The 70,662-nt window shown below is 46.3% G+C and overlaps 4 protein-coding genes across 8 annotated transcripts; 2 read left to right on the forward strand and 2 right to left on the reverse strand.

The window, feature by feature from the left end:
- Positions 1-4,009: 4,009 nt before the first annotated feature.
- Hsbp1l1 (heat shock factor binding protein 1 like 1) lies at positions 4,010-10,788 on the forward strand. Its single transcript, XM_034518455.2, has 4 exons — positions 4,010-5,067; positions 6,271-6,337; positions 8,141-8,235; positions 10,702-10,788. The coding sequence occupies exons 1-4, from the start codon at positions 5,017-5,019 to the stop codon at positions 10,705-10,707; spliced, it is 219 nt and encodes a 72-aa protein (XP_034374346.1). The 5' UTR covers positions 4,010-5,016; the 3' UTR covers positions 10,708-10,788.
- An 8,516-nt stretch (positions 10,789-19,304) lies between these two features.
- On the reverse strand, positions 19,305-39,571 carry Txnl4a (thioredoxin like 4A). 5 transcript variants are annotated; one of them, XM_034518315.2, is made up of 4 exons: positions 39,450-39,571; positions 39,002-39,191; positions 27,021-27,124; positions 19,305-19,655 (listed from the first exon to the last, which is right to left on the reverse strand). In XM_034518315.2, the coding sequence occupies exons 2-4, from the start codon at positions 39,152-39,154 to the stop codon at positions 19,484-19,486; spliced, it is 429 nt and encodes a 142-aa protein (XP_034374206.1). In that variant the 5' UTR covers positions 39,155-39,191; positions 39,450-39,571; the 3' UTR covers positions 19,305-19,483. The 5 variants fall into 5 exon arrangements, with proteins under 5 accessions (XP_034374206.1, XP_076768499.1, XP_034374207.1 ...); XM_076912384.1 differs by having other exon boundaries at positions 39,405-39,530; XM_076912385.1 differs by lacking the exon at positions 19,305-19,655 and adding an exon at positions 36,174-36,242.
- On the reverse strand, positions 33,222-34,555 carry LOC143433693 (N-alpha-acetyltransferase 11-like). The gene has a single exon (XM_076912383.1). The coding sequence runs from the start codon at positions 34,553-34,555 to the stop codon at positions 33,893-33,895; it is 663 nt and encodes a 220-aa protein (XP_076768498.1). The 3' UTR covers positions 33,222-33,892.
- Positions 39,572-46,817: 7,246 nt separating the features above from the next.
- Rbfa (ribosome binding factor A) lies at positions 46,818-56,259 on the forward strand. Its single transcript, XM_034518660.2, has 6 exons — positions 46,818-47,105; positions 49,346-49,565; positions 50,078-50,190; positions 52,916-53,000; positions 55,103-55,170; positions 55,507-56,259. Exons 1-6 carry the CDS (start codon positions 46,942-46,944, stop codon positions 55,904-55,906), a joined length of 1,050 nt encoding a protein of 349 aa, XP_034374551.1. The 5' UTR covers positions 46,818-46,941; the 3' UTR covers positions 55,907-56,259.
- The last annotated feature ends 14,403 nt before the right edge of the window (positions 56,260-70,662 follow it).

Here is a 70,662-nt window from a genome sequence, read left to right on the forward strand (position 1 = left end):
TCCTCGCTTTTCCAGTGGTGCAGCTTTCTAGTTGTGTTTGCCCTGAAACAAGCAAGCAGGAAAGCAAGATTTTATTTTCGCTTAGTTATTTTGTTTTTAAAGATAATTCTATACACTGTTGCTCTCTTCAGACACATCAGAAGAGAGCATCGGATCCCATTATGGATGGTGGTGAGCCACCATGTAGTTGTTGGGAATTAAACTCAGGACCTCTGGAAGAGCAGTCAGTGCTCTTAACTGCTGAGTCATCTCTCCAGTTCCTAGTTGGTTTGTTTGTTTGTTTTTTGAGACAGGTTTTCTCTGAGTAACCCTGCCTGTCCTGGAACTGGTCTGTAGACCAGGCTGGCCTTGAATTAACAGAGATCTGCCTGCCTCTGCCTCCAGAGTGCTGGGATTAAAGGGAAGAACCACCACTGTCTGGCTAAGAAGCAAGATTTTTAAGAAATGATAGGAAATATCGCCAAGTATTTATTAAACTCACAATCTATGCAGTCAAGATGAAGACTGCTGTTCAACAAACAAATCCACATGACAAATCCATATTGTTTTCCTGAACCTAGAGCCTTTCAGTTTCGTATCCAAGAAACCACTGCTAAATCCAATGGCATGAGGCCCCCCTTCTGCATATATTTAAAGCATTTACAGTTTCAGCTTTCATGCCCAGCTCTTCGGTCTATTTTGAGTTATATATTTTCTCCCATGCATCTAGATACCCAGCTAAAGAAAAAGGCACCTTTATGATAAAGGAGATTAATCTGTGCTCTTTAAGTTACGTCACCTGGCTTCATGCCTCTGTCCCATCACCCCGTCCAAGGCTCCAAATGCTGAGTTCCCACAGACGTGTGTGTAGTGTCCGCATGGTGTCACATGTATGTGTGGGGCCTTCCATGGTCTCAGAGTGTGGATCTTTTCCACATAGAACAGAGAACCCTGCCTGTGCAGTAGTCTCTGGCATGACTGTCTTTTTTGCTGGGGCAAGGAGGGCATGATGCTCTGGGAACTCTTTCTGCCTCCTGCTCCTGACCAGATGCTCAGATCTCTGAGCTCCCTAGATAACCTGAGTGCACATTCATCTTTCAGTGCCTCCCAGTAAGCCTGAAGACTCTCTCTCTCTCTCTCTCTCTCTCTCTCTCTCTCACACACACACACACACACACACACACACACACACACAGAGAGAGAGAGAGAGAGAGAGAGAGAGAGAGAGAGAGAGAGAGAGAGAGAGAGAGAGGAGAGAGAGCTAGAACAACCTCTCCCATAAGCACTGCCAGCAGTGTTCTAACCTCTGTCCTGCCCCAGTTAAGGGGGTACCTTGACAGCAGGGCTCTGCATGTGCCTCAGCAGGTGATCAGCCAGGAGGTCGGGAGCTGCACCCCAGGCCCAAGCGCACAGCTTTAACCCCCTGGGTCTTGATCCCTTGGCCCTAAGAACTGTCTCTATCCCACTCCAACCACATCAAGAACATTGCCCTTCTCTGCAATGGTTTTACTTCCAGAAACTTCCTCTGAAACATTTCACGATCCCACAGTTGGTTCTCTTAGCTGGTGACTCCTTTCTTTCCCACTTTTAGGTTAGAAAGGGATCACGGACCCTTCCCCCTGCCCCTGGGCTCTTACTCCTATCTTGGGAAACCTGGCAGGCTTCCTAAGGGGTGGTCCTAAGTTTCTTCCAAAAGAACCAGCAGAGTACAGATGTCCTGTCTACCTGACCTCCTGAGTCTCTGGTGGAGCCCAGGGGTCTTTGCCTTCATAACCTACTGGACTTTGCTTTACCTAGATGTCACTTGGCTCTGCTCTGGCTGGTCTGGACACAGAGTCACACATGGGAGTCTCCTGAGAGACTTCGATGGTGGGGATGGACTCTGCTAGTCTTAATTTCTAGTCCTAAGCTTCCGTGGCCCAGGCTCTGCTCACTGCTCACTCTGCTTATGCTGTCTGCAATGTGAAAATCAAAACGTGTGAAGGATGTTCTCAGCCAGCAGCCTGAGACACTCCAAGGACCTGTCACTGCTTGGATTGAACCGAACCTGTCTCTTGGTGTCTACCAGTTCTCTGATGCCCTCCTTGAGGCTGACTATGCCGCCAATGGATGTCAGAAACACCATTCTGTAACTTGATAAGGCCTGTGAAACAGCCTCATGTATTTTAGGTGACTGGAAGACCATGTGTTCTGGGCTGTACTAGACCAAAGCCAGGCCAGCCAAAGCCTTGGCCTTCTCTCTCCAGAAATATTTCCCTTTCCTCCTCAAACTGACTCTAGTGAGTCCTGGGCTTTGAAGCTGCGGTCTACTACTGATAGGTACCCTGGATTAGACTCTAGATCCACAGTCGCCTGTGGGAGGCCGCAGTCTTTTCTCTCCTAATCCCCTCACAACTGTCTGCAAGAAGTCAGACGCTGCTGCACAGCCTGACCCTAGAGGCTGACTGGGCCCAGGCAGGGCCGGTTGTCATACCCCTGCCTACTCTTAGAGTTCAGTCAGCACTAGTCACAACAGTTTCTGCCTCAGTCCTTCGCAGAGAAAGAAAGGCAGAGAAAGACATATAAAGAACCGTGATTTAGTCAGTGTCCCATTGCTGTGAAGAGGCACCATGACCGGCATTTAAATGGGGGCATGCTTACAATTTCAGAGGGTTAGTCCATTATCATGGTGGAGAGCATGGTGGCACACTTGGCTCTGGTGAGGCAGCTGAGAGGAACATCCTGATCTGATGGGGGAGGACACATACATACAGAGAGTGGGGGAGGGAGGAGGCTAACATGGTCTTTTAAAACCTCAGAGTCCACCCCCCACTCCCAGTGACACACTTCCTCCAAGACCACACCTCCTAATCCTTTTAAAGAGTTTTAATCCCTGGTGACTAAGCATCCAATCAAATATATGAGCCTGTCCCATGGAGGTCATTTTTATTCAAACCACCACAGACCTGAAAGGCAGAATGTCCATACTATAGAAATTTATCATTTAAATCCATTGATAATCCATCCACATACTATAAAATTCACTCAGAGTACGTAATTCGATGGGTTTTTAGCACATATACAGGTTATGCAGCCGTGGCAGCAGTCTAATGTCAGGGAACGTGTTCCTCAGGAAGGAGCCCTTACCCAGGAAGCAGCTTTCCCCTGCTCCCCTTTATACTGTAGCTACCGCTTAGGTATTGTCTCTGTGGCAATCTCAGTCAGTTACTGATGTTTCTTATAATGACATCATTCAATAGGTGGCCTTCTGTGGTGGTTTGAATATGCTTGGCCCTTGGGAAGTGGCACTATTAGGAGGTGTGGCCTTGTTGGAGAAAGTGTGTCATTGTGGGGGTGGGCTTTGAATCCTATGCTCAAGCTCCACTCGGGGAACAGGAGAGCCTCCTCCTGGCTGCCTTTGGACCAAGACATAGAACCGTTGGTTCCTCTAGCACCACATCGGCCGACATGCTGCCGTACTTCCTGCCATGATGATAATGGACCGAACCTCTGACCTGTAAGCCAGCCTCAATTAAATGTTGTCGTTATAAAACTTGCCTGGGTCATGGTGTCCCTTCACAGCAAAGAAACCCTAACTAAGGCACCTTCCTTCCTTTGATGTCTTTGAAGTTCACTCTTGTATGTATATCAGTATTACACTCCTTCTGTTGTTACATAGCAGTCATATGTGCACATACCTCCTCTGTCTGTCTGTCTGTCTGTCTGTCTGTCTGTCTATCCATCCAGTTGTTTCCTCCTTGACTGTTGTGATGACTGAGCACTGCTATAAAGGGTGTGCACATTTCTGTGTAGGTGTACGCTGACATTTCTTGCACACACCTAGGAGTGGAATGTAGTTGTGTGGTGAACACTGTTTCTTGTGTTTTCCAAAGGGACTGAACGACTGCTATTCCTTCTGGCATACCCACTGGTGTGAATCAGGGGCTTACCATGGGTACCCATGAGTAGTGGTGCTGGGTGCCTTTGCCTGTTCTGTTCAAGACCTTGTTCTGTTTAAGTTTTTTAACTTATTTTTTTTTTTTAATTTTAGGTGTAGGAATGTTTTCCATGCTTGCAAGCACACTATATACATGCAATGCCTGTGGAGGCCAGAAGGCATTAGATCTCCTGGAACTAGAGTGATTGAGGAGCCATGTGGGGTTCTCCAAAAGCAGCAAGAACCAAAGAACCATCTCTTCAGCTGCCCTGCCCCCATCTGTTTAAATACACCTGCAGCCCAGATGGCTCAATGAGCTATCTCTGGGCTGGGCTCGAGAGGTACTGCAGTGACCTAAACAGACACAGTCTTCAGCCTTCGGCCCAAGGAGTGCAGCTGTGTAAACAAAAAAGCTAACTGAGAAAACCGTGGTCCTGGGAAATCCACCACAAGGTGACCTATGAGCCACAACTCAGATCTAACATGGAAAGGGGTCCTGAGATCTTGTTTCCCACAGTGAAACCTGCTCAGCCTTGGAGGTCTGAGCATGGAGCAGCTCAAGACACTCAACTCTGAAGCTGGCATCCTTAGATCTTCAGAAAGGACAAATTTACTGTAACAGATTCAGTTGCCCAGTGCGGTGTGCCGTGTGCCATTGGCTGCTGGCAACTGTGGGGTCCCAGTAAGAGGAGACACATCATATGAAAATTTGTACCTAGACAAAAGCTAGAAGGATTTTGGGTCCGAAGAGCAAGACAGGAGAGTCACTTGCTGTTTGATGGACAGTTGACTTTTAGTGTGAGACTGAAGCTCTAGCAATGGATGGACAGGGTGGGTGTGCTTAATGCATTTGCTCTGAGCATTCAGAAGTGGCCGAGGTGCACACTAGCCAGTCCTGTTTATTGCGCCACGCACAAGAATGAATAACTACCGACAGGGTTCCTCCCAGGTCACCTACTCTGAAGGATGAAAACACCCAGCAAAGCCGGATTGGCCAGCTGCTGATCTGGTCCGCACCTGTCCCCGCGCTCGCTCTCCGGGTTTACCCGTGGCCAGCTCTGAGCGCGACACTTGCTGGGTTCACTTAAGACCCAGGACCCCAGACTGTTAGGCTGGTGTGGATGGACGCCCGGACGCCGGAAGTTCCCTGTGGGGACTTGCTGCAGAACGCGGTGAGTGACGCGTGCCCTAGGGCTCCAAAGACCAAGGTCGCCGGCTTTAGGGTACTGGAAGGGATCGTGGCCGCAGCCGTGGGGATGCTAAGAGAACTAAAATTCTGACCCAAAGGCGTGATGGCGGACGCTGGGCGGCTGGGGATGCAACTTGTTCCTTCAGAGCCTGGACCCCTGTCCCATACCTGGCTCATCCGCTTTCCCCTCCTCCCCACCCTTCAATCCTATCCCAAGTCCCTAGTCAGGTGTCCATCTGAGAGATCTTTTCCTTCCTCCAAGTCCCACCCCATGTCCCAGATCCCGCCCACCCTTCCTTTTCCTCCTATAGGCTCCGTCTTAAGCCCAAGCACCGCCCATTCCTTCCCTGCTTGGAGTCTTCTCCAGCCCCCGCCAAAGCCAGTTTGTCACCCTGGTTGGTCGTTTCGTTTAAACGAATCTGTTAGAGTCTACATCATCTACATTCTTCTGAAAGGCCGCCTGCCACAGAGAACCTGTACAGAGGAGCGCAGGGTCGGGGTTCGAGGACTTGCGTTTCCGTCTGTATGGGCACCGCAGGCGTTGGGACAAAGATTACATAGGGCAGACTCATGCAGGATGTGTAGATTATAAAGTATCAAACAGAAGCCTCGCTGGCACCGCAGTGGCATTTCTGTATGGTTTGTGCCCTGCGCTATTAAACGGCCAAAGCTAATACAAAGGGCCCACAGGCCTTTGATACGCCGTGGACTGTAGCGACAGGGTGATGTTTCCTGCTTTGACGGTGGCGTTTACAGCTCTGCTCATCCTTTAGATATGTCCATCATAGGGGATCGACTTGTTCCTGGGGATGTAACTGCCTCTAATCCCAAGACTCAAGAGCAGAGGCAGGCAGATCTGAGTTCCAGGTCAGCCATAGGTACACAAGCAGACACTGCCTCAAAAAAAAAAAAAAAAAAATTTAAACTCAGGTGCCTGTGGCGCTGTGAGAAATACTTATTTATATTTCCAACACTGCGAGGCAAAAGGAAGTCACTGCAAGTTGGAGGCCAGCTGGGTTTATCCAGTGAGTTCCAGTCCGGTCAGGGCTACATAGGGAGACCCTGTCTCAATAAACAGCAACAAACTTAATGGGTGTGTTTGTTTAAGTTATTCCGCGGTATTTACAATGTCCGACACTAATAGTAAATACCTTATTTATTTAGTTACCTAAGATTCATTTTTCAGGCCGAAAATCTACTTCAAGAGGTTGAAGAACATTTCCAAGCTCTGACTGCAACATTAAACCTCAGAGATATCCTTTCCTGTTGTTCTTACTGAGCACCCTGAAGCCGCTGGTTGTCGATTGCTGTGGGGTAGCCTCTTGTTCTCTCTTGGCGTGTGACTGTTTACATGTGGTCTCCCAGTATTTACAGCTGTGCTTCTAAGTGGCATCTGGAAGCATTAAGTATCATTCGCTGTGGCAGGTTTTGCTTCCTGTCTGACTGGCGGTGCGGGGCATCTGAACGGCTTGTACTCAGCTCAGGGAGCAGATGCACCACACAGGCAGAGGGGCAGCCCTGCAAGCCTAACTGAACTAGTCTTTTTTGAACACAGACTCCACAGCCATCTCCTGACGGCTTAGAGAAAATCTTAGAGAGCAGAGCTGATGGCGTCCAGCCAGGAAGGACATGCTTCTCCCTACCTTCAACAGAACAAGCAATTCAGTGTTTTGTCTCAAAAAATGAAATCAAACAACTAGAATATAATATTCAGTCCCAAACCCTACATGTCAGTGAACTTCTATATATTTAGAACAGCCAGTTGGGACTGGGCAGTGAATAACTGTGTGACATCTTTGCCTGTGAGTTCATTAGAATTCAGTTATTTTATAAAATTTTAAAATAAAATAATTTTACAGTTCGTGTAAGCCTAGGTTAAATTGCCCCAACACTTGCCCCATCTAAGGTTTTTTTTTTTTTTTTTTTTTTTACATGATTAAATTCACTTTTTAGAAAAACCATAGGAAGGGACTGGAGAGATGTCCAGCAGTTAAGAGCATCTGCTGCCCTTGCAGAGGCCCATGTTTGTTTCCCAGAACTCACACAGTGGTTCACAACCATCTGTAACTCCAGTTTCAAAGGATCTGATGCCCTCTCTGGTCTCCTCAGGCACCAGGAATGTTTGTGGTAAATATAAATACATCCAGGCAAAAACACTTATACACATAAAATAAATCTCAAATCATAAATCAAGTGAAGTGGGCATGGAGATGACTCGGCCTGTAAGGATGCTTTCGGCCAAGCCTAAGTTCAGTCCATGGGGCCCATCCTGAAGGGAAAGAACAGCCTCCAGAATGTTGTCACCTGACCTTAAACCTGTGTCATTGTATACACTCACACAAACACACAAATGCATACAAATTCATACAAATGCATACACACAAATGCATACACACAGAAATGCATACACAAACACAAATGCATACACACAAATGCATACACAAACACAAATGCATACACACAAACACATATACAACACACACATACACCACACACACAAATGCTTACACACCACACACAAATGCTTACAGACACATACACACCACACACAAATGCATACAAATACATGCACACACACACAAACACACACCACACACACACAAATGTATACACACCATACACACAAATGCATACACACACACAAACACACCACACACACACACACACACACACACACACACACACAATATTTTTTTTTTTAAATTAAGCCATGGGAAAGTTGGTCTTAAACAGAGCTTATTCCATTATATTTAAACTCAGGGTTTAGCCAAAAAAAAAAAAAAAAAAAAAAAAAAAATTACCAAACTCAGGTCCTGGAGCCTATGTACAGCAAGGAGAAATGTTTTCAAAACTTGATCCACAGCTGAAGGTTAAGGACAACGGGCTAAGAAAAGCTGAGGGAAGGTCATACACTGACTCGGGACAGCCCAACTCCCTCAGTGTGAGAGCGGCTCAGCCACGATCCAGGGGCCTGTGCAGAGCAGGCGCAGGCTGAAGCAGGATTCCTCCGGAGCTGAGCTCGTTGGCCCACAGAGGCATTCTCCTTGACATTGTACTGGAAGAGATGGGAAGTCGCATCGAGGACTTACAGAAAAACGTGGATGACCTGATGGCTCAGGCTGGGATCGAGAATTCTATCAAAGAACCAACGGTAAGGCCGTCGCTAAGGCAGTGCCTGCCGGGTGTTTCCGCTTCTGTTACCACTAGTGCATCACTGTCCCTGGTTACTAAGTGAAAAGCCTTTAGTACCAATGAGAGATGCTTCCACGTGCTCTCTTATAGCTAAAGCACGGTCATGATTCCTGAAAAGGTACATATTTCAAATGAAAACTCTCATCTAAAAGATAGATTTTAGTAAACTATTTTTTACCTTTACTCCTTAAGTCTGTTTTTAGCCACAATATAAATTATAATGAATAAAGGGCTGGGATGATGGCCAGTCATTCCTGTCTTAGATAATATATTTGTTTGATCATTTTAATAATGACATATGTTGGGGCTGGAGAGATGGCTCAGTGGTTAAGAGCACTGACTGCTCTTCCAGAGATCCTGAGTTCAATTCCCAGCAACCACATGGTGACTTACAACCATCTGCAATGTATTCATATAAATGAAATAAATAAATCTTAAAAAAAAAAAAAGGAAAGCTTCTTCTGTTAAAAAAAAAATAATAATGAGGACAGCCAGGACTATACAGAGAAACCCTGTCTCGAAAAAAAAAAAATGATATATGTTGTTTGATCACAACATACTAAACCCTATTCTGTCCCATGAGCCACCCAGAGGAAGACTCTTAGCATCTGCCTGTGGAGCGTTCTCTTTCTAAGGAATTTCAGCCTGGGCATTGGATCCCATTACAGATGGTTGTGAGCTACCATGTGGTTGCTGGGAATTGAACTCAGGATCTCTGGAAGAGCAGTCAGTGCTCTTAACCACTGAGCTATCTCTCCAGCCCGGGAATTTCAGTTTTAAGGAGCAAATAAATGGCCGTTTCAGGTTTAGACTGTGTATATTATATGCCCATGTGTCATGGAGACACAGTTTATAAAATACTTAGGCATGTTATGACATGGTCTTCTAACTACATATGAGGTCTCAATGAACACTTTTATATCAGCATACATTAGCATTATGGCATTTTATTTCTTGTGTGTGTGTGTGTGTGTGTGTGTGTGTGTGTGTGTGTACATGCATGTATGCGAGCACATGTGCCATGGCAAGTATAGAAATCAGGGGACAGACAAATTGTGGAAGCTGCTTCTCCTCTACCAAGTGGCACTAGGAAGATGACCCATTTCATCAGGCTGGGTAGCAGGCACCTTCACCCCCTGAGCCATCCCCCTGCCCCATTATGGTGCTGCTATACACACGTGACATTCTAGTTTCTTCTACTCATCCCACCCCTGTCCCGAACTTCCAACTGCTGCCCCCTCACACCCTGCAATGAGCACTGACAGTTTAAATACCTTTGTTTACTTCTTTCTCACCATCAATTTATGTCAAATTACCCCTACTTATCTAGCTAGATCAGAGTGGGGTCACCTATTAATGACGTATGAATATCCAAATCACAAGCTTCAAACCACTGGAGAAACAAGCACAGACAACATAGGGAGATCCTGGTCCCAAATCTCAAAGTGACAAAATAAAAATAAAACTTCTGACTGTAGGCAAAACATGCAGCTTTACCTACAAAAGTTCTATCAGACATGTCCCACTTACCCAGGTCCCACCAGGCACTGTGGACTCCAAACCTTCCACCCCCGATCTCCTGCCCTCTCAAATTCTCATCTTTTGAGACCAGGGCAATAGGGTGACAGCAGGAACAGTCAGCCTGGCCTCCGTGGTACACTGGCTTGAGTGTTACTCGGGCAGTCACCTGGCAGGGTCAACTCCCCAAGCTCTAGCTTCTGTGTCCAGTTGATTTAAAAATGGACTAGAGTAGGCTTAGGTATCACACTGAGTGGTTAAGTAACTGTCAGGCATTTGCTTCCTCCATATTCACCGAAGGTAACCTGGCTTAGACCTTATTTACAGTTTAGTTAAGCACTGTTAAAAATCGATCAGATTAAAGACCTACATAATTAGAATACTTACTTACCCCAACTTGGGCTCTCTCTTGGCTGGGGGCTTCACATGAAAGATTTGGCAACTACTGGGGAAGACATCCCATACTCTTACTACAAACCCTTGTATTTGGTGGAGTCGTGTTTTATCTGTCCTTCTAAATGGTACAGTCTTTTCTGCATGCAGTAAATGCAGAAGTTGTCTGGAAAGTGCCTGTCAGTGTAGGGACACAGTGTAGGGACAGTGAGTTGAGGGTGGTTAATCATAGTGACAGACCCCGGGTCCATGCTGCTGCTCCAGTGCCTGCAAAGTGCATGCTGCTCATGCTATCAGAGCTCTGGATTACACATTGACTCTTACCTGAGGAAAAGGGAAATCTATTATTTAAAAATCTCTTTATAATGGATTTTGCCTGTATATAAATGTTTAACAATTACTGGTAATTGTGGAATTTTATTGAAAACTACAATTGAATTTATTTAACTGAACATTAATTAATTGGTATATAGGCCATGTAAATAAACTAATCTCTTTCAATATTCTCTTTCAGACCTGAAGATGTTAAACAAGTCATGTGAAATTGCTAAAATGAAAACTATACTATATGTCTGAGTAATAATAATCTATGTAGTATGAATTCTGATGTTCATTTTTTTATTTTAATTTGTTTTATTTATTTTTGGAGACTTGAAATCAAACCCAGGGCCTAAAATATAGGCAAGTGCTTACTACTGAGCTACACCCTAATCCACTGAAAGCTAAAATTCATTTTAACAAACAAAGAACAAAACAAAGCTGGGCCATAATGGTGCACACCTTTAACCCCAGCACTTGGTGCAGCCAGCCTGGTCCACAGAGTGAGCTCCAGACAGTCAGGGCTACACAGAGAAACCCAGTCTTGGAAAAAAAAAAAGCAAACAAACACACAAACAAAACAAAAACAAAAGCAATAAAATAATAACATAATCCACAAGGTAACTATTTACCAAAGATGAGACTTGTGAACAATGACAAATTATTGCTCCATGCACATTTGTAAATCACAGAAGAAAAGCATACACTCTATTAGTTCCCACCTAGTCCAAATTAAATTTCTACTTGTCTTTAAGAAAAAAAAAAAAGTCTTCTGATGTAGGTGCTTTTAGTTATCCTTATTTTTTGTATTTTGTATTTTTTCACACAAGATATTTTATTATATTCTCTCCCTTCCCCGACTCCTCTCATATCCTTCCCCTCCCCACTCTCCCTGTCCCACAGTTTTCTTTCTTTCTACCCTACCCCCCTTCCTCCAGAAGGCATTCTCTGAGTAGTCCTGGCTGTCCTGGGACTAGCTCTGTAGACCAGGCTAGCCTCAAACCCAGAGATCTACCTGTCTCTGCTTCCCGAGTGCTGGGATTACAGGTGTGTGCCACCACCACCTGTCCAGTATGCTCTTCTAAGCATATGAGCCTGCTAATATGTTTTTTAATTTTTTTTTAAAAACTTATGTGTATGGAAGTTTCGCTTGCATGTACGCCTGTGCTGTGTCTTCAAGAGGCCAGAGGAGGGGGTTGGGTCTCATGAAACTGGAGTAAAGGCTGGTTGTTAGCCACCACATGGCAGCTGGGAATCATCAGTGCTCTTAAGCCACGGAGCCATCTCTATGGTCCCATTTGTATCTGTTTTCCAATAACTACTTAGCTCCCTCCTGCCAGTCACCCCTGCCTCCAAGACTCAACCTAACATAACCAGGCTGAGAGAACCCATGGGCAACTGTTCCATCAACTGACGACCTCAGAGCTGAGCCAACTCAGCACATAGGAACTAGAAAAGCAAGCTGTTTCATACCAACCAGGCTGTTTCATCTCTCACCTTGGGGGCTGATGCTTCCCCCACCCCCAGAGAGCATTCCTGTGCTGTGGGGTGAACCTCACCCCACCAAGGAATCACTGCGGGATAGAACCAGGTCAAGATGGCTACTCAGCCTTTCGAATACCAAACGTAATAGACTCAAACCAATGTAAAATAGCTATTGTCATCTAAAGGGTATCTTGTTTATAAGAAGGTATTCCCACATAATATGAAATGAAAATCACCCCCGTTCTACCTCTAATTGGCTCCAGTGACACTTGTCCTATGGAGTTTAATATATTCAGTCTTGTTCCCTATGATTTAACAGCCTATTCTCTTTACCAACCATAACATTGTCCCTTGTGAAAAGTTCACACATTACCCACAAGTGGCTGCCTAATATTCCAGTATATGGCACTAACCATCTAGGCAGGTAAAGGTTTGCTAGTTCTTGGACACTGTGATCATTACTTGATTTCAAGACATCATTAATAACGTCATTGTGCAAAATTACCCAACAACCTGCAGCAAGCCAGTGTTGTGGATTCAGTGAATCCACAACATTTCCAGCAAACACACCTAAGAAAGGAAGTGCCTCCAATGTTCCCAGTGATGGCGGGCATCTTTTGATCTTAAAATGTGTACCTTAAATTGGATCACTCAAGTTTGATGGTATTGGCGGTTTGAGATAATGACAGTGATATTTGACTGTGTGCTAAATTTCAAAGCGTCTTAGTCATAACTGTTATTTTAGCAGAGTCACAGTGGATGTTTGAAGTGAGTCAGCCAGACCTGATACTCAGCAGAATCACAAAAGCCAGGCAGTGAGTGGCACATGCCTGCCACTCTGTGACAGGGAAGCAGAGGTGGGGAGATCATGAGTTTGACACCAGCCTTGGCACTATAACAGATAGCTGTCTCAAAACCAAGAACAAACAAAAATGAACAAACGAATCCCTTACAGACTTGAGTTTATATACCCGATGTCTTGGAAGTGAGTTCTCAGTGGCCCTTCCAAGAGCCTCTGCACGTTCATCCAGTTTACCTTCTGAACCCTGCCTTTGGGTTTAACTTAAAATTAAGGGCCTGTGGGGGTTGCCTTTAATCCTAGCACTTGAGAGACAGAGGCAGGCAGGTCTCTCTGAGTTTGAGTGACCTGGTCTACTTAGTGAGTTCTAAGCCAGCCAGTCCAGGACTACAGGGTTAGTCTTTGTCTACAAAGCAATAAAATAAAATAAAATAAAATAAAATATTTTATGTTTTTAATCAGTTGAAAATTTAATTTAGAAATGGGATTACCCACCCCACCACTAAGGGATTCTCCCATTCTTTAACCTTAGGCTGTACCTTGTGCTGTGTTGTATCTGTCATGCCTTCTCTGTGGGTCCAGAGCAATCAAGGGTGCCCACCCCCAGGGCTCCAAAATGGACAGTGTGAACACAATGTGTCCATGTGTCAGGTCTGTCTTGGATGCTCTAAGGCTGCACAGGCAGCCTACAGCCTTCTGTATCTTGCTGCTTGCTGTACTGAACTCACCAGTTGGTACGTGGGCCTCTGGACCAACAACTCAGTGCTATGCAACAGTCACTGGGCTGTCTATTTTCTGTCTGTGCCTGGTGCACCTTCTGAATAGTGCTGCAATAGGCTGCCTCTCTCCTTGTATACACTGGCTACGTTGTTTATCTCTGCAAGTTTGATCGCATTCTCCTTTTGACCCCTCTGGGTTTACTCAACAGTTTTTTCTTCTTTATCTTAATTCTTCTTAATTCCTGGACTTTGCCTAAAGGGCATTCTAGAAAGTTTGGAGATGAATCTCCAGGTGCAGAGAGAACCACAGCTGTGATCAAGTCAACTGTTGTACAACCCCAGAGCACCAGAGAAGTTACTGTTGTTAAGGTTGGTTACTGAGTGAGCCAGCTGAACATAACTTCTGTATCTGTGATGGTCTGAATGTTTACATACCCCAGCTGGTGTGTTTATGCACGGACCCCAGGGCAGCTGTGTTTGGAAAGAAAGTCTCTAAGGAAGTAATTAAGGGTAGATGAGGTCACAAGGGCAGCCCCCCTGAGCCAGTAGCTCTGGTGTCCTCATAAGAGACAGAAGTTGGCTCTTTCTCTGTGTGCCCATGAGGACACAGTGAGAAGACTGTCCTCTGCAAGCCAGTATCCTGAATCTCAACTGTCTCAGAACTTCGAACTTGTTCTTCCAGAACTGAGAAAATGCATTTCCACTGTTTAGTCTGTTCACTCTGTTACGAGAGTCCAGCAGGCCAAGAGCGGGAGGTATGTGGAACGGACACCGTTTACCACCCTTCTTCTCTCCTGACATCGGAAAAGCTATTATCAATAAAGTATAATTCTAACTTCATACCATTCACCCACACACAGTAAACAACGATACGACCTGATATTTGTTGTGCAAACAACGTAGTTGATTTTAGAACATGTTCATCATCTTAAAGAAACCCTGCAGCTCCATATCCACTTCCTACCTCATCCCCAGGTCCTAAGCAACCACTAACCCACTTTCTGTCCAACAGGACTTGCTTGTCCGCACATTTTATCGCTTCACCCAGTGATGGTCACCCGGGCTTCCCCATTTCCGCTGCTGTGGATAATGGTGCTGTACACAAGTTTCTGGGTGGACATTCCTTCTGTTTTCTTGGGTCTATACCTGGGAGTGACAGATATAACATAATAGATATGATATGATATAATAAATATTGAACTTTCTGAGATAGCCTCACCTTCATTTTATGATGACTCCAATTTCTCCCCATATTCACCAACACTTGCTGTTGCCTGATCTTATGAAAACCATCGCCCCAGTGGAGGAGTGGCAAAATTGAACTGTGGTTGAGCCCATCTCCCTCCTGAATGGTGGTGTTGAATATTTCTAATGTTTTTTGGCCATTTTCCCTTCTTTAAAAGAATGGTAGGAATATACTTGATGTCTGTTATATGCCAGGTGCTCAGAATTTTTTTTTAAAACCTAGCTCCTTATAACATTAAGAAACAGTTCTACTTACTTTTAGCTTTTTTTTTTGGGGGGGGGGGTATCAGCCTTGGACTCCAGGTCCTCATGCCTCCATCTCTGAGGACTATGACCACACATATATGCCACCATGCCCAATTTCATACCATGCTTTATGTAATTCATGTTTAGTTAGAAACTGTTCCCCATTCACCTTCTTTCCACTTTGAAGTGTCTGGAGAACAGCTATGGTTAACTATGGTAATTCGTTTCTAGAAGTAAACGAACTTCTCTTTCTAGATTCTTGACTGTCCTGCTCTGGGGACCCCAGTAATAGCCAGCCAGGAAAGATGTATATTGATTACCTGACTTTTTTTTAATGATGCTCTAATCCGATGGGTCACGACCCTGTCAAACCTTTCACAGGTGTCATCTAAGACCACTGGTAAACAGATACTTACGATTCATAACTGTAGCAAAATTAGTCATGAGGTAGTAATGAAATAATTTTATGGTTGGGGGTCACTACATCTTAAAGAACTGTATTATAGGGTCACACAGCATTAGGAAGGTTCAGAACCACTGCTCTCATCCCTAGCACCACACAGTTGCACAGTTGCTGACCTTTCTGTGACCGCTTGCTAGCTGTTGGATTTCATTCAGTGGCTGACCAGTGGGAGCTACAGTCCAGCCCTCAGCGGCTGGCACTCCAGTCTTCAATAAGGCTCTGCCAGACAGGCAGGAAGGGCACCTGAACACTCAGACCAGTCTGCCACCCCTTCCTGAGCAGCAGCAAACTCAGGCACTGACACAACCCATTCATCCTGAAATTCCTCCTTGGCCACAGCTTCTCAGTGGCAGCTGCTTCTTCCTTCTCCATCTTCAGGATCTCTGTAGACATCAGGCATGGCCTCCCACGTTGCTCATGGGCCCATAGTCATCAGACCCCATCGAGGGAGCTTGTTTGGTGCATGAACATGGCACTGTCTAGTACAGAGGAGAATCTGTTCCACAGAGCAATGGTAGGTTGACAGGAAACACAATAGGGAATAGGCTTGGGGTCAGCCCTGGTATCCATCACCACCAGAAACGAGCGTTTCCTGGAAAGGCTCCTTGAATCCAGTTAGTGAAGGTCCCAGGAGTGAAGCTGCCCAATGGCAGCAGCCAACCTCAGCACAGGCCACCTTGATACCAGCAGCAATTTAAAGCTGACTCGGCTCTACCAGCTGGCAGCAGCTTTCCCCATGTGGTGGTTTGAATATGCCTGGTGTAGGAAACCGCTGTTAGCGGTGGTATAATATGTCATTCTAAGATGGCGCTGGCATCGTGTCTTCCCAGTAGTAAACAAGTAACTGTGCAGTTATAAAGGCAGAAAGCCCGCCAAAGTCACTGGCCAATCTCGAGGCGTAATATTGGGTAGTGAGCGAACAGCCAATCAGAAGTGAATACGTCACTCTAGGGTGTATTTAAGCTAGGCCTTTTCCTGTCTTCTTCTCTTCCACGTCTTTTCACGTCAGTGATACAGAGTAAAGCCTCGTCTGTGGTAACTACCCGAATTCTGCCTCTCGTGTTTCTCTCCCACGGGCGAAGGGGACTCGAGAGGCGCGCGCAACAGCCTGGCCCATGGGAAGTGGCACAGTTAGAAAGTGTGGTCTTCTTGGAGTAGGTGTGGCCTTGTTAGAGGAAGACTGTGGGGGTAGGCTTTGAGGCTTCTATGCCCAAGCTCCGCCCAGTGCAGATGAGACCTTCCTCCTAGATGCCTGCAGAGGAGAGTCCGGTCCTGGTTGACTTTTGATCTAGATGTAGAACTCTCAGTTCCTTCTCCAGCACCATGTCTTTCAGTACGCTGCCATGCTCCCTGCCATACTGACAATGAACTGAACCTCTGAAATTGTAAGCCAGCCCCAAGTAAATGTTATCTTTTATAAGAGTTGCCTTGGCCATGGTGTCTCGTCACAGCAATAAAACCCTAAGACACCCAGGTCCTCTCACATTTGTGACATACACACCTGTTGGGTTGTAATGTGTGCATGGGCCCCATTGTATTGAATTTTGGGTCCCACTTATGGCCCCCAAGGTGCTAGGGCCACAGTTCAGAGAGGCAGAGGCGTGGGAAGTTGACTGTGTTCACTCCACGCTGGCGCCAGGTAGACGTCGGGCTATGTGAAGCTGCGGACTCTGTTCAGAGTGGAAGAGCACAGTCTGAGGTCCAGCATGGAGCCAGAGCTCTTGGGTTGGGGGTCCCTGAGCCAAAAGGTGGCCAGGAACTGGTTGGTTCTCAGGCGCTGCTGAAAGGCCAAGATCAAAGTGGGGACATACAGGCTGGTGGCCCACAGCCAAAAGGGAGATGGAGAGAGATGAGCTCTGGCTATATCCTGCAGACATCCTGAGAGTCTTGGTTGTCTTGCTTGGCTGGGTGCCAGCTGGCTCAGCTGGCTTGCTTGGGTTACTGGGCCTCAGTGGCTGAGAACATACAGAGGTCATCAGTGGGAGATTAGAAGGTGGCTTGGTAGTTGAAAACTTTCTCTACTGTTGCCCACGGCGGGTCCCAAAGAGGAGAAATAGGCTATGGTCTTAAGAAATTTATTGTCATGGCAGAAAATGGATGAAACTATACCCCAGTATCTTCAGAGTGGGCCTGAGGTTAAATACCTTTTGCAAAGAGGAGGGTCTGGGAAGGAATGTTTAATTGGCTATAACCCTCTGGCCTTTAGGTATCTCATTAATTTAGGGATCTGAGGCTCTGTGGCCTGTAGTCACAGCCTCTATCTGTGGAGAGGCCTGTGGGGGTGTTGTCCTACATGTCTGGAGGACTCCACTCTATGGAGGTCTTCGGCCTTGTGTCAGGAGCCTAGAGTCTGGGAGCGTAGCAAAATGTGTGCCATCCCTTACCATGCTGTCCTTTCATGGTCCTACACACACCATTACTTTTCCTTCAGTAAATGTGCAATGCACATGTGTGCAAGAGCTCCACATCTATGTGTGGAGAGCAGGGTTATACAAGTGGTTTTCCTGTCACATTGAATTTAAGGACATTCTTGAGGGCGCCAGACACGGAGGGAGTTTCCCTTTATGTAGGGAATCAAGAACAACTCCATACGGGGCCATCCATGGCCAGTGAGGAAAGCTAAACTTTTTTTTTTTACCCTTGACAGGGTCTCAGTATGTAAACCAGATGACCAGACTGGCCTCGAAAGCAGAGATCTGCCTACTTCTGCCTTGCAAGTGCTGGCGTTAAAGGCATGCACCACCATGCTCAGCTATACTATCGTCTTAATGGGCAAATTAGTGCTAGGTGTTGTTACATTGCAGATCTGCATATGAATCTGACTTATTACAAGCTAGGAACTCTGAATAGTAACTACCTCTATCACCAAGCTGAATCCTAAGCCCAGACTCATGTTTGGGTTCATTTGACAAGTGTACTTATCTGTGGGTAAGACATCTGCTTCACTCCTGAGTTTTCATAATGGGTCAGCTTATGAACAACCTACCAGGTGCCCAGTGAGTGATCACCACTGCATGCTATGGAGACAGATGAGGCAGAGGTACCTGCCTGAGACAGAGAGGAGCTCAGTAAGGAGCTCATCCAATGTCAGCTCCTTGTATGCTGACCTTTATCTTCTGAGTTTGTGTTCAGAGAGATGAGAGGGTGGACCTAGGTCCCTCCACATTGCCAGGAAGAAAAGAAATGAGGAAACTGAGGACCTGGCCTCCTTAGGAAGCATGACACAATCTGAGGAAGACTGGAGGGCTACTCGACGTGGGAAGCTCCAGACAATTGCTATTTGTATAGTGTTTTGAGCTCAGCAGACTGACCTCCGCCAGGAGCAGGAGTGCATCACACCTGGATTACAGTGTTCTCTTATATGCTGAGTAAGATTAAGACTGGATCCTCTTATGGGTTATGTTGTCTCAAATTAATATGTTGATATTTTCAGCCCAGAATCTCAGACCATGACCTTATTTGGAGTGATTATCATATGTAATCGGTTAAGATGAGGTTGTACAGAAGTGAGGTAGGCCCCTCAGGCAATGTGACTGGTGTTCATATAAGTAGGGGATATTTTGAGATTGACATACACAGGATACACACAACTCGTAAGGGAAACGGCAAAGACTGGGATAACGTGTCCTCAATCCAAGGTTCACCAAGGACTGCCAATAACCTGTAAGCCAAGGGGCTTCTGCGGCTGGCCCACAGCCGCCTCAGGCTCACAGCGGAACCACTGTGTGCTTGACAGCTCTAGCACCCACGTGAAGATGCAAACCTCACAGCCTCACAGGACAGACCCTGACTTTACCCGAGAGTGGAGACATTTACAATCAGTAAAGCACACTGCAGATTCCTGCTGTTCCTTCACCACGTTTATTTGCTTCAGGTAGTTAAGGCCCTGTAACCCTCATCTCAAGGACCCTCCATCTCTACAGCAATGATCTGTTGCAGGCCCTTTCCAGCGGCCATGAAAGCAGAGTATTTCTACATGGAAGAGGCTTCCAGTGTCCTTTGCCCCGCCTGAGGGCACTGCTCAGTATCTGTACTTTGTAGAATAGTCCTTGGGAGACACCACCAGACCCCGGCCTTTGCGGGCACCACGGTACACGGTCTCTATGATGTCAACCATTTCTTGCTTGTCTTCCATGGCCCAGTTGATCTTGTTGTTGTTGCCAGTGCCCAAATCAATCATGATATGTTTGTTTCTGAAAGAGAAGAGAGGAGCATGCTCACAGAGAGAACCACAAGCATGCCTGTTCTCTCTGCTGTTCTAAGCACCTGTAATGTCATTTAAGGGCACTGCCATCCAAAGAGATCGCAGTTCAAGACAAAATAAAGACAAACACTAAATATCATTTTCTAGAATGCAACACAGCAGCCACACACTTTCTGGATTCTTCTGTATTTTCTGTGCATTCACACATACACACACGATTTGGTTCTTTTGAGACAGGGCCTCTCTACATAGCTCTGATTGTCCTGGAACTCATTATATAGACAGGGCTGGCCTCAAACTCAGAGATCCCATTGCCTCTGCCTCCTGAGTGCTGGACTGAGGGCAAGCACCACTGTGCCCTGCAATTGTGCATTCATACCTAGGACTGGAAAGGCCAAAGACAGTTGTACCATTTGGAAAGACAAGCAGTTTTCCTGAGAAGTGCTCTAATCTTCCTGAAAAAGCATGTGTAACCTCCTCATGCGTTGCTCACAGGGACTTGGTACAGATATACTAAAGGCTTTGTAACCGTGAATTGAGCATGATGGCTTTGCTTATCCTGGCATGCTGGGACTGAGAAGCAAACACCCTTAGTCACTTGTCCTTCAGAGGACAGGCCTTTTCCCCACCAAGAAACCTGTATTTGTACTTTCTGAATAAAGATGTTAACCCCTGCTGCACTTGCATGCATCTTCCCAAGTTTCTAAAGCTGTGTTTCTATCAGTCTAACTTCTCACTGCTACGGATCACACACTGGCTTCCCGGATAGCCAAGGCCACACTCCACTGGGTCTGAGAGCAGTGAGAAGGTCAGTCTGACTTGACGTCTCTGTGTCACACATTCACTCCCAGGGTAGCTTTCCACATCCTCAGACCAGGAACGAGGTGGGCACCCACATCTCCTCCCACCCACATGCAGAGCAGCCCTGCTGGGCTCCATGGCTTACTCTCTTTGTGAGCACACAGGGCATGACTAGCCCTTTATATACCTGGGAGCCCTGTGTGATTCAGACAGGCTTCAGTCAGTTGTATCTCTGCAAAGGTTTTTGTAAAGAGGAGCCTGGCTTTTCTTACTCTGTCCCAGTCCTAAGAGTAAAACCTGTATGTGCCAACATTGCTCCCTGCAACCTCCTTCCACGCCCATCACTGTATCTCTAGGATGGCCCCTCTGTCCTACGTGATGTGAGGGCCTTGTTTCTCAGAGAGGAACAGGGACTTTGGCTGCACATTGAGAACTACTGAGCCCTAAGTTGTATGGAAAGCAGAACTTGTTAGTGGTGAGCTTGTTTTTTAGCAGAAGAGATGTCCAAACAAGGAAGTGCTGCCTGCTTTCTCACTGTCAGTAAAAGAAGCAGAGATGACACAAGACCATTAGCGAAAAGATTAAATTCCCAGCTTCTCCAGATAATGAGATGCAGAAGGCCTGCAAGGAACACAGGCCAGAGAACTCAGACATAGGAGATAAGGTGGGCGTGTCTCCCAAGGGTGACTAGCTCTCCTGACCTCTAGGAGGTTTCTGAACTGGGAACATGATTTCCCGCTTTTCATCAGGACTCACCCAGTGCAGACAGCTCCTGTTTTAACTCATACCCTCAAACTGTGAAGGACAGCGAGGTCTGTGGAGAGAAGAGAATGCCCCCTTCCCCCAACACACACACACTATGGCTGAAAGAGTCAGGTCAACAGTTCAGCTACAAACATCAGTCATGAAAGGGACTTGGTTTGGTCACTTCCCAGAGGAAGCACACCAAGGAAGGTAATACCAAGCCTTATTAAAGTTTGTCTGGCCCTGGAGGTGTGTGTGTACAGGTGAAGGGTGTTGGGGGTGGAAAGGGGAAGAGGTTCCCTGTTTCTGTCCAATCCCTCTGAGCTACAACTGCTGGAGGCGTCGTCACTTATGTCTTCAGCCTCACAGCGAACAACTTCACGGGAAGAGGTCCCTCTGTAGACGTCAGACCATGCTGACTGGATGATCTGCACAGTGAGGACTGTGAATTGCTGGTTCCTGGAGTGGGACCTCAAGCGTCCTTGGAAACCTTGGAGAGGGTCCTGGTTTACTTAAGGTTAGAATAATCTCAAGGAGTCACAGAGTAAACCCTAAAATACCCCTGTGACACTGCTGAGACACTGCTGTGACCACTGCTGTGACACTGCTGTGACCACTGCTGTGACCACTGCTGTGACCACTGCTGTGACACTGCTGTGACACTGCTGAGACACTGCTGTGACCACTGCTGTGACACTGCTGTGACCACTGCTGTGACCACTGCTGTGACACTGCTGTGACACTGCTGTGACCACTGCTGTGACACTGCTGTGACACTGCTGTGACACTGCTGTGACACTGCTGTGACCACTGCTGTGACACTGCTGTGACCACTGCTGTGACACTGCTGTGACACTGCTGTGACCACTGCTGTGACCACTGCTGAGACACTGCTGTGACCACTGCTGTGACCACTGCTGTGACCACTGCTGTGACACTGCTGTGACCACTGCTGTGACACTGCTGTGACACTGCTGTGACCACTGCTGTGACACTGCTGTGACCACTGCTGTGACACTGCTGTGACACTGCTGTGACACTGCTGTGACCACTGCTGTGACCACTGCTGTGACCACTGCTGTGACACTGCTGAGACACTGCTGTGACACTGCTGTGACACTGCTGTGACCACTGCTGTGACCACTGCTGTGACACTGCTGTGACCACTGCTGTGACCACTGCTGTGACACTGCTGTGACCACTGCTGTGACCACTGCTGAGACACTGCTGTGACACTGCTGTGACACTGCTGTGACCACTGCTGTGACACTGCTGTGACCACTGCTGTGACACTGCTGTGACACTGCTGTGACACTGCTGTGACCACTGCTGAGACACTGCTGTGACACTGCTGTGACACTGCTGTGACCACTGCTGTGACACTGCTGTGACCACTGCTGTGACCACTGCTGTGACACTGCTGTGACACTGCTGTGACACTGCTGTGACCACTGCTGTGACACTCTGCTGTGACACTGCTGTGACCACTGCTGAGACACTGCTGTGACACTGCTGTGACACTGCTGTGACACTGCTGTGACCACTGCTGTGACCACTGCTGTGACCACTGCTGTGACACTGCTGTGACCACTGCTGTGACACTGCTGTGACCACTGCTGTGACACTGCTGTGACACTGCTGTGACACTGCTGTGACCACTGCTGTGACCACTGCTGTGACACTGCTGTGACACTGCTGTGACACTGCTGTGACCACTGCTGTGACCACTGCTGTGACACTCTGCTGTGACACTGCTGTGACACTGCTGTGACCACTGCTGAGACACTGCTGTGACACTGCTGTGACACTGCTGTGACACTGCTGTGACACTGCTGTGACCACTGCTGTGACACTCTGCTGTGACACTGCTGTGACACTGCTGTGACCACTGCTGAGACACTGCTGTGACACTGCTGTGACACTGCTGTGACCACTGCTGTGACACTGCTGTGACACTGCTGTGACACTGCTGTGACCACTGCTGTGACACTCTGCTGTGACACTGCTGTGACACTGCTGTGACCACTGCTGAGACACTGCTGTGACCACTGCTGTGACACTGCTGTGACACTGCTGTGACACTGCTGTGACCACTGCTGTGACCACTGCTGTGACCACTGCTGTGACACTGCTGTGACCACTGCTGTGACACTGCTGTGACACTGCTGAGACACTGCTGTGACACTGCTGTGACACTGCTGTGACCACTGCTGAGACACTGCTGTGACCACTGCTGAGACACTGCTGTGACCACTGCTGTGACACTGCTGTGACCACTGCTGAGACACTGCTGTGACCACTGCTGTGACACTGCTGTGACACTGCTGTGACCACTGCTGTGACACTGCTGTGACCACTGCTGTGACCACTGCTGAGACACTGCTGTGACACTGCTGTGACACTGCTGTGACCACTGCTGTGACCACTGCTGTGACACTGCTGTGACCACTGCTGTGACACTGCTGTGACCACTGCTGAGACACTGCTGTGACACTGCTGTGACACTGCTGTGACCACTGCTGAGACACTGCTGTGACCACTGCTGTGACACTGCTGTGACCACTGCTGTGACACTGCTGTGACCACTGCTGAGACACTGCTGTGACCACTGCTGTGACACTGCTGTGACCACTGCTGTGACACTGCTGTGACACTGCTGTGACACTGCTGTGACCACTGCTGTGACCACTGCTGAGACACTGCTGTGACACTGCTGTGACCACTGCTGTGACACTGCTGTGACCACTGCTGTGACCACTGCTGTGACCACTGCTGTGACCACTGCTGTGACCACTGCTGTGACACTGCTGTGACCACTGCTGTGACACTGCTGTGACACTGCTGTGACCACTGCTGTGACACTGCTGTGACCACTGCTGTGACACTGCTGTGACCACTGCTGTGACCACTGCTGAGACACTGCTGTGACCACTGCTGTGACCACTGCTGTGACCACTGCTGTGACCACTGCTGTGACACTGCTGTGACCACTGCTGTGACACTGCTGTGACCACTGCTGTGACCACTGCTGTGACACTGCTGTGACCACTGCTGTGACACTGCTGTGACCACTGCTGTGACCACTGCTGTGACCACTGCTGTGACACTGCTGTGACCACTGCTGTGACACTGCTGTGACCACTGCTGTGACCCTGCTGTGACACTGCTGTGACACTGCTGTGACCACTGCTGTGACACTGCTGTGACCACTGCTGTGACCACTGCTGTGACCACTGCTGTGACACTGCTGTGACCACTGCTGTGACACTGCTGTGACCACTGCTGTGACACTGCTGTGACCACTGCTGTGACACTGCTGTGACACTGCTGTGACCACTGCTGTGACACTGCTGTGACCACTGCTGTGACACTCTGCTGTGACACTGCTGTGACCACTGCTGTGACACTGCTGTGACCACTGCTGTGACACTGCTGTGACCACTGCTGTGACCACTGCTGAGACACTGCTGTGACCACTGCTGTGACCACTGCTGAGACACTGCTGTGACCACTGCTGTGACACTGCTGTGACCACTGCTGTGACCACTGCTGAGACACTGCTGTGACCACTGCTGTGACCACTGCTGTGACCACTGCTGTGACCACTGCTGTGACACTGCTGTGACCACTGCTGTGACCCTGCTGTGACACTGCTGTGACACTGCTGTGACCACTGCTGTGACACTGCTGTGACCACTGCTGTGACCACTGCTGTGACCACTGCTGTGACACTGCTGTGACCACTGCTGTGACACTGCTGTGACCACTGCTGTGACACTGCTGTGACCACTGCTGTGACCACTGCTGTGACCACTGCTGTGACACTGCTGTGACACTGCTGTGACCACTGCTGTGACACTCTGCTGTGACACTGCTGTGACCACTGCTGTGACACTGCTGTGACCACTGCTGTGACACTGCTGTGACCACTGCTGTGACCACTGCTGAGACACTGCTGTGACCACTGCTGTGACCACTGCTGAGACACTGCTGTGACCACTGCTGTGACACTGCTGTGACCACTGCTGTGACCACTGCTGAGACACTGCTGTGACCACTGCTGTGACCACTGCTGTGACCACTGCTGTGACCACTGCTGTGACACTGCTGTGACCACTGCTGTGACCACTGCTGTGACACTGCTGTGACCACTGCTGTGACACTGCTGTGACCACTGCTGTGACCACTGCTGTGACCACTGCTGTGACACTGCTGTGACCACTGCTGTGACCACTGCTGTGACACTGCTGTGACCACTGCTGAGACACTGCTGTGACCACTGCTGTGACCACTGCTGTGACCACTGCTGTGACACTGCTGTGACCACTGCTGTGACCACTGCTGTGACACTGCTGTGACCACTGCTGAGACACTGCTGTGACCACTGCTGTGACCACTGCTGTGACCACTGCTGTGACCACTGCTGTGACACTGCTGTGACCACTGCTGTGACCACTGCTGTGACCACTGCTGTGACCACTGCTGTGACACTGCTGTGACCACTGCTGTGACCACTGCTGTGACACTGCTGTGACCACTGCTGAGACACTGCTGTGACCACTGCTGTGACACTGCTGTGACCACTGCTGTGACCACTGCTGTGACACTGCTGTGACCACTGCTGTGACCACTGCTGTGACCACTGCTGTGACCACTGCTGTGACCACTGCTGTGACCACTGCTGTGACCACTGCTGAGACACTGCACAGGACATTCCCAAACATGAGTCAAGCTCCTCAGCAGCTGGCTTTAAAAAGGAAATTATCATGGACTACCCAAACTCACACTAACTTAGCCCTCCCTCTAAACGGGAGAACAGGAAGTCAGAGGGTTGTGTAAGATGGAGTCCCTGTAACACACAATGGATGCTGCCTTACTCAGGCAGAGGAGCCCTAAAGAGCCTTACAGTTGCACCCACCAAGAGCAGCAAGAAGAAAAGCCTCGGATACCCGCATGGGACTCCAGACAACTGCCCATCCTGAGAGACCCTGCTTATCTTAGCCCCAGAGCTGTGAGCTTACAAGTGAGAGCCAATTTACACTGGTAAGTCTGTGTATAAGATCAAACACTTATCAATTTGGACTCTGCTTTTGGAGTTCTATGACTACATACCAACTTCTTTAGTAATTACAGGAAAAACTTGATGAGCAGAGCCAGTTTCACATGGAAATGTCTTTCCAAATCTCCATCGGAATGATGGAGCTGATGAAACAACCTTGACGTGTGCACAGCAAAGCAGCTAAGTTCAGGTTTTCTTCTTGGAGTTTTTCAAAGGACACCACATAAAGTCAGGGATACTAACTAGCAAGTGAAGCTATACTTCAGAGGTCTGTTCATCAGCAGACTTTATTTGAAGGCATCTTAACTGCCAGAAGGAGTGGCTTCCATTCAATTATACTTTACACCAGTTTCTGGACAGTGTTGCAAGAGTTCTTTGCTACTGAATGTTAAACTGGAATTGGTACTTCACCACTAGTTAGAAGATTCACACTGGGGGCTGGTGAGATGGCTCAGTGGTTAAGAGCATTGGCTGCTCTTCCGGAGGTCATGAGTTCAAATCCCAGCAACCAAATGGTGGCTCACAACCATCCCGTAATGAGATCTGATACCATCTTATGGGGTGTCTGAAGACAGCTACAGTGTACTTACATATAATAAATAAAAACAAAAACAAAAAAAAAAGAAGAAGATTCACACTGATTGCCTTGTGGTAAAACTGCACAACTGACTTCCTCCCAACAAGGTGATCTGTCCCATCCAACTCCCAGACCAACAGCACCCCAATTAGGCAGCGGCTTAGACAACAGACCTGAAGAAGAACATGACAGTGCACGGGTCATACAGCTCATACATCTTGTTGAAGTCAGGCACTTCTGTAATATCCACAAGATAAATAACTGCAAAATTCTTCACCTGGAAAGAGATTTAAAAGACTGAAATAAGAGGTCAAATTGGCTTTCATTTTATAAAAGTAAATTAAAGCAAAAACAAGACTGTGGAACTGGGCATTTTTTCAAACCAGTTACTAAATATTTGTCCCACAGAGCTGACGAAGGAAAACCACATGGTCCTACCATGGTTCTGACCCCTGCTACTTACAGCTCTCTCTGACATTTCCAAGTCACTTAAGGACTAAACTTGTCTCAGGTACCAAGGCCTGCAGGAAATGCCCACAGCCCTCCCACTCACCTATCACAAGCCATTTTTGTAAGTTTGTGCTTTGACAATTACTCATTCCATATCAAACTCAACCATCCGCTCTCCCCCAACTGCTTTTGTTTCAATGCTTGCAAACACTAATAGTTATTATTTCGCATGCTAAACTTTCTATAATTTATTATAATTTTCAAGTCCAAATTTATCAGTTTAGAAAATTTTTTTAAAACACTAAAAGCACCCTAAATCCCATTGCTGTTAATATTTTTGCTTAATTCCCCCTACGTTTTCCTAGCGATATTCTAAAACACTTTAACAAAAAGTGGTCATACTGTGTTCTGCTTCCATTATAGGTATTCTTGTTCACCAAAGACTGCTCTTTAGCTGCCTGTTACTCATCAGATGGCTACGCCATGTTGGAGCACTCTGCTCATTTCCTTGCTGAGTTCCCAAGAGCATCAGTAATTCCACTATGCACACTGACTTTAACTTTATGTATATACTTCCTAAGGATAAACCTTAAAAGAGCCTTAGACGCAGAGTGTGGTGTGTCCCTTAAAAATGCTCTCTGCACTGTATAAAGTGTGACTTAGACATGTCATATGCCCCAAGAGTCTTAACTCCTAACTCCAACTAAGAAGCAACTCTAGGAAGGTCACTACAGATGAAGTCAGTCTGGGTCCACATGAGGTTAGGGCTTGGAGGTGGGTCCCAAATCCACAACTGCTCTCCATTTAGAGGGACAAGGCCACATGACAGCCACCGGGAAACGTGGAAACCGGAAATGTGTATACAAGCTGAAGACACCAGCAATAGCTTGCCAGCACCAGGAACAACCAACCAACACACCATCCAATCTGTCTCCCACTTTGCATCCTTCCTTTAAGAAAGATTAAATGTATTGCCATGGGTATATGTGTAGGCGCAGGGGCATGCCCAGCATGCACAAGGATGGAGGGTAACTTTAGGAGACAGTTTTCTCCTTTCACCATGGAGATGTTTCAAGGACTGAATTCAGGTTATCAGGCTTATGTGGCAAATACTTTTACTGTCTTGCTATACGTCCACCCTCCTTATTCCTTGACAGATTACCTCAATTTATATTCAAGAGAACCTTAGCAGGTTGCCCTCAGAGACAGTAAGTCACTAGCTGGCACAGATCATACAAGAACATATCTCCAAGCCTGACACCATGTTCTTTCCAAAGTAGTTTTAGTATCCCTCAGGTGTCAGCACTGTTGACTTGGTATCACTTTCCTTAGCTGAAGACTAAAGATTGCACAACAGTAAGGGCTCTTGCCATCAAGCCTGACAACTTCAAGGCTACCTGACAAAGGGAATCAACTACGGTCCCTGTGCACACATACACAGTGTCTCTCTCTCTCTCTCTCACACACACACACAGCCTATTTGTTTTGGGTTTGTCTGAGATAGGATATTATACATATAGCCCAGGGTGACCTCTTATCTCCTCTGTAGCCCAAGGGGATCTTGAAGTTGTGATCCTTCTGCTTCTGAGCACTGGGATTACAGGTGTGGACAGACCGCGCCAGGAGTTTAATACCTCAGTGCTTCGTTCCCTTTTCAGTACTGGATTGAATCCAGGGCCTCATGCCTACTAGGTAAACAGATTACCACGGAACTTAATCTCTGGCTCCTTGTATTTTAAAATAGGGTGTCATTAAACTTCCCTGACTGGCCTTGAACTCATGTAATAGCCCAGTCACACCCTAAACTTGTGGTCCTCTTGTTCCAGCCCCTCCCACCCCCAAGTTCTGAAATAGCAGGCATCCGCCATTACACCCATTTCCTTTACTTCTTAATGGCTAATATTCTTAAAACCTACCAGCTGAGCTGTCATAGTACTTAGTGAGGGTGTTTGCTACATGTGCAAAGTCCTAGGTTCAATCCCTAGTGTGTCCCCCTACAAAGCTACCTGAAAAAAAAAAAAAATTCTCACCTTATATGTGGCCAGTGGAGCACTTGCCTAGCATATGGAATGCCCTGGACTGGATTTCCAGAACCTCAAAAATAACAAACCCAACCCAGAAATTCAGTTTAGTAACTTAGTTTATGGTGAGTAACCTGTTGCCTGGGATCTGCTTCCAGTGGGACAGCACAAAGGTGAGCTCGAGAGTGCTCCAATGACAGTGTAACAGGCATTCACTGCACTCTATTGCTGGTAATATTCTGAAAGTCAGCAAGGAAATTAACTCATAAAGTGACAGTTTATACTTAACAAGGACTCCCCGTCTCAGCTGTGGCACGTGGTACACTGCAGGTCTCTACTCCACTGTCTCCATGCCATGTACGTCGTGGTGCATGAAGGATGTGTGCATTACCATCTGCACATCATGGGCACAAGAAATGTGTGCTTTTGTTTATATTCACTCTAGAAACCATTAACACCGCTCCCTCTCGTGTCATGTACATCTTATTTGGATCTCAGTTCACTGACAGGTATTTCTGAGACTCTGCTTTCCCATCGTATCCATGCTGAAATCATTAGCCAGGTCACCAGGACCTGGCTTCCTTAGTGAACACTTTCCATTCTGGTATTATTTAAAAGCAAACTAGCTCACTACAGAAGTTGAGGCCATGGAATCATCTGCTTGGGAGCAGAGGCTGTGTTCCACTTTCTGTTCAACTTGTCCAGGATCATACAGTTACGTACCAACCGCACAACCATTTAAATACCAGGGAGACACCTCAATAAACACCAACCTGCTTGAAGACACAGAAGTGTCTCCTGTCTTCAAGCTTCATCTGACCTATCATCATTAGACAAAGACTCCAAGTCAAACACACATACATAAGGACTTACATAAACATTTCAGGGCAGACTGGCTCAAAGTGTCTAAGAACCTACCACACACAAGGAACTTCTTGATCATGAATTCTAATTCTTTCAATAGTCTGAGACTTTGTCAGTGTTTCACATACCAAAAATTTAGGGTTCAAAGCCCCAGGAGAAACAGCAGCACTGAAACTGTACCCAGGTCTGCCCCAGATGCCTCTGGATGAGAATTCCTGAGCTGAGTCATGAAGAAACTGTTCTGCCTGAGGTGAAGGGTGGAAGCCATTCAGTAAAGAGAGCTCCACCTATACAGATATAGCTGGGCAGTGGCATCAACTTCAATCCCAGCACTGGGAGCCAGAGGCAGGCAGATGGAGTATGTTCCAGGGGTAGGTGAGGCAAAGAAACCCTGACTCAAAAGAAAAAAAAAGAAAAGAAAAGAAAAGAAAAAAACAGCAGTCAAATCCTATTAGCTAGCTTCTGCATGAAAAAGCAGAATCAGGAATGTCTTCTTGGAGCACCTATTTACAAGGCCCTAGACACAGGCCAGTCTTGGTAGGCATCTGAGAAAGGCACCTGACTATGGCTTTTTAGGTACTGATTGGGATGAACTTGAGGCTGGGTGTCAGGAGCCATAATGGGACAAGCTAATAATTAGCAGGTGATCATCCTGAAATGCTTGCCTTGATTATATAATCTGCAACAAGTGAGGCCTTATTCAGCAAGGCTGTAAGGGACTTATTTTAGGAGATTCCTGCTATTGTTTTTCCTATTATTATTATTAAACATATGTAACAATCACTAAGCAATAGCACACCCCTTTGTAGCAGATCTCTGCAGATACACGAAGATGTACTGTCTTGTATTGATGCTGTGTAGACAATTGATGATTTCCTAAGTCTTAATGATCCTATAAGAACTCCTAAAATTGTATCAATGATTATTAAGCTTTTATAACGGGACTGCTATTAGGTCCCTTTAGTCAAAACTGCAAAGAGAACTCTGCCAGTCTCATCAGTTAATTGTTCTTAGATAGTAACCAGACTTTCTCCTACTCAGAGCACATTCCAAGAGGTTGTAAAACAATTAACCAAAGGTCACTCAAAGGGAACTCACGATTTATTACAGGTGCTAGGTCAGAAGATAAAATATTGCCTGGGTTTATCTATACAAAACTTCACTAATAACTTAGTTATGGTTTTAAACCTTCAGTGAACCTGTGGAGCTAGACAGGTGATGGATGTTTAGCTAGATAAGTACTCCTAATGGATATGCATGTAAACACTCTGTTGTAAATTTTGTTTCAATTTATGATTTGATTTTTGGTATGAACTTGTGATGAACTTCGTAACATGTGACCATGTACTCTGAAAGATGCATAAGTACTGAAGACAAAGACAAAGAAGTAGTAGTTGTAGATGTACTGGTTCGTTAGGAGCCCTTCGTCCCTTCCTTTCCTTCTCCCCTGCCTAGAATTCTTTCCCTTAGAACTTTTCCCTTATTAGAATTTTTTCTTTTTCCCCACTTAGGACCTTTCCACTTTCCCCCTTAGATAGCTTTCATAGGAAACTTTTTACACTTAGTAATAAACTCTGTAATAACTTTTCTAAGTGTTTTTTCTTCCTGCAACCTTAGGCTATCAGGCATAAGTCAGGGCCCAGCAGTTCCTGAGAGAGTATAAAGGCTATTTACTTAATCCTTTGCTGTTTTTGGGCTGAGGTGCTAAGTGCCAGAAACTGCAGTTTCTGGCCTCAGAGGATACCAGAGGGCAGGTAAGATACCAGAGGCCCAGTAAGTAAACTTTTCTAGCATAGATAAGTAAACTTTTATTATACAGCAACCCTAAATATCTTGTAAGACCAAGTCTTACCACCCGCTGGACGCTCTTCCTCCTCGGCTGCCTCAAGAAGAGCCAATAAGGAGAAGAAAGAAGACTTCTCCCCCACCATGCCGGGGCAGCAACCCCCCCCTCAAGCTGGGCTGGGGAAGACCACCCCATGGCCACCATCTGCTTCCAACCAGCCCCAAGCACAGTGATGCTGGGACTTCAGTGTTAACCTAAAAGCCCTTTACAGGGGAAAGCAGGAGAGGGCTAGGAGTCACCGCACAGCAGGAATGCAGGCTCAGAGACCTACCGGTGACATAGCCAATGCTTAGCACATGTAAGGCCCACACTGGAATCTCAGACACCAAAAGCCAATCAGTAAGGAGGTACCTGTATTGCGGTCCCTGAAAACGGAAATCAGACCAAACTAAAAACCTCTGCCTGACTCCTGAGCAAAGAGGGGAGAAGCTGCTTGAGAAGCTGAGGAAGGGAATTAACCATGGAAAACAAAAGGTGAGGAAGTCCTGGCAGACAAAACAGGAAGAGAGGTGGGAAGGGAAGCATCCAGCAGCCTTCTGTTCTGCGAATGAAAGGTCATGTGAAGGACAGCTCAGACCTACTGATCTTCCTAGAGGGTGCTGAGGCGAGGGGCTAAGGTGAAAACATCACAAACCAAAGACCCAAAAGTCTTTGACAAAGTCCTGCCAAGAGTTTGACTAAGACAAGATCTTACCTGGTAGTCCCAGCAGGCCCAGGACTTGCTTTGTAGATCAGGCTAGCTTAGAAACTCAAGATCCGCCTCTAGCTCCAGAGAGCTGGGATCAAAGGGGTGCCTCACCACTGGCTTAATCTGCCCATTTTTAAAGGCCTGTCAACATCTTAAATGTCATAAAGCAGAAATGCTCATTTCATATGCATTACAACAAAGTTAAAATTAAAACAAATTATTAATAATGGAAAGACTAACCTGCCTTCTACAGAATTAACTACCAATCCCATGAAAGGTCAGATGGGGATTATTTTAATTATTTACAACAATTAGACTCTCCAGTCCTCCACATATAAACTGGTACGAGGAATCTTGTCCTCTTAAAAATGAAAACCTCGGCTGTTTTGTAAGTCTTCAGCTCAGCCAGACGCCCATAAAGTAGAACGTGTTACCTCCGCAGAGGTGCTCGAGACTAAACCCAAAGCACTAGTAAGGACTGACCAATGAATTACCACAAGTGGACTCCTTTCTGTATTTTTATTTTTTCAGGCTAGAGATTGCAATTTAATTTCTGCTTGTCCTTTCATTAGATCTACAAATTCTGCTTCGGTATTAGTCCAACATCTATCACCTTCTCCCACGGGAAAGGGAACAGTCTTCTTCAAAAAGAGGGAGGGCAGGGCCAGGCAGGACTGGGCAGTTTCCACAGAAAGCAAAAGGGGGTAACTTCACCCGACAGGGGCAGAGCGCACAAGGACTAACTTGATGATTCTGCCTACTCCAATACTCCCAAGAAAAACAAAACAAAACAAAACCAAACCCAGATAAGCAATGGCAAAGGCTGAAAGCCGGGGATCTCCTCAAGTTGTCCCCACTTCCTGCAGGCACTCCGGGCAGAAACCTGCAGGATCCACACGATCAGAACAGTATTGAACAGAATCCGACGGCAGCATGACGAAGCCAAGAAAGGTGCTGCACGGCAGTCCTCGGGCTTCCTTGACTCCTGCACAGCAGGTTCTGTGTCCAGGTGTGGCTCCATGATCACACAGGTAGGTTATGCAGAAGGTTGCTGCTAAGCTTTGAAAGGAGAGCCATTCAGGTCACCAGGAGATGAGCCCAGAGCAGGGAATGTAGACCAAGGTTCCCAAGAACAATGTAGCTAAAATACAAGGACCTTCAGTGCTCAGGCAGGCTCTAGGAGGTGGACCCCAAGGCCTGCAAGCTGTCTTGGACATCAGTGCTGTCTTTGCTGTCACTGCCACTGTCACCTCCAGCCAGGTTCTCCTGCTGCCCGGCCTCTTCAGAACCAGGAAGTGTACCACCTTGATTCTCCTTGGAACCCAGAACCACGTATCTACCTTTCTTCAGCACCAGCTGCCGTCTCAGCTCATCCGCCATCTGCGAGAGATCTCGCTTCATAGCATATGCATCCTCTCCATCTGCATAGTACTTGGGCTCTACCTCACTAACCTGGAAGTTCAGGGTGTTGGAGTAAAGGTGCAATGCTGCTCGGTTGCTCTTCCTGACATGCAGGGACACATACTTAGCACTGAAGTTCTCAATCATGGCGCGAGAGGCCTGGTCCATCAGCTTCTGGGCCAGGCCAAGGCGCCGGTGGGAGCGTTTCACAGCCAGCGAGGTGATATGTCCATGAGGGACATCATCAGGATCCTCTTCCATCTTGGCCAGGACATAACCCACGATCTTCCCATCCTCATCCTCAGCAATGTAGGAGAGCTGGGGCCAAGAGAGGCCATGGTAGAAATAGTACTTCATCTGGTAGTTCTCGGGCAGGCAGAGCAGGTTGCAGTGCTGCATGTTCATCAGGTCATCTGGCCGAGCCCGGCGGATGTTCATATTGGCGGCAGATAGGCCTGTCAGAGTCCGCAGAATCAGAGAGGATGCCACAGAGCACAAGCGACACCAGCACCGTTTGCCTCGAGGAATTGACACAAAGGTGTATTTCAAAACTCAAGAAACATAGCACTGTCAATACAAATGTATCTCTGAAGAGTATGGATCATCAGATAGTCCTGGTTAAACAGCCTTAATGTAACTACATAACCTTAACTTTGTACTCATGCTCTGAGATGCTCTTATCCAACAAGACCTTGCAGTCTTGGCACAGACCGCAATCCTTCTGGTGAGTTTGGGGATACACACAGTGCAGGACTTAGAGAAGACACTAGAGCAGCATCAGACCTCCCTGAGCCCTGCTAACTTCTGAGCCTTCTTGATTCTATCTGTACCAGCTGTGTGTGCAAAGCATCTCCAAAAGGGGCTGCCTGGACTCTGGCTCATGCTTCCACGTAGGTAAGACATAGATCAGCAGCACAGTTTCTCCTGTTACTGTCCATCCATTTACCAATTTACAGGTCACTAAAGTTTCCACCTGTTTTATATAAAGCTGAGGTTAAAGTAGATGCCCACTACTTTTTTCCTCCAATAAGCATTTTGAAAATCTAAAACAAAATGGAAACACACTGCTTTGCATATGCTCAGTTGATTTATTTCCCACAGCTATGGAACTTGAGAAGGCACAGGGAGGGGCTGGAGAGATGGCTCAGTGGTTAAGGGCACTGACTGCTCTTCCAGAGGTCCTGAGTTCAATTCCCAGCAACCACATGGTGGCTCACAACCATCTGTAATGGGATCTGATGCCTTCTTCTAGTGTGTCTGAAGACATCGACAGTGTACTCATATTAAAAAAAAAAAAAAAAAATCTAAAAAAAAAAAAAGAGAGAGAGAGAGAAGGCATGGGGAACATGCTTTTCAAACAAGACAGTACAATTCTTACCGTGTGTGCAAGACAGGCTCCCTATTACTCTTTAAAAGCCCTACAAACATCATCTGTCTTGGGTAGTTTTCTAAAACTGTCATGTGTTTGTATGCACAATGTGTGTATGTGTGGAACATACATGTCATCGCACATGTGTGGAGGTCAGAGAATCAGAGAACAAACGAGGGAACTGGTTTCCCTTGACTTTGATGTGGAGTCTGTGGCAATGCCTCCATCTGGTGAGCCGGCCGTCTCACCAGCCACAAGGCTTCTTTCAGAATATATCATCACATTTCAATAGATCCCTGAAGACATTAAAGGCCATTTGTTGGGGCGTTTCAGTCTACAAAAACTGTCTTACCATGTTTACATGTCACAGTATTAAGGGAATACTGACCTCTATAAGCACTTTTGTTGAAAAAGAATATTCCCACTCCATGGGTAAAGAGATCACAGGTGCATGAAATAATGTTTCTTCAAAACTGCATGAAATCATTTTACAGAGAACTTACTCAGTAAGGTCTAGATCTCAGAACATGTGTTCCCTACCTCCTTTCTTCCTTACGTATTGAACTCAGTAACTCCAGCATCACTGGAGGTGCTGACTGCAAGAGGAAGCAGCACGCTGGCTAAAGCAACGTATTTTAGGAGAACAGAGACTCAAGTCCAGCCTGAACACACACAACTTTTACTCACTTTAAAACAGCTGGGATATCCAAACAGGACTCATACAAGATGAGGAAGATCTCCCACTATCTTCCATTTCTGCGGAGGGAGATTTTTAAATAGTTATACTGTACTTTATACTAAAATCTTCAATTTCAAAATTTATGTTGAATGCTCCCCGGAGTTTCCAAAATTATGAATGTGTATTTCGCCATTATACTAAGAAAGTAAACAATAATAGTGATTTTAATGTATTTTAAACTTACATTTTTAGTAAATACACTGGAACATAGTATTACAAGTTTATTAAGGCTATGGAGGAGATTGCTCCATGGTTAAAGAGCTTGCAGGACCTGAGTTCAGACCCCAGAAACCCACATAAATATCAAGAAGACATGATGGCCTACCTTAATTCTAGTTCTAGAAGACGGGAAACAGGGATCGCTAAAGCAAGCTGGCTAGCAAGACTAGGCTTCTTGGCAAGCTCTTGTGTTAAGGAAAGACCTGCCTCCAGTGAATATCGAGGTGAAGAGCGAGCGACTGAGGAGGACAGGCATGGGCGCCTGGCTAGCACGGTGGTACTACAGAGTTATTAAGGGGGAGGGGGGCTCGTTAAGAATGCAATCACATTTTTGGATGAAAGAAAAAGCAATTTAAAAGACTAAAATACTGTCAAAGGAGACTAACGAACCCAACACCAAATAGAGCATATGTCTATTAAGTAGGATGTCAGGTGCTGTGTGCACCTGAGCAGCACACTGAGACAAGCACAGGAAAATCTTAAATTCTGTTTAGCTGGGAAAAGCCTAGGGCATGCTGACAGGAAACCCTACCTGATGCTGCTCAAACTACCTTCAGGTCAAAACAGTTAAAGGACAGCTGTCCCCAACTACAGCAGATTCAACAGTGAACTTGCTTCAGTGAATCTCAGTGTTTGCCTTTGTCTGAGGGACCCAATCACCTCATTTGTACCTCTAGCCTGACTGGCAGGACAGCCTGCCTGAGAGAGAAGTGTGCCCTCCTTAGCCCCAGCCACACCCTCAGGCTTTCACTGTCCTAGAGTCCAAGAAGAATAGGGCATGGCTGAGAAACACTGCTACTCAGAAGCTAACCTCCAGTGAGGAGCTCCTGAATTCCCTGGAGGCCTCTTTAATAAGGATTTCTGGGCCTCAGCCCAGACCAACAGTGTTCCTGAGACTCACTTCAGAAGCACTCCCAATGACACCTGCAATAACTGGATGTCACTGTCCTCTACTGTTCTCTCCTAAACATGAAAGCAGAAAGCAACCAACCAAACAGAAAGCCAAATAATGTTGCTTTTCCTGCATACATACATCCTGTGTCTTACTCCAGAGAGTTTCTTTGGCACGGTGATCATGGTTCAGTGGCAGAGCACCTGACTAGAATGCCCAAGACCCTGGCCTCACGTACAGCTCGAGTAGATACAGTGACAATCTTGTGGCAGAAGTCATTTGAAAAATAAGAACTACTTTAAGCTAACATTTGTTAGCATCGGCGAGAGGGAAAATAGTTACAGTAGTTCTATCATTGTTAACTCTTCTTTAACACAAACTTTCAGGCTAGGCATGGTGGCAAACACCTTTAAAACTAGCACTGGAAGGTGGAGGCAGGGGCAGGTAGATTTGTCTGCGAGGTCTAAAGACATGTAGACACATGTCTACACAAGTTCCAGAGCTATGTAGGGAGGTCCTGTTTCAAATAAATAAATAAGAAAAGAATATTGAAATTACTCATGGAATAGAATCATTAAATATCACTGTCTTTGCCATCTGCCCTATTATCACAATCATAAAAAACAACTAAGTCATCCTACAACGGAAGAGGAATTCGCAGAACGAGAAGGCAATGCACCTCCTAATCATGTAACAGTGCCCGACTCTTACACTTCTATTGTCTGGAAATAAGTACTGCCACCCAGCTTATAAATATGGAAAACTAAGAACACCAGTTCTACCCAAACACAACTCTACTTTTCTCCTAACACTTTTTGTATTTGAACACCTGCAAGTTACCAATCAAGTAACTTACAAAGTGCCTGGAGGTTTGTGCCACTCATCCCAGGACATGTGGGGAAGCAGGGAGAATGAAAGAATGTTCACAGTCCCTCTGGGCTACACCCTGAATCCTTTTCCCTCTCTCCCCAAAAGGGGAGGGCCGCTAAAAAGTTTACCATGGTATTAACCTAAAAGTTCTGCTTCATATGTACAATAAATTCGTTGTTAAGTATCAAGAAAAGGCCAATACTAAGCTACTTAAGTAAGCTCCAACACGCCCAACAAAGCTTGCAAAGTCATTCTGTTCACTACACACACACACACACACACACACACACACACACACACGATACAATAACAGGTTTTGTTTTGGAGACTGGGTCTTATATAGTCCTGACTGGCCTGGAACTCAAAAGATCAGTCTGCCTCAGCTTCTAGAGTGCTAGGATTAAATGCATATGCCACTGCACCTGGCCCTAGTCAATTTTTTTTTAAAAAACACGGTCCACAGCGGTGCCCTGTAGTCCCAGAATTCTAAAGAGACTGAGGCAACGAGTTCAAGGTCCGTCTGATTATATACAAGACCTATCTCAGGACAATCCCCTTCCGTAAAAACAAAACCAAAATTTATCACCACAATGAGTCACTTATTTTTGGAGTCAGATCATAAAGTTCTTCAAATTTTAAGAAACTCTAACCATTTCTAGCACAAACCTTCCCCGTACGAGTACGTGAATTCTGTCTCTCTGTGGGTCATTGGAATGCATGGAACACAGGCCTCAGGCTTGAATCTCGAGTCCAAACCGCCCAGCAGGGCCCAGCAGGGCGAACACTGCATATTACCTTTTCGGCGATGCTGTACAGAACCTCGTCCATCTTCATGCAAGTGGGGTCCCAGTCGTGTCCGAAGCGAATGACGACCACGCGGTCCTCCTCCGAAAGGATGGCCTGGTCTACCTGCCAGCCATTGTGCAGATGCGGAAGCATGTACGACATCTTGAGAACGCCTGCGCGGCCGGACGCCGCGAGCTACCTGTGGGTATAAAGAGCTGAGGTCGCGACCCCACCCGGACCCCAAAAACACGGCCTGCACCCCCCAGACCCTCTGCCTAGGGCCCCACTGCAAACCCGCAGGCCACCGCACCCCAAACCTCCACTGCCCGCCCGGGCCCGAGGCCCACACAGAGAGAGCCTCGGCTCGCACCGGAACCACACCCCCGAATCTCCGTCTCCGCAGGGGCCATACCCCAGCAGCCCCTGCCCCACGGGGCCACACCAGACGACCTCTAACCTCGTGTGAGCCCACGCGGCCCGACCACCAGGTCCTCCACCCAGCACCAGCGCCTCCCGCGCCGTCACGCGCTGACGCTTTTCAGCGCTGCTGCGCAGGCGCACGCCGCGTCACGCGCATGCGCGGGGGAGGACCCGGGAGGCCTCTTGGTCCCCTGGTTGCCGCCAAGCGAGCTGGGCCTGGGTAGAACGAGCCGTCCCCGATTGCATCATGCTCGCCTTCCTGGCGGCTAGGTACCTCTGCCAAGGGATGCCCGAACCTAACCTCGGGCCCAGCCTCGTTAGAAAGTGCTCCAAAGCATGGTCGAGACCCAAGCGTCCCGATCTCGTAACGTGCCTAGTGTTGTGGGGTGGTGGTTTGCCTCTATATTTATACTTTTTTATTGTGCTGAGAAATGACAAGTCTTTGACCAAACTTCAGCCATGCTACTGACCTTTTCCATAGGCCTATTTATGCATTCTTCTATAAACTATCTTTCAGCGTCACCAGAAACTCTGGGATATAATTAAGTTTTGGGACCTGTACCTTAACCCAGAGGTCAGAGAGACCTCCTTGGCTTCAGCCATTAGCCTCCTAATTTCTCTTTCACAGTTCCATTCCTCTTCCCCCATAATGTTCCACAGTTGGTAGTTGAGCACATTTTTTCCCTACAACACCATTGTTGCAGTGTTCCTGAACCATCTTCTTAGAAGTAGAAACGATCTCCTTTACTATATATGTGTGTATACTTGTGTGTAAAAGTTAGAAATTAAAAAGCAGGGGCTGGAGAGAGGACTCCAAATTAAAAAGCACTTGTGATTCTTGATGAAGACCCAGGTTCTGGGGCTAGAGAGTTGGCTCAGCAGTTCCAGAGGACCCGGGTTCAATTCCCAGCACCCACGTGGTGGCTGTCTGTAATTCCGAGATCTGACCCCCTTACACAGACATGCATGCAGGTAAAGCACCAATGCACACAAAACAAGACCCAGATTCGATTTTCAGCACCCATATATCAGCAGACAAACGTCCATAACTCCAGTTCAGTTCCAGGGGAATTCAGCATACTCTTCTAGTCTTTACAGACATAAGGCTCTCAACAGTGCATTTACGCATACGTGCAGGCAAAATATTCATTCACATAAATCTTTTTTTCTTAAGTTCAACTCCATGCTTGTGCTACATAGTATGTTTGAGGCCAGTCAGAAGTATAAAAGATCCTATCTCAAAAATAAATAAAAATAATTTTAAAATATTTTAAATAATATAAAAATATTATTTACTGACATATACCATACATATATTCTAAATATCAACCAGGTAAGGTCAGAGAATTGGAACTGAGACTACAATCAATTTCTAGGGAAAAGGTCATTCTGGGAACAAGAATTGTTTCCCATTTTCATATCCCTGCAGCTTATGGCAATCACCAGTCTATATTTTGCTTGTAGATAGACCTATTTTAGACATTTCAATAAATGGAATTACATTCAGTCCTGCCTATCTGGTTTTGATGATTTGTATATGCTTGGCCAGGGGAATGGCACTATTTCCAGGTGTGGTCCTGATGAAGTGTGGCCTTATTGGAGTAGGTGTGTCATTGTGATCATGGGCTTTAAGACCCTCACCCTAGCTAGCTGCCTGGAAGCCAGTATTCTGCTAGCAGCCTTCAGATGAAGATGTAGAACTCTCAGCTCCTCCTGCATCATGCTTGCTTGGATGCTGACATGTTCCTGCCTTGATGATTATGGACTGAACCTGCAAGCCAGCCCCAATTAAATATTGTCCTTATAAGAGTTGCCTTGGTCATGGTGTCTGTTCACAGCAGTAAAACCCAAACTAAGACACTGGTTTAAGTCTAGATTGCATCATGTACTAAAGTTCCATACACCAGTATTTCCTCTTATTGCCTTTTAATATTCAGTTACACAGATACAGCATCTGTATCATTTCTTCATTTAGGTTCCTCCCTCTTTTTTTCTTTCTTTCTTTTTTTTTTTTTTTTTTTTTTTGGCTTTTCCAAACAGGGTTTCTCTGTGTAGCCCTGGCTGTCCTGGAACTCAGTCTGTAGACCAGGCTGACCTCGAACTCAGAAATCTGCCTGTCTTTGCCTCCCAAGTGCTAGGATTAAAGGGCGTGTGCCACCACTGCCCAGCTACTCCCTCTTTCTTAAAAAATAGATTCTTTTCTCACATTCTATATCTTGATTACAGTTTCCTCTCCCTTTATTCTTCCCTCTTCCTCCCCACCTCCGTCCCATCAGGATCTACGCCCTTTCTTCTTTCTGACTCTCATTAGAAAAGAACGGGCTTCTAAGAGATAACATGTAACAAAATAACACATAAGGTAAAACAAAAACAGTCACATTGAAGCTGGACATGAAAAAATGAGCAAAAGGAAAAGATCCCAAGAGAAGGCACAAGGATCAGAGACTCACTTGTTCACAGATTCAGGAATCCCATAAAAACACTAAAGTGGAAGCACACCGTAATACATATGCAGAGGACCTGGTGCAGACCAGACCCATGCAGGCTCTGCATGCTGCAGGGCCTGGTGCAGACCAGACCCGTGCAGGCTCTGCATGCTGCAGGGCCTGGTGCAGACCAGACCCGTGCAGGCTCTGCATGCTGCAGGGCCTGGTGCAGACCAGACCGGTGCAGGCTCTGCATGCTGCAGGGCCTGGTGCACACCAGACCCGTGCAGGCTCTGCATGCTGCAGGGCCTGGTGCACACCAGACCCGTGCAGGCTCTGCATGCTGCAGGGCCTGGTGCAGACCAGACCCGTGCAGGCTCTGCATGCTGCAGGGCCTGATGCACACCAGACCCGTGCAGGCTCTGCATGCTGCAGGGCCTGGTGCACACCAGACCCGTGCAGGCTCTGCATGCTACCTCAGTCTCTGTGAGTTTATACGAGCTTTGCTCATGGGTTAGAGAACCTTGTTTTCTTGGTGTCCTCTCCTTTCTGTATATGGTCATGCTTACCTGCTTTCTCAAGTCTGTCTAGCTCTCTTGGAGGCCTGTCACCTCTGCGGAAGGATGCCCAAGTCTAATCCCTGGCCCAGCATTGTTGGCAAGTGCTTCAAAGCACAGCCAAGACCCAAATGTCCTCAACTCGTTACATACCTTGTACTGTATGGGGTGGTGGTTTCCTCTAAACTACTTCATCTTGTGTAAAACAATGATTAAGGCCAGGGTTTGCCCAGATGATGCCATTTGAGTGCAAATAAAGAAAGGCCGGATAGACTTTGAATCTTATTTGTGCACAAAGATACCTAAAAACTATCTGGCATCAACTATAAAGCAAAGACTAATAAATGACACTTCTATAACTAGAAAAAGAGATTGGATGCAAAGTTATGAAAGAAAATGGGTGACATATGGGCACAGCGGCATATTAAAACAGTCTCGGAAAAACCAGGCCCAAGAACCAGTGTGCAATACTCCTGAATTGAGCCCCGTAACAAAAAGGACATCTGCAACCATGATAACAATGGCTACAGCCCCACCCAGCATGTCATTGGAAGATCCATTCATCAAGGTGTCAAAAGGCAAAGAGCTTTGACTCCCTGCGTCACATGCTGTGAGAGCAGCATGAGTGACTTTGCTTGATGGGACCCACTCCAACTGTGATCCTCCGTCCTCCTGCTGGACACCAGCCTTGTAGGTTGCCTCTATTATTCTGTGTCTTGCCTTCCACAGTCCAATGTCTCTGCGGCTCAGCTCTAATCTTCAGATCAGCTCTAACGTTCATATCTGAGACCCTGCAGCTCAGCTCTGAAATTCCAGCAGATCCATAACTGGGTTTCTTATATTTTATAAACACTTGCAGTGACTCTCCCTATCTGCATTAGCTATCTGCTTCTGTCTTCAGTAAGGCCTGGTTGAACTCTGGAATCTCTTTAAAACTTTTGTCGCCTTTATTACCGCCCCCTCACACACACACACACACACACACACACACACACACACACACACACGTGCGTGCATGTGTGTGATATAATGTGTGATTGAAGAGTTAATATTATTAAGGTTGGAGTAAAAGAACCTGTGCTTGGCAATAAGCAGTAGGAAATGATGAGTGATTGGTAAAGACTGAACAACACCAACATGGCTGTGGACCTGCTGTTGGTCAGTACGTTCCAGCATTGTGGGAAGATATAGCCTTCCCTTCTGTTTCTGGCATAGTGTATCACAATGGCTGCTTTGCAGATGGCTCTTGGAGTTTTGGTATCAATGTTATTGCCACCTGTATCATTTTCATCATCAGGCTTAGGACAATGACTCGAGTCTTTTAGGTGACCTTCAGGGGGGCTGGAATAGGTCACCTCAAATATTGACAGTAAAATGCCTCAGTTCCTCTTATTTTGTACCTCAGTCTTGAAGGAGGAGGGCAGGCTAAGTCGCACCGACTTTTAGATAGATACTCTTGGAGTGACCCGTGTGCTTACTTACATACAGAGTTAGGCAGGAGCCTGGCCCACAGTTTTAAGACAAAAGAGAGAAAGGTAAAATGTAAAATGACAAAAGAGAGATGCCAGGCAGGCCTTCATCCTGCTTTGTGTTACCTTGTGGGCCCAGGAAACAAGTTAGTGCTTTTTAGCAGAAGCAGTATGTACGTGCCCATCATAAAGCAAACCCTTAGCCCCCTTTCCCAAGAGGACCACAGGTGTGTGTCAGGTCATCATGCCCTGTGTTCATTTTTGTACTTTTGAGCAAGTTTAATCAAAAGTTATCTTTTGATCTCCTTGTATTTATACTAGATGGTAAGTTTATTTTATTTATTTATTTATTTATTTATTTATTTATTTATTTATTTGGTTTTTTCAAGACAGGGTTTCTCTGTCTATCCTGGCTATCCTGGAACTCACTCTGTAGACCAGGCTGGCCTGGAACTCAGAAATCTGCCTGCCTCTGCCTCCCAGGTGCTGGGATTAAAGGCGTGCGCCACCACCGCCCAGCAGATGGTAAGTTTAGATGGAACAATTTAGTGTAGAATTTAACTAAATCCATTTTCCAGTCATTTTTCACTGATCTATCTTGAGACTGAAATTTTATCTCAAACTCCCAATACAGTTGGTCACCAATATCCATGTGGTATATTTATATGGAAGAGGAATAGCATGTGCCAGCATGCCCACAATAGAATTTTGTTTCATCTCTGAATAAGCTATTAAGATTTGCAAAGGATTTTTTTTTTTGAGATCTTAAGTCTGTAGCTCAGAGTGGCCCTTAAAGGAATCCTCTTACCTCAGTCTTCCAACTATTGGGATTACACAAACGAGCCAGCGCAAATGGCTACAGGTATGTTCTATGCCTCTCCCACAGAACCAACACTCACTTATCTACCATACATTACTATGGGCAAATGTTGATACATGCCCATTGGCATGGTTTGGGGGGGGGGGTGTTCCAAATTAGTTTGGACTGTGGGGATGTGACAGCCAGCCCTAACTAGATGGCACTGTGTTTTTGCCTGCCCAGAAATGAAGTGCTCTATCTCAGTCATTAGAGTGTTCAGACCTGAGTAATAATTTGCACAGGTCCCCCGTGATGGCTAAAGACCCTTACTATGGAGCCAGGCATCCCCTTAAGACCTTTTACTCTGGGTTGCCTGGGAGCTCCTAGTAGACTGCATGTGAGAGAAGAACAGGACAATGAACTATGAGGCATCAACAACTGCCTTTGCCTCTGTAAAATTTGCTCACTGCTGTGGGGAAGGGATGGAATGGTCTTTGTTTGTTTGTTTGCTTGCTTGCTTGCTTGCTTGTTTTGAGACAGGGTTTCTCTGTGTAGCCCTGGCTGGCCTGAAACTCGCACCATAGACAAGGCTGGCTTCAAACTCAGAGATCCACCTGTCTCTGCCTCCAGCATGCTGGGGTTAAAGATGTGCACCACTATTGCTCAGAGAAATGGTTGTTTTATTACTACATAGTGGGAAAGAAAAAAAAAAAACAACTGAGGAAAGCAAAATAGTTTTCCTGCCCAGGTGTGGATATCATGTATGATTGTAAAGAACACCTTTCTGAGGTTCATCTTTAAAACCCCACCTTAACCCCACTTCTACACAGCATGCTGTGTGGCTCTAAGGCTGCTGTCCTTCTGTTAACAGTAAGAATAAATTCATTTAATCAGAATTTGGATCGAGTCTCTCTTTGGTCTTTTTCCGTGGATTCAAATACCACAGACAGGACAAAGCCAGTTTCTCTGTTCCTAGGCCTGTTCGTGGCTGTTTTTCAATGTGCTGACAGTCAGCAACAGGCACACTGTCTAATGTGGGAAGACACCAGTGTTATTCTGAATCGTTAACACCCTACTGAAATACAGTAAGGTACAAAACACCAGTTATTTGATTATTAGATTCTGGTTCATCGCTTTGTGTGTGTGATTTACTTAAAGCAGTGCTTGTACTGAGTATAGCATGACTTCCCTTGCTACCTGGAACAGAATGACCTGGAGCAACAGCTGAAAGAATAGGTTATTGTCCTTAACAACCGACTACAAAAGCTCAGCCTGCAGACAGCAGCTTTAGATGAAAATGCTACGCTTAGTTTTTAGTTTGAATTTGGGTGAACACTCTGGGCTAGAGCTACTGATTTCCAGTGGACCATGTCACCTTCCGTCTTGTTAAAATCTGACATGTACATCCCTGGACTAAATTTTCTCCTCAGTGATGAAATGCTGTTTATTTGAGTTGAAGCGTGGAAATACTACAGGGAAAAGGCAGAGCAGGAAAACTAACGCTAGTAAGAACAAGAGTCCTCGGGAGACTGCAGGCAGAGTGAAGTTAGGCCCGTTTCCCCTCGGTCTCCTCACCCAAAGTGCTTGGATGCAGAGCCTTCTTAATTCTTTTTCTGCCCTCTACTCTGGTCTTTCACTTTTAAATAATCTTAAAACTAAAACATCAAAGCAGAGACAGTATTATATTGATGACCACCACACGTTTCAGTCATGTTAAGCTTAACTGTCTCCTCAAACAGTTGTTCCCTCTTTAGTGGTGAAACGATCAAAACACCCTTCTAGCTTTTTGAAATGACCACTACAGTATGGGCACCATGGGCTGGCTTTAAAATAAGCTGGGTGGGGCTGAAGAGATGGCTAAGCTGTTGAGAGCACTCGGCTGCTCTTCCAGAGTGCTGGGTTTCCAGGAGTCCATCAGGCAGTTCTCAACTCTCTAACTCCGGCTCCAAGCATTCCACGCTCTCGTCTGGCTTCCGGAGCCACCTGCATTTATGTGCGGATGACACACACACGCATTTACATAAGTAAATAATAAAATAACTGTACGACTAAAAATTAAAAAACCGGTTGGTTTGAGTCCCTGACCACACAGCCCACTGTTGGCGCCCCGCCCACAAGAGTCATAACTCGGCGCCGCAGCCCCGCCCACATGTCGGGTTAGCCCCGCCCACACGTGGCCCTGGGCTTCTTGTTGCCAGGTCGCGTCTTCGATAGTCCAAGGCTTACAAGCCGATCGGTCCTGCTCCGACTCGTGCTTGCGGGCCCCGCGCTCGGAGGCATGTGGGCCGGCGTTGCCGGGCTGAGAGGCTCCTGCGCGGGGCTGCAGGCTCTGCGGGGCAGCCACAGGGCCGCGCTTCTTCCCGGCCGTGCGCCGGCCCTGCACACCTCGGCCGCCTCCTGCGGCAGCAAGAACTTGCTCAAGAAATTTGCTTCGAAAACCAGGTATGCACCGACCAGGATCCGCTGCGGGCCTGGTCTCCTGGTGCACGGTTGGATGGAGGCGGTTTCTACAGGGAACGGATGTCCACGAGGGGTTGGGCCGGGACCATGGGGACAGATGTCTGTTCGTGTTAGAAGATGGTTATTGGCAGATCACCTGCAGTTTGAACTTTGACAGTTTCCACGTTCCCATCACACTTGAAGTTTATTTTTGTACAGTGCTAAGCCTACTGAAACCTCACAGTGCATAAAATTTGTCTTAGATATTTTTAGTAATAAAGATATAAGATACTCTGCTTTCGCTGGACAGTGGCTGCATAGGCCTTTAATCTCAGCACTTGAGAGGCAGAGACAGGCGGGTCTCTGATCTGAGTTCAAGGCCAGTCTGGTCTACAGCATGAGTTCTAGGATAGTCAGGGTCAAGCAGAGAAGCTCTGTCTCCAAAAACAAGACAAGAAAAAAAAAATATATGGTTTTATTTTATTTTTTTTATTTCCACAGCTTCTTAGAATCTACTAAGTGTGGTAAGCCAGTTTATATTTTGGGGGGTTTGTTTTAACAAATGATTTTACAGGTGGTTTTAGGTTTATGAAGAAGTGCATAGTTCTGAGACTGGCCTTAGAGCCTCTATGAGAACTTAATGTGTCATCCTTAATGTCGTCTTTTCCTATCCAGACACGGTAGCTCAGGCTTTCTCTGTTTGACAGCTGTAACTTTTCTGGAGAATCCTGGTTGGAGGTTGTGTGGTCGTGTGCTCACATACTGCTGGGATTTGATATTTTCTTCATGGTTATATGTGGGTTGTGGACTTGGGGAGAAAGAAACAGAGGAAAAGCACCATTTTATTTGTCTTACTGCTGTATACAGCCCTGAGCTTCCTACCATTTTATCTTGTCTTATTGAGGGGTGTCTATAGCCAGGTTCTGGGGGTCAGCTGTCCCTTTTGTCATTTTTGGTAGGAAGCTGATATGTCAAGCCCCTGACCTTAAGAGGTGAAGAATTAATGGCCATGGGTTATTTGGAATTCTTTGTGGGTGATGTCCCCCTCATTAATTCATTCATCACTGTGGACTTGTGGTTACTGGCTTATGTTACTAGTTATGGGGAGCCCAGGTTACTGTGAGGTGCTGGAAAAAATGGTCTGGGATCCGGGTGCGCTCACTTTTATTGTTGTATTTGGCCTTTGGTCCCTCTAGTGATATGCATTTTGTACTTATCTGGGCATTCGTCCTCTTTCCCTGCTCTCCTGGAACTCGCTCCTGTTCTAATAGTGAGAATGAGGCTTCCTTCAGTTTTCCAAGTGTTCAGTGAAGCACACCAGAGCCATCAACTTTTATCTTGATGAATGGCCAACGAGGGATAGCACTTTCCTGAAATTTGGAGATAAAATTTAAAGGCCTGGCCTGTCAGTCCTTCCACTGTAGAGAGACACAAGTCAAAATTACAGGGTTGAATTAAGTGTCCTCTGTCCCTTCCCCACAGCCATGTTGTTTTCCACTAAACTTGAGTAGTTGTTAGAATCCCATTAGCACACTTCTGTGTCCAGTGGAGTCACCCTATACTTGAAGTGTCACTGTGTTTTGTAGTTTATGCAAAACTTTCTTTAACTTAACATAGCTCTCTCATTTAATTTTTTTAAAAAAAGAGTCCCTATCTCTTTTTAAATTTTATGTGTATGTGTATGAGTTTTTTTCACTCTCCCCTCTCTCCCCACCCAGTGTGTGTGTGTGTGTGTGTGTGTGTGTGTGTGTGTGTTCAAGACAGTTCAGCTCTGAATGTGTTGAAACTTATTCTGTAGAGCAGACAGACTGGCCTCTGACTCACAGAGATCCACCTGCCTCTCCATCTTGAGTGCTGTATTTAAAGGTGCGCACTACCACCGCTTGATTGAAGTATCTGAAGTTTTAAAGCGGTGGTGGCACATGTCTTTACTCCCAACACTCGGAGGCAAAGGCAGGCAATCTGGCAAAGGCAGGCAATCTCTTGAGTTCAAGGCCAGACAAACAAAAGATTTCTGTATGTGTATGAGTATTTGCCTACAAGTTGTTATGTGCAAGGGGTGCAAGCCTGGTATCTGTGGAGGTCTGAAGAGTTTGTCAGATTCCCTGGAACAGTGATTGTGAGATACCATGTGGGTGCTGGGACTGAACCCAGGTCCCCTGAAAGACTAATTAGTGTTGTTAACCACTGAACTATTTCTCCAGCCTCCCCCTCCCAACCTAATTTTTGTTTTCTTGATACAGAAAGAAGTTTTGGTATGAAAGCCCATCCCTGGGCTCTCACTTGACTCCCAAGACGTCCAAGTATGAGTTCCTCACGAAGAACACCTTAAAGAAGACTAGGAAGGAAGACAGTGTACGCCTGCGAGTCCTGAATGGCATTCTCTACAAATCACTGACAGAGCTGCTGTGCACTCCTGAAGTGAGCCAGGAGGTCTATGACCTGAATGTGGAGCTCTCCAAGGTGAGCAGAGGTCAGGGTGGGGGCAGGAGGGCACAAGCTTAGTCTTGCATGAAGCCCTCACCTGAGGTCTTGGTTTGGGGCTTCAGAGGTGCCAAGTCTGGTTTCAGTTGTGGGTCAAGGTGCACAGGCAGCTCTGCCTGTTTATTCTCCCTGGGTGAGGGACCTGTGACTACTTAGTGTCAGCCAGTGTGAGGAGCCAAAGCACCAGAAGCAGCTTGGGACTGTGGTGAGGTCTCCACAGGGCCTTGGTGTTTATAAAGATATCGAGGGGCCCTCCACCTTTCCTAGAAGGGGCTTTGAGCAGTGCTATGGGGTATGTGGGGTTGAGCTGAGAGAAGGGAGATGAGTGTGGGTGTCTGTGACCCGACTTCCCCTCCATGAATGCTGTGCTCTCTGGCTGGCATCACCAGAATAAGGTGCAAGGGTCAGAAGAAGCTGTAGTTGCTATCCCAGCAGACTGCGTGACCTGTGCACACTAAACCGAAAGTGACGAGCGCTGGGGGGCATTTCAGGTCTCTGTGACTTCAGACTTCTCAGCCTGCCGAGTGTACTGGAAGACAGGTGTCTCTGCGGAGCAGAACAGGCACACTGAGGCCGTTCTTCAGAGGAGCGCCGCCTACATGAGGTGATGGGGTTTGCTTCCGAGTACCACCTTCTGCCTGAACCTTAAGTGCCTTGGCTGTTTGCCTGTAGGTAAACTTTACAATTTCTCATTGAGGACTTTCGCTTTTCAGGAAAATCTTGGAAGCATCTCCTTGATTCTTACAGTATAAATTGCATTTTCCTGTAAGACTTAATCTAATCAGATTTCTCAAAAGTCTCGTGGGGCTCCACAGGGGCTTCAGGGTTCTGTGAGGCAAGAACTGCTTTGACTGTGTTAAAGCTGGCTCTTTATCCCACTGCTGCTCAAGCTTCTGAGATGCACAGTACCTCATTTACCTAAAAGCATCCTGGATGAACAAGGAAAAGAGTAACAATACACCATTGTAAATGTTGGCCTTTGGTGGGAAGGACAGGCAGGTCTCTAATGTCTGCTGAGGCATAGTCCTCCCTAGGGTACTCCCTAGGTGAGAGAATGCCCACAGCTGCTCAAGTGTAGGGTCTAGGAAGACATCTCTGAAGAATGCACAAGTGAACCACTACAGAGCAGACAGCTAGCTGGTCATGCCCAGTGCTGGTAGCAAAATTTACCCTTAGAGAATCTGAGTAGTTGAGCCTGAAATGTGTGAACTTGATAGCCTGGGAAACTTTTAAGTATGTTCTTGTGGGATCATGACTTTACAAGTGCCATGCAGTACTGTGCAGGGTTTGATAGTGTCAACCACTCGACCAGCATACAAGATGGTACGACCACAGGGAGGGCAGGTTGGCTAACCTGGCAGACCTAATGCACTGTGATGTGGTACTGGATTGTGCTCGGGTGCATGGAGGTCAGAATGACACATACTTTCCTAAGGACTGTAATACATTTCCTGTCCTCGGTTTCTTATCTGTGTGAGGCCACTGCTTCTTGTGTATCAGCAAGAATAGCAACAGGAAGTAAGTGCCAAGTGAAGCACTGGCTGTCCTTCGGCTGAGCTGGTCCTCAGAACTGTGCACACACACAGACCAGGACACTGTTCTCAACACATCAAGTCATTTGTTCATGAAAAGTATATGTGTCTGCAGTTAGTAGGCTTACTGTTTTAAATGACTTTTAAAATATGTCATTTTTAAGTTTCTCAGGTTTAATTTCCAGTGGAGTAGACATAGAACAACATCAACAAAATCTGTTAGTCATTCTCAGTAACTTCTTACAATTGTAAAGTGTCGTGAGACCCAAAGGTTTGAAAAAGAATGAGCTGCTTGGACACAATGCAGTTATTCAGTGTCTTAGTAAGGTGTCTGTTACTGTGATGAATCTCCATGACCAAAAGCCAGTTGGGAGGAAAGGGCTTATTTGGCTTACACTCCCACATCACTGTTCATCCTTGAAGGAAGTCAGGACAGGAACTTAGACAGGGCTGGAACCTGAGGCAGGAGCTGATGCAGAGGCCTTGGAGGGTGCTGCATGCTCCTCATGGCTTGCTCAGCCTGCTTTCTTATAGAACCCTGGACCACCACCCACAATGGGCTGGCCCCTCTCCTACTGACCTCTAATTGGAAAAATGTCCTATAGCTGGATCTCCTGGAGACATTTCCTAAACTTGAAGCTCCTTCCTCTTTGATGACTCTACCTTGTGTCACACTGACACAAAACCAGCCAGTACACTCCATTTATTCAGTTGGAAGAAAAAGGAAGGAAGGCAGGCAGGCAGGCAGAAATCCATCTGGCCATGTGTCTCAGCACCTCAGAGCCAGATGTCTCCACAGACCTCCCACTTCTCCCTGTAGCTCTTGCCCTCCCTTCATATATTACTCCATTTCAGGAAGAAGCCTGTGCTGCGAACCCATGTTTGGGGCTCGTCCAGCATGTCTGTTTGTCTGTCTGGATACTGTCTCATGTTCTGTATGAGGTTCACTGGGCATCCACTTCCGTAGAGAGAGTCTGCAGTCAGCAAAGAAGGATCAAAGGAAAGTTAACAGAGTGAAATGCATCTTTGAGACTATTGTGATTGCCCAAAATTTGGTGTCAAAGCTTCAAGGGATTGCAGGGCCTAGACCTCATTTGTCTGGTCTGTATCACATTACTGAGCTGTACCAAAATCTTTCATGTCTAGCATGCAGGGATGTCAGGTTGGAGTCCTTTCAGGATGCTGTGATTTCAATTCAAACTACTTCTTCCTTAGGCCTCAGTCGCCTTGGGAGAGTGAAGACCAGCTATGGTATGGTGCGTCCTATATGATGAGACAGTTTAGAAAAGGATTCACCAAAGCTTTGCTTCCCCTCCCCCCTTCATTTGCATCCTTCCCCCTCTGCCTCCATAGTGAGCAAGTGTTGCGCGCACCTCCCGTGTCCCCTCCGCCAGCGAACAAGGACACGAGAGGCAATATTCGGGTATCACCACAGCGAGGCTTTAATCTGTATCAGCAAACATGGAAAGATGCGGAAGGGCTGAAGACAGGAAGAGGCCCAGCTTAAATACACCCTAGAGTGACGTATTCACTTCTGATTGGCTGTTCACTCATCACCCAATATTACGCCTCGGGATTGGCCAGTGACTTTGGCGGGCTTTCTGCCTTTGCAGCTGCGCAGTTAATTGTTTACCAGTGGGGAGGACACGAAGTCTGCGCCATCTTGGAATGGCGGATATGGACATGCTCACTTTGGCTCCCAACAAGCAAGTCTCCCTTATTGCCTGGTAAATTTGTGAGTCTGATGTAGTTTGTGTTTTGCTCCTCTCCACTAAATGTCATGAGCTCTCTCCTCAGGCATCTTCTGATATCTCAGCAAACCCTAAGAAATGTTCCACCCATCGTGTTTGTTCAAGACAAAAGAGACATAGTCCTGGCTGAGGTGAGTTTTTACAGTAATTAACTTTTTTTTTTTTTAAATCTCATGTATACCAGAATGAGCTTTTATCTTTAATCCAAGCACTTGGGAGGCAGAGGCAGGCGGATTTCTGAGTTCGAGGCCAGCCTGGTCTACAGAGTGAGTTCCAGGACAGCCAGGACTACACAGAGAAACCCTGTCTCAAAAAACCAAAAAAAAAAAAAAAAAAAAAAAAAAAAAGAGTCTGAACAGAATGAGCTTTTATTTGTGTGTTTGTTTGCTGACTTAATAGTTTAAAAAAACTTTTATGAATATGGGTGTTTTGCCTGCATGTATGCATATATTGCCTTCTGAGGCCAGAAAAGGGCATTTGATCCTAGGAACTAGTACATGGGTGCTGGGAATTGAACCCAGATCCTCTGGAATACCAGCCGGTGTTATGAACCATCAAGTCGTCTCTCCAGCCCTGTTTATTCACTTTGGTGTGAGGGAGCCTTAATTAGGGTTTCTATGGCTATGACAAAGCACCATGACCAAAAGCAAGTGGGGAGGGAAGAACTTACTTCAGCTTACAGTTCTATCTCATAGTCCATTGGTGAGGAAGTCAGGGTAGGAACTCAACAGGACAGTGACCTGGAGGCAGGGACCATGTAGGAGTGTTGCGTGTCACCCTCCTCCTCATGGCTCGCTCAGCTAGCTCCCTTACACCCAAGGACCACCAGCCCAGGGGTGGTGCTGCCACAGTGGGCTAAACATTCCCACATCATCCCTAATTAAGAAAGTGCTCCACGGGCTCGCCCACAGTGCTCCACAGGCTTACCCACGGCCAGAAAGTGTCCACAGGGACATTTTCTCAGTTGAAGCTTCCTCTTCCCAGATGTCTCTAGCTATGTCAAATTGGTATAAAACTAGTCAGCACAGTGGGTGTTGAGGTCAGAGGACACCCTTCTACCATGTCTGTTCTGAGGATCCTACTCGGGGTGTTAGGGTCAGAGAATAGGTGAAGGAAGACCCCAGACTCAAATAGTATGCAAGACAAAGAGCGTTTATTCTGCAGAAATTACTAGCATACACGGTTCTACCATTCATCAAAATGGCAATCATCAGAGGAGATCACAGGTCCCCTTTTACGTGTGGATAGGGGAATTTTTCAGACGGTTAGGTAACCTCTAATATGATTGGCTAGAAATGCAGCAATGACATTAGTACGATTTTGATTGGTTGCTATGATAGTTCCATTATATTTGGTGAGACCTTGGAGAATTTCAGAAACCAACTCAGCCTTGTTATCTCCTCTAGCCAGCTGTCTCAGGAGCTGGCTGAGTTCCAGACTTATCTTCCCTGTGTCAGGGTCATCACTGATCAATGGCCCATTGTCAGTGCTCCCTCTGAGGAGCCTGGTTTGTTTCCTGGGAACTGAAAATGTTTATTCCCATGGTTTTTGGATCCCTCGAGGTCACCAGGCTTGTCTGCAAGTGCCTCTACCCACTGAGCCACCTCCCCTGCCCAAGCTATAACTAGCTTTTTATACTTTTTTTATGGTCCTTGAACTTCAGTGGGTAAAATTTTATCTTTCAGTTGGTTTACTTTATTTTTAAGACGGACTTATTGTATAGCCCTGAATTGCCTAGAACTTGCTATGTAGACCAGACTGACCTTGAATTCACAGAGATTCCCCTGCCTCTGACTCCCAAGTGCTGCTGCTTTTGGCTCAGGCCTCTTGACCCCACAGTGGGCTCCTGTGGCTGAGACTGTGACGATCTCACATCTGTTCTTGCTGTACTAGAGGCTTCCTGTCCCCAAACACTCAAAATTCTGTGGCCAAATGGAATTATTTTGCAAAAGCTCCTTAGAAACCAGTAAATGTTAGTTATGTAATTCAGCCAGTGTCTATTTTCCTCACAGTCTTGCCTAATGTTACAAACTCAGGGAGCCTCAGTTGTCAGAGAACTTGGGACAGGTTACTGGAACAGCGAGGGGGTGGATCACTGCATTAAGAAGGTGCCTGCAGTGGTGTTAACTGAAGCCAGGAGACTTGTGCTGGGCTGAGTTCGAGGCAGTGACGCTGTACCATGGAAGCAGAGGCCAAGGGCTGTAGCCTACCATCCCCTGTACTCTCCTTTCAGGTAGATCGATTACTGGCAGTGGCTGGCTTTGGACCCCCAGATGAAAGGGATGACTTGGATGGTTTGAGGTGAGCCATGTGAACATCTTTCTGTTACCTGTGGCAGATGCTTAAGCCCAGCAGCCGCTCAGTCTGTGCCTCTACTAGCCCACATGGCCCTTTTGGTACCTGCCTCTGGGTCCAGCACATGTCTGCATAGTTCTGGGTGGCTTCTGATATACCACTGTGCTCAGATGCACACACTGGTCACATGAGCCACTGTCCAGGATCACCTTTCTACATCTGTCACTCTCAGATAAGGTCAGAAGAGGGGAGATGTAGCACGGGTCCTTTGCAGATGATTTGCTCCTACACTGTGCTTTGGAGCTTGGTTTGGGCTGTGTGAAGGCTTCTCCTCTCTCACAGGAACACTGATGCCCAGGCACCACGTGACCCCACAGAAACAACCTCACAGCCACATCTGTGTGGGATTGACCACGAGGCCCTGACCAAGCAAGTAATGGAGTACAAACGCAGGAAGGAGAGAGGGCTCCAATGTATGACCCTGGTGCCACCATCAGAGCGGGAGCAGGCACCTGGTCCAACTCGTTTGTACCGAAAGAGAAAGAAGGCCCGATCCCGGCAGCACCAGGACACTTCTCCCAGAAGCTTCCTTTTGGGTGAGGAGGATGAGGACGAGGACAGCAGCACAGAGTGGGAATGTCATGCCCACGAGGCAGAGGACGAGTGGGAAGCAGAGCACAGAGGTGACAGCGGAGGTGACAGTGTGCAGCAGGGGCTCTGTGGCAAAAGAGAGCAGAGGTAGGGGTGGGGCCTCCGACCTGCCCGCCCCTGCCTGTGGGTCAGACTGCAGGACAGAGCCTCTGAGCAGGGACAGGAGATGAAGGCCGAGCTCTTGGTGCAGACCATCCTCAGCTGTCTGTACACTTCATTACCTGTCCGGATTCACTGGTTTTTCTCCAACATTCATGCATAACTGAAAAATAACATCTTATCACCGAGACTCGCAAACCTGGTGTATCTTACTCATAGTCATGGACTCAGCCTAGCCTCAGTGGCAGGAGACCTGGGCACAGAACCCATAGGACTGCATCTACAGACCTCAGTGATTGGTACCTGGTCCCGGATAAATAAAATATTTTGTATTTACTCTGAGAATTTTGTGTATATGCACAATGTATTTTTAACAGTCTGTCGTCTCCCTTCTAACTATTGTAGGATTCCTGTTCCCCAGCTGCATGTCTCACTGAATCTAATGGGTGCTACCCTATGCCACATGGGTATGAGGCCGTCACTGGAGCACAGGCAACCCATGAGGGCTCCATCTGTGTTGCCCCTAAAGAAAACTGACTCTTCCTGCCCAGGCAGCCGCAGCTGCCAGCAGCTCCTTATCTAGAGCTGAGGCCTGTGAGCCCGTCCTTGGTGCACGCTAAAGCAGTGACTGGAGGCAGTGTTGTGCAGCAGTGCTTCCTGCCCCCTGGCTCTTACAGTCTTTCCACGCCTCTCTTGAAAACTACTCCCTGAGATTTGAGGGAGAGAAGGTGTGATGTAGATATGCCCCATTTAGGGCTACAGTGGGTGACTCATGGACTTCTCGGCTCTTCGAGCAGTCATGAGTCTGCCGCCCACTTCTCTGATGAAGAATCTGACTACACTAATCTGTGGGTATAAAGAGAAGTAGTTTGATTCTACGTCCATCTAGCAAAATGATAGTAGCAGGTTCTCTAGGGCCTATGACCTCCCAGCTTCAGGCTCTTGACAAGGCATGAGTTCCATTCTGTAGAACGGACCTTCAGTCCGATCAGAAAATAACTGCTCATTGCTATAAGGTTCATGCCTCTGTTGCATACCTCGCCAGGGTGGCCATTATTGTGCAGCTCACAGGTTCATAGCTAGGTAAGGTGTTTGATGACCTCTCTTGCAGCAGCCTGCACAGCATCTTCTAGTTCTATGAAAGCTAGCCAGCAGGGACAGAGTTTCCAGGTCAGCACCCACTTGAATACTCCATGTCCTATGTTCAGCGATTGGGTGTTACCATCAAAATTTGTTGGACAATTAAAGTATTTTTATGCTGAAGTGTCTCCAGGAGCCCCCTTGACCGACAACTTGAAGGCTTTTTTTTTTTTAATTGTTCTCTCATTTAATACACCCCAACAGCAGTATCTCCCTCCTCCCCTCCTACTGCCTCCCCCACATCTCTCCAGATTCATGCCGCCTATGTTGTTTTCCTTCAGAAAAGGGCAGGCCTACCAGGGATATCAAACGAATACGGCATATCAAGCTGTAATACGACTAGGTAAATGCCCGCCTCCTCAATTAAGGCTGGCTGAGGCAACCCAACAGGAGGAAAGGGGTGCCTAAAGAAAAAAAAAATAGCATTGTGTGGGGGCTGTAATGGAGCAGAAAGTATGTCATGGTGAAGGGGTGCTCAAGTGACCCTGCCTGTGACCTAGATATGATTACTCTAGGTGACAGAAACATTGTTCTTCTGACCTACCCCTCCCCCCCATGTGTATTTTCTAAAATGCATCCTTGTGCCAGCTGACCTGGTCTTCACCCCTTAGGGAGTCTGTGGCTCTTGGACACAAGCTGTGCACAGCAGCTCTGTCGTGCTGAGCTGTTTGTACAAGCTCCAAGGTGAAGGCTCAATTTACTGTTTATGCTGTGTCTGGTAAATGATCTTCTGGTTTGTTTTAAACAGCAGAACATCAGCAAAAGGCTCAAAAACGTGAAAAATGTGAAAAACAGGGTGCTTAGACTGTAGAAAGATGCTAGTTCCCAGTGAGCTGAAACAAGATTACAGGCCACGCGCGGAGCACTCTTTTTTTTTTTATAAATAAGATAGTTTTAATGATACAGAAAAAAAGTGACCAAAAAGAAATCAATGAAACCTAGCTATACAAATAAGTATTTTCAAACCATCAACAATGGAGTTAAAAGAAATGAACATTCAGTTCTATTGGTTCTCTTACTACAATGAGAAACCAACTTCAGGGTAACTTCAGAAGTTCATTTGTTGAGACCACATTTTGGAGGCTCAATGGCACATGGTGTCAGCAACAGCTCCATTTGCTGGTGGTCTTCTAATTGACAGGACCTTGAAATGACACAGGACATTTTATGGCTGGAGACTAGGGATGCATATATCTCTGTGCCTAGATGTTGTTTCTTCTTTACATAAAAACCATCAAGATTTAATCATGGGACTCCCCTGTAAAACACAAAGCCTAATCACTTTTGCCAGGCCTCACCTCTAAACCTACATGGATCTTTTCCATTCCTTTATTACTATTTACATATGATTTTTGCAATTAAACTACTGTATAATTTAGTGCAGTAAAGTAAAAAGCCATAACACACCATATTACATTGCTTGAAAATGACTCCATAGATGATAAAAATTAATCAAATCATGTTATTCTTTTTTTTTGAGATTCCCATTCTTTTATTTTTTTTAATTCTTTTTTTTATTAGATATTTTATTTACACTTCAGATGCCATCCCCTTTCCCCATTCCCCCCCACCCCCCTTAGAAATCCCCTATCACATGCCCCCTTTTCCTTTTTGCATTTATACATTTTTTTAAAATAATGTTAATCATAAGCGTTATAAGTTTGGAATTGTTCAATCAGAGGTGTAACCCACTGACCGACCTAGCTATAACAACTATCTTTGACTGGTGGAGATACATGAATATCTGCCTCCCTGTCTCCCCCCTCTTTCTCTCTTTCATCACCTAGCTTCTCCTATCCTTCTCCTCCTCCTCTTCTTACTCCTTTTCTTGCTCTCAGTACTCCTCCTACCTTAGCTCCTCCTACACATCACCCTTCCTGTTAAAATGAAACTTTTCTCTCAAAATACAATTAGAGCATAATTATGCCAATTTGTACCAGTGAGGTACAAGATAGTCCTAATACCCAGTCCATCATTTTGTTGACTAACCAGCACCTCTGTCATCTATCCTAACTAAAACATTTAGTTCTGAACCTGGCTTTAGGATGAATGTCAGCTGACTACCATCCACTCAAATCTTTTCTCTTACGATAAATAGCTATAAGTTTTCAACCCCGTCAGAAATCCAGAATGACTGAGTTAACTATAATTGTGGGAAGCACAAAGCATAGCTTCTAAAACTTAGCCAATTTATAGAGACCTCTGAACACCTGAAAAGCCCCTATACTACCGAACGTTGGAGCATCAAATCTTCAGCCTTCTGGCCCAGAATCATCTGACAGACCTTGGTGATGCAGGATTATTAAGGACTGATTACTCTGTCTAGGCAGATATAATCAGTCAACTATTCTGCATGTGTGTCCTTTTCTGGACAGTAATTTGTCTGTAGATGGAGAGAGGCAATTCTTGCCTAGTGGCTGTTACCACACAACTGGAGTAACTCCAAGGATGCTCAATTTCTTCTTAGAATCCACAACAGGAAGCTGTCAGGAGCAGACAGGTCTCTAATCAATATGAACATTAATATATAAATATTTGTAGCATCAGTTCTATGGACTTCTGATGTTTTGAAAACCAACTATCCATGTAAGGTAACCTGGACAGTTTTCTGTTAACTCCTCTCAGCTATTTCTAAGTAAAATATGGAAAGCACCCTAACAATAAACTCAAAAATATGAATTTGCTATAGTCCCTTAACTCATAGGTTAACCATCCCAAATCAGTTAAAAAAGGGCTGGGTCTAGGCATTGTATTCCTAAATGTGTTATACAGGCACAATGCCCATGAGTGTATCAATATTCATCTCATTTTATATTAATAAGAGGCTCGTACCAATGAAAACCTTAAATTTGAGATCAAAGTAAATTTCATCTTGATAATAAGTATACAGATTTCTACCAGTAGGTTATGGCTATGCAATAAGTCCTAGCTAATCCCCCCTGTTCCAACAAAACCACTACTTGTCCCTAGAAAGACAGACCATTATTAACCACATTAGTCCCCAAGCTCAGGGAATAGGGGCGCTGACTGTTCTTTAACTTCTTCAAGCTGATTAAGGGCGTTGAGATTTTAGAAGAGGGGTGGGGGGGAGAGTAAGTTGATAAGCCTCTGATGCTGTGTCTTCACTGAATCCAGATGGAATTCCAGGACATCAGAGGTTTGGGCAGGTCTGCTCAGTATGCTTGATGAGTAGATACACCAAGGCTGTGTATTCTGCAATATACAATTCTCAGAACAAGTTTTAGTATCAAGAAAAAAAAAAAATTTCCACCCCCAGGGCGCTGACATTTTTTTTAAAGATGTTGGTTCTGAAGACTTTTTTTTTCCCACTTCTTAAAATTGGTTGTAGTATTTACGTTTCAGATTTTATCCCCTTAGCCTACTTCCTCCCACCACCCAGAAACCTATCCCATCCCCCTCCTCATGCTTCTATGAGGCAGTGACCACACCTACCCCCCTCACTATCCCCTCCCCGCCCTCACATCCCTCCCCCCACTGTGTGTTTATTCATTCATTTTTCATTCATTTTTTTTTTTTTTATGGGACCAAGAAACTCCTCTCCCACCTATGTCTGACAGGGCCATCCTCCCCTACATATACCTCTGGAGTCTTGGGTCCCTCCCTATATGTTCCCAGGCTGGTGGTTTAGACCCTGGGGGGCTCTGGTTGTTTGGTATTGTTGCTTTCTACCTGGGGTCAATAACCCTTTCTGCTCCTTCAGTCCTCTCACTAAGTTCTCCATTGGGAAACCCCTGATCATATCAGTGGTTAATTGTGAACATTGTCCTCTGAGTGTTTTAGTCTTTGGCTGACCTCTAAGGAGACAGCTATATCATGTTCCTCACATTATGCACTTCCAGCCATCCACAACAGTGTTTAGATTAGGTGGCTGTACATGGGGTGAATACCCAGGTGGAAAGGTCTCCTGATGGCCTCTCCTTCAGTTTCTGTTCCATGTTTTGTTTCCCTATTTGCTCCCTTGAGCATTTTTATTTCTCGTTCTAAGTAGAACTGAGGCATCCCCTCTTGGTCTTCCTTCTTCATGAGCTTCATGTGGTCTGTGGGTTGAGTCTTCGCTAATCCAAGCTTTTGGGCTAACATCCGTGGAGATATGTTTGTGTAACTCTCTTCTTTTGGGGTTTTTGGAAGATTACTTTCTTGCTTTTTCTAGGTTGTAGTTTCCCTCCTTGTGTTGGAGTTTTCCACCAATTATTCTTTGAAGTGCTGGATTTGTGTTGAGATACTGTGTAAATTTGGATTTGTCATGGAATATTTTGGTTTCTCCATCAATAATGATCGACAGTTTTGCTGGGTATAGTAGTCTGGGCTGGCATTTGTGTTCTCTTAGGGTCTGTATGATATCGGTCCAGGATCTTCTGGCTTTTATGGTCTCTGGTGAGAAGTCTGGTGTAATTCTTATAGGTCTGCCTTTATATGTTACTTTGCCTTTTTCCCTTACTGCTTTTAGTATTTTTTCTTTGTTTTGTACATTTGATGTTTTGACTATTATATGGCGGGAAGTATTTCTTTTCTGGTCTAAACTATTTGGAGTTCTGTAAGCTTCTTGTATATTTATGGACATCTCTTTCTTTAGGTTAGGGAAGTTTTCCTCTATAATTTTGTTGAGGATATTTACTGGTCCTTTTAGTTGGGAGTCTTCCCCCTCATCTATACCTATTATCCTTAGGTTTGGCCTTCTCATTGTGTCTTGGATTTCTTGTATATTTTGGGTTAGTAGCTTTTTGTATTTTGCATTTTCTTTGACAGTTGTGTCAATGTTTTCCATGGTATCTTCTGCACATGAGATTCTCTCTTCCATCTCTTGTATTCTGTTGGTGATACTTGTGTCTATGACTCCTGATCGTTTTTTTAGGTTTTCTATCTCCAGGGTATTGTCCCTTTGTGATTTCTTTATTGTTTCTACTTCCATTTTTAGATCCTGCATGGTTCTGTTTAATTCCTTTTCCTGTTTGGTTGCATTTTCTTGAAATTACTTAAGGGATTTTTGTGTTTCCTCTTTAAAGGTTTCTATCTGTCTACCAGTGCTCTCCTTAAGTTCTTTGAGAGTGTTATTTATGTCTTTCTTAAAGCCCTCTATCATCATCATGAGAAGTGATTTTAATTCTGATTCCTGCTTTTCTGGTGTGATGGGGTGTTCAGGGCTTGCTCTGATGGGGGAGCTGGGTTCTGATGATGCCATGTAACTTTGGTTTCTGTTGCTTACATTCTTGCTCTTGCCTTTTGCCATCTGGTTAACTCTAGTGCTGCCTGTACTTGCTGTCTCTGACTGAAGCCTGTCTTTCTAGTTATCTAGCTTGTGTCTGATCTCCTAGGGGTCCAGATGTCTCTGTGATCTTTTCCAGCTGCACTGATTATAGTGGTACCTCTAGGATGCCTCAGGATATGGTGCCTCCAAGGTAGTAGTCCAGCTAGGTGTCTGCTGTTCTGGGTGCAGTGTCTCCTCTAGAATATCTCAGGATACGTTGTCTGAAGCTCTGAGTTCATTTGTTCCTCTGTGGATCTGGATTGAGTGGAACTTCCAGTATGTCTCAGGTGGAATCCGGGGTCCACACAACAGCAGACCTGGCAGAGGTCTGATCTAGGCCTCAGATCTGAGAACTAGTTTCTAAGACACTGTCCAAATTAGAGCGCCTGGGATCCCTGCTTCCTCTGGGTTCTTGGAGGTTGGGGACAGAGCTGCCACCCAAGATCTGCTCAGTGCTCTGGCCCAGACCGGAAGGAACCAGTGTTCCAGGCCGGGAGTGACTTCCTGCGTCCTTTTGGTTCCCAGTTACTCCCTGTTTAGGGAGGGCCCTGCTGTCTGCTTACCTAAGATACTGCCTGAGTTCGAGCACCTGGGATCCCTGCTTCCTCTGGGTTCTTGGATGTTGGGGGCAGAGCTGCCACCCAAGATCTGCTCAGTGCTCTGGCCCAGACCGGAAGGAACCAGTGTTCCAGTCCGGGAGTGACTTCCTGGGTCCTTTTGGTTCCCAGTTACTCCCTGTTTAGGGAGGGCCCTGCTGTCTGCTTACCTAAGATACTGCCTGAGTTCGAGCACCTGGGATCCCTGCTTCCTCTGGGTTCTTGGAGGTTGGAGGCAGAGCTGCCACCCAAGATCTGCTCAGTGCTCTGGCCCAGACCGGAAGGAACCAGTGTTCCAGTCCGGGAGTGACTTCCTGGGTCCTTTTGGTTCCCAGTTACTCCCTGTTTAGGGCAGGCCCTGCTGTCTGCTTACCTAAGATACTGCCTGAGTTCGAGCACCTGGGATCCCTGCTTCCTCTGGTTTCTTGGATGTTGGGGGCAGAGCTGCCACCCAAGATCTGCTCAGTGTTCTGGCCCAGACTGGAAGGAACCAGTGTTCCAGGCCGGGAGTGACTTCCTGGGTCCTTTTGGTTCCCAGTTACTCCCTGTTTAGGGCAGGCCCTGCTGTCTGCTTACCTAGGATACTGCCTGAGTTCGAGCACCTGGGATCCCTGCTTCCTCTGGGTTCTTGGATGTTGGGGGCAGAGCTGCCACCCAAGATCTGCTCAGTGCTCTGGCCCAGACGGGAAGGAGCGGAGCACTCTTGAGTAGAACTCACATTGCTCCCTCTGCTTGCACTCAGATGGCTCCAGGTGACACAGTGACATCTGATCACTCCCAATAATAGCCAGCGACATCCAGCCACCAGCAGTCAGAGCCAGCAGGCTGCTGTCTTCCAGTACAAATGTCTTTTTCAAGTTTTATCAAGTCAGCATCTGTAAACATCTCTTAGGCCTCCAGCCAAACAGTGGATCCTTGTTATCTGTGCTTGGGAAGTCAACTACTCGTCATTACACCTTCAGCTATTATTCCAGGATCCACACAGAGAAGAATTTGACTCATAACTCAATGTGGACTCCAGCTGAGATGGAGTAAGCCAACATTCTGCAGCCATCTGCCGTTAACCTTAAATAGGTGTCCTTTTCATGGACTTTTACCTTAGTCACATATTGGCACATCTTGGTGGTTAGTTTTTCTGTTTAAAACAGCTCCAAGCTGGCCATGGTAACACAGACCCATAGTCTTAGTGTGTAGGAGGCAAAGGCAGGAGAATCGAGTTGGCAGCCTGGGTGATACAGCAAGACTATCTCAAGAACAAAACAAACAAAAAGGAAAACAAATCTTCAGGCTGTGAGGAGGAGTGTATCTGTCAGGCCCACCTATAATATTCTCACCTAGATTCTAGGTATACACAGTAGCACAGCCTAAGTTGTTGCATACAGCCTCAAGAGTATACCTTAAGAACATGCATGTATGTGAATTCCTGTTGGGTCTCATGCACTCACAGTTTGTCTCATGCATGTATGTGGGTATGTATGTCTAGAAGCACATGCATAAGTGCCTGCAGGTACAGGTATGTATGGACGTGCCTATGAGTCACCACATGTGCGAGTACAGATTGAATGGCTGTGCATGCTTGTGTGTGAGTACCCATATGTATGTGTGAATATGAGTACGTGTGGTGGTGTAGATGCCTCTGTGCAAGGATGTTTATATGTTAGGCATATGGATAACTTCTGTGTGCTTATGTGAATGCCAGTGTGTGAAGACCTGGACGTACTGTATGTGCATAGACTGTAAGAGCCAGAGGTCTGGGGTTGGAGAGATGGCTCAGCAGTTAAAAGAACTGGCTGCTCTTCCAGAGGTCCTGAGTTCACTTCTCAGCAACCACATGGTGGCTCACAACCATCTATAATGGGATCCGATGCCCTCTTCTGATGTGTCTGAAGACAGCTACAGTGTACTCATATACATAAAATAAATCTTAAAAAGAAGAGTCAGGGATTCTGTGGCCTAACAGTGCTGGGCCATGTGCTACATATACTTTGTTGTTGCTGCTGGAAACCTTGTCTTAAGGTTTGTCTGTGGTTGTCTGGCCAGCCTTGGCTCCATGGGAGGAGAAAAAGGATTGGAATACCAAGTTGTCAAAAGGGCAACTTGCTGCCTCTTATCTGGAGATCAGAAGGTTTAAAGAATGTTCTCTTGTGGGTTCTGAGGTCACAGCAGGTCCTCCTGGCTTGCAGCCCCTCCCTCTAATGAGATCTCAGAGGACTTGTGACCGGAATTCTGAGATGGTTAGAGTCACAGGGACAGGTCTGTCAATCCCAAAACATCTGCTGGAAGGAATCTCAAGTGATGGTTTATAAATGCATGTCCAAAACCACTCTGGAAGATGAGTCAAGACAATCACAGGTAAAAACCAGTGTGGGCTGTAAAGCCAGCCCTGAAAAATCCCATTCAAAGTGCCCTGGGTTTTACCGGGATGCACATCTAGATCCAACCACCATCCGCCATGACATTAAAGCCTGTAAAAGCCCATGGACTTTCTCGAGTTATCGCACAGTGAGGAATTGTGGAGAAGGCCTTCAATGAGCTGTAGCCACAGCCGCCAGCCATGCCCAACTTCCCGCCTGGAGGAACTTTCAGCTCTGACACCAGGTATGCTCACTAGCTCTCTAGGTGGTCTCCAGTCTAGTGAACTGACACTAAAGTCGTGCCAGGTCTTTGTGGACACGGAATATATAGCATGTATGCATATATTATAAGGGTGTGCTTAACTGTGTTTGTGTGTGTGTGTGTGTGTGTGTGTGTAGACCAGAGGTTGACATCAGGTGTTTTTTTTTTTTTATCACTTTCTATCTTATTTGAGATAGCCTCTCCTGTTGAATCTGTAGTTAGGCTAACTGGCCCAGTGAGTCCCCAGAGATTCCCCCATCTCATACTAGCCCACACACAGCACTGGGGTTACATATACATGATAGCACACCTGGGTTTACACACATGCATCCTGGAAATCCAAACTCAGGTCTTCATGCTTTCGCAGCAAGCCCTTGATCCATCTCCCCAGCAGCCTAGCACCTGACCCAATTCTTAAAGTCCCAGAATCCAGTGTTCTAAAGATGGCTTAAAATCATGACTTTGAGCAAGTATCTCATACAAATAGCTTCCACTTATATTCTGTTTAACTGTTAATACTCAGGAAAGATGCTGCTGCCGTTTGTCATATTATTTTATCTGAAACAAGTAACTTATGTGTATTTCTGTAGCCTTCCTTCTGTGTTGGGCTTTATGATCCCATGGAGGGACACTTAATGATATTTTTATACCCAGTCTGGTAGAACTTGCCCCAGAGTGGGGGACCCCATTGCTTTCAGACTTGCTATGTAAGATTCTGAGAACCTTTGTTTACCGGACCCCGTGAGTGAACCATGGGGAGAACCACTGCAAAAAGGAAGAGGAATTTCAATGTTCCAGCATTCTGGGGCCATCCTGCATCCAAAAAGAGGGCCATCCTGCATCCAAAAAGAGACAACTGTGGTACAGCTAGTTCAGTGGACATTTATACAGTCTCCAGGGGTAGCATAGAGAAACAGCAGCTAGGCACAATATGATCGGCAGAACAATGTAACTTTTAAACTGATTGGTATTTAGGGAATGAGGTGGCAGGGACTTCCCTTGTCTGCGGGTGGCCAACAGTCCGTTGTCCATGTGCTCTGCCCCCCCTCACCCGAAGGTCAGTCAGCCCCCCACCCTGTGGTCTGAGGAATGTTAGTTAGCCGCTTCTTCTGTCTAACTTTTGTCTCCTTATGACCTTTCTTCCAGGAGGGGAGGGGGCTGGTGGAATTTTCCAAAGTTCCTGAGCCGACCTCTTCAGCGACAACCTTAGGTTGAGAGGAGGAGATTCTAGGGTTCCTTCTTGTTGCCATCACTGTCCATTAGTTGTGAGACTTTGTCCCTGCCCTAGACACCCACAACTGAGACCCTCCTGTGACTTTAAGCAGCAGGAAGGTCTCTGAAAATCTGTTGCCTGGACATGTCCTCCCATAGGCTCCCTGGCTTCCCATAGACAGAAAATTTGTCATACCGGAGCTCTGGACCTCTATAGGTGCCAACTATAGAGAGGCAAACTACACCAGGTGCCAGATACAGGAGGGGCCCATTTCAGATTGACTTTGCTGCTTGAGGGAGGAGTTGGACCTGGAGTTTCTCTAGGGCCTGGCTCTGTGCCTGTGACCAACCCTGGCACAGTAGAAGCCATTTGCCAAACCCTATACCAAGACACAGCGCTATACCCAGAGGGAATCCAACTCAGTGCTGTGTTGAAACACAGTCCGAGAACTGAGTCACGTCAGAAGATTTCTGAGTGCTTGTGAGAAAATCCCAAGAAACCAAGACAAGAGTCTTGTGACCTCAATTTCTTCAAAACTATTGACTTGCTCTTGGAAGTGCTTTCACGCCTCTTCCAGGCCTAGTGGATAGCAGTAAGTTTCCTTCATATTCATTCCAACTGACTTTTCTTATTTGTTTATATACCTCTATGGAAAAAAATATTTCTTTTGCTGTGTGTGGTTTGCCCTTGTGATTGTACGCTTTACTCTTGTGACTCCTCTTAACCCTCAGAGTAAAAAATTGACGGGTGCTCTGAATAAAGCTGGCTACTGCGTGAGATTTTAGTCAGCCTCATTTTTAGACTCCACTCTCCCAGGTTCCACCACCTCTAGAGTGGTAACCACTCTGACATATTCTACAGTTGGCATAGGCCCTTATCCTGATTAGAGTCCTATATTCAGACATTATCCCTCACCTCAACATGACTCTGTATCGACACCTAGACCCGAAACCTGTCACAGCCCCACATACCAGACATATGCCCATACCAAGACAACACTGTACTTAGACACAGCCTTCCCCTTACACAAGGCTGTAGTCCTATATCCACAGTCCCAAACCTGCAGACACATTTCCTCCAATAAGGCCACATCTGCTAATCCTTCTAATCTGTTCCATTCCCTGGGGTACCCATCTCTGCCATGTTTGTTCTGCACCTTTGTGATCCCCATGCCACCAGTTGAAAAGGTGTCAGGGTGTATGTGTCCACTTGTCTAGAGTGTCCCCTCCTCTTCACTCAGGTTAAAGTCCTCTGCTTTTTTTTTTTAAAGGAGGAATTCAGATCAGAGCTAGTCCTATAGGCACCTTGTAGAGGCATGAGGCCCTTCACTCCCACTCCACCCTCTGCCCCCTGACGCTGAACACTTGGGTGCATGGGCCATGGGACACCAGTGTGGTATGGTGCAAAAGCTTCACTTGGGAGACGGGAAGGACAGAGGCCAAGAAGAGTACCCAGGCCTGTGGGTGGTGTGATTTAGAGCCCCTGTAAGTAGTGTCCAGCAGTTTAGGGGCCTGGGTGCATCAGTAACCCCTTCTCAGGTCACTCCTTGTTGATGCACCTGATCTTAATGTGATTTAGGCTAGGCATGTACAGAGGGAGGTACATGAGGAAGTGTTTCCAGAGGGCAGGAGGTCTGAGGCCCAGTTGCTGCCAATAGACAGCTGAACTGGGTGCCTTCTTCTAATCATAGCTACAAAAGTCTCATCTGTGGCTCAGTCTGTCAGGCTTCCCATGGGTTCTGGCCTCTCAGCCCCATGCTAATGGTTCAGCTCCTGGAGCCAGATCCTTGTTCCAGAGGAGCTGACTTATCCCTCTGACTTCAGAAAAGAATCCTAGGAAGCTAAGCCTTTTCTACTTCAGGTTTCCTCCTTCATCTTCTTCAGCTGTCCTTCATTGGGGAATAGTGGTGGTTGTGCCATCAGGAATCTTATACATTAAGAGATGGGAGGACTTCTGCCCCACATCTGACAGAGCATTCTTTTCACCTTTCCATTGTCCTTTGCCAAAGCCACTCAGCCTCTGCGGTGGTTGTATAAGAATGCCCCGCATGGGTTCATATATTTGAATGCTTAGTCACCAGGGAGTAGAATTGTCTGAAAGGATTAGAAGGATTAGGAGATGAAGGCTGGTTGGAGGAAGTGTGTTACTGGGAATGGGCTTTGAGGTTTCAAAACCCATACCAGGCACAGTCTCTCCCTTTCTCCCAACTGCCCAAGGGATCAGGATATAGACCTCTCAGCTACTTCTCCAGCAGCCTGTCTGCCTGTAATACCACCGCCATCCTTCCCACCATGATTGTTGTGGTAAATCTCTGACCCAAACATGTCCAGTCAAGGAAAACAGAACTCAATATTATGATTATAAACTGCAAGCCTTGGATTGGGCAGATTTACCATTGTACTACTCTATTCCCCAGCTATGAGATCCCTTAAAACCTGCGGTTTTCTAAGCCATGTTCTTCCACCAATGGCTCCAACGGCTCCTCTCTCTCTTCCGGCTCCCCGTTCTCCGTTGCCTACCTTGCCTCTCCCCTGGCAACTTCCTCTTCTCTCTCCTCTTCAGACTCCTCCCCCTTTTCTCCACCTCCCCTTCTACTGCCCAATCACTGGCTCTAGCCTTTATTTTACAAATTCAATTGGACAGAAGGTTCACAAGATTCACTCCTCCTCTGCAGCCCCTCCCAGGAGTGGAATTACCATGAAAACAAAAGGCTGGGGCTATCCACAACACTTCCCCCTTTTTGTCCAATTAAAAGACTCTTTTCTCTCAGATATAAATTGAACACAAACTCTATTACCATGTTGTAATTGTTAAAGTACAAGATAGGCCTAATACCCAGTCCATCATTTTTGTTAACTAAATAGAACCTCTGCCATCTCTCTCAACTAAAAGACTTAGTTCTGAACCTGGCTTATGTCCTGTCTTCAGAATGAATGTCAGCTGAAAACCATCCACTCAGATCTTTTCTCTCAAAGTAAATAGCAAGGATTGGCTATGAGACTATAGGTTTTCAACCCCATCAGAAATCCAGAATGACTGGGTTAACTGAAAGTATGGGAAGCACTAAGCATAGCTTCTAAAACTTAGCCAATTTATGGAGACCACTGAACACCTGGAAAGCCCCTATACTACAGAACGTTGGAGCATCAAATTTTCAGCCTTCTGGCCCAGAATCATCTGACAGACCTTAGTGATGCAGAATTACTAAGGGCTGATTACTCTGTCTTGGCAGATATAATCAGTCAACTATTCCGAAAGTGTGTCTTTTTTCTGTCTCACCACAACTGGAGTAACTTCAAAGATGCTCAATTTCTTCTTAGAATCCAAGACAGGGAAGCTGTCAGGAGCAGACAGGTCTCCAATAAAATGAATGTTTATACAGGAATGCTTGTAACATCAATTCTGTGGACTTCTGATGTTTTTGAAAACCAACTATCTATGTAAAGCAATCTGAACTGTTGTCTGTTAATTCCTTTCCACTATTTCTAATTAAAATCTAGAAAACACCCTAACGGTAAGCTCTGAGCCATGCAATTGCTGTAGGCCCCTGACTTACAAGCCAACCATCTCAAATCAGTTTTTTTTAAATGTTTAAAAAGGACTGGGTCTAAGCCTTGTATTTCTAAATGAGTTATACAGGCACAATGCCTATATGAGAGTAAAAATATTAATCTCACTTTTATATCAATAAGAAACTCACACCAGTGAAAACCCTAAATTTGTACACAATAAATTCTATACCAATATGAGAGATTATAACTTCAACCTTGTAACAATCATAAAGATTTCTACCAATGTAAGATATACCTATGTAATGTTTAACTGAAGAGTAAATTTGCTAACCTAACCCCATTTGTCTATTTCTATGATATTACTATGTCTCCCCCTTTATTTCCTTCCTCCCTTTTACCTAAGAA

This window comes from Arvicanthis niloticus, chromosome 14 (assembly GCF_011762505.2).
Source record: "Arvicanthis niloticus isolate mArvNil1 chromosome 14, mArvNil1.pat.X, whole genome shotgun sequence".
Taxonomy (NCBI): Eukaryota; Metazoa; Chordata; class Mammalia; order Rodentia; family Muridae; genus Arvicanthis; species Arvicanthis niloticus.

What these genes read in the sequence shown, in the direction of transcription:
- Hsbp1l1 (XM_034518455.2), top strand. Translation starts at nt 5,017, where the DNA reads ATGGACGCCCGGACGCCGGAAGTTCCCTGTGGGGACTTGCTGCAGAAC. An exon ending in GGGACTTGCTGCAGAACGCG is followed by an intron (nt 5,068 to 6,270) that starts GTGAGTGACGCG and finishes TTCATTTTTCAG; the next exon opens with GCCGAAAATCTACTTCAAGA. An exon ending in TGCAACATTAAACCTCAGAG is followed by an intron (nt 6,338 to 8,140) that starts ATATCCTTTCCT and finishes TTGACATTGTAC; the next exon opens with TGGAAGAGATGGGAAGTCGC.
- LOC143433693 (XM_076912383.1), bottom strand. Translation starts at nt 34,555, where the DNA reads ATGAACATCCGCCGGGCTCGGCCAGATGACCTGATGAACATGCAGCAC.
- Txnl4a (XM_034518315.2), bottom strand. Translation starts at nt 39,154, where the DNA reads ATGTCGTACATGCTTCCGCATCTGCACAATGGCTGGCAGGTAGACCAG. An exon ending in TGTACAGCATCGCCGAAAAG is followed by an intron (nt 27,125 to 39,001) that starts GTAATATGCAGT and finishes ATCTCTTTCCAG; the next exon opens with GTGAAGAATTTTGCAGTTAT. An exon ending in ACTGTCATGTTCTTCTTCAG is followed by an intron (nt 19,656 to 27,020) that starts GTCTGTTGTCTA and finishes CTTCTCTTTCAG; the next exon opens with AAACAAACATATCATGATTG.
- Rbfa (XM_034518660.2), top strand. Translation starts at nt 46,942, where the DNA reads ATGTGGGCCGGCGTTGCCGGGCTGAGAGGCTCCTGCGCGGGGCTGCAG. An exon ending in TGAATGTGGAGCTCTCCAAG is followed by an intron (nt 49,566 to 50,077) that starts GTGAGCAGAGGT and finishes GGGGCATTTCAG; the next exon opens with GTCTCTGTGACTTCAGACTT. An exon ending in GATGACTTGGATGGTTTGAG is followed by an intron (nt 55,171 to 55,506) that starts GTGAGCCATGTG and finishes CCTCTCTCACAG; the next exon opens with GAACACTGATGCCCAGGCAC.